General features: G+C 38.1%; 1 protein-coding gene across 4 annotated transcripts; it reads right to left on the reverse strand.

The window, feature by feature from the left end:
• Positions 1–4,211: 4,211 nt before the first annotated feature.
• Positions 4,212–53,213, reverse strand: TAB3 (TGF-beta activated kinase 1 (MAP3K7) binding protein 3). Of its 4 annotated transcripts, none has more exons than XM_082076245.1 (8): positions 52,837–53,211; positions 24,762–24,950; positions 20,152–21,286; positions 19,834–19,911; positions 16,064–16,224; positions 13,596–13,689; positions 11,793–11,876; positions 4,212–8,787 (listed from the first exon to the last, which is right to left on the reverse strand). In XM_082076245.1, exons 2-8 carry the CDS (start codon positions 24,861–24,863, stop codon positions 8,639–8,641), a joined length of 1,803 nt encoding a protein of 600 aa, XP_081932371.1. In that variant the 5' UTR covers positions 24,864–24,950; positions 52,837–53,211; the 3' UTR covers positions 4,212–8,638. The 4 variants fall into 4 exon arrangements, 3 of the variants coding, with proteins under 3 accessions (XP_081932371.1, XP_081932370.1, XP_081932369.1); XM_082076244.1 differs by having other exon boundaries at positions 19,834–20,007; XR_014186683.1 differs by adding an exon at positions 9,744–9,843 and having other exon boundaries at positions 8,713–8,787; positions 19,834–21,286; positions 52,837–53,213.
• Between the last annotated feature and the right edge of the window lie 18,876 nt (positions 53,214–72,089).

The following is a 72,089-nucleotide window of genomic DNA, read 5'->3' on the forward strand; positions in this document are numbered from 1 at the left end:
GGTGTCACGGCCCCAAGCCTGACAGTGTTCAAGAAGAGACTGGACAGTGCCCTCAGACACATGGTGTGAACTGTGGGGTTGTCCTGTGCAGGGACAGGAGTTGGACTCAATGATCCTTGTGGGTCCCTTCCAACTCAGGACATTCTATGATTCTGTGACTGCAGGGAGTCTCAGCATTGCTGTGGATCCAGGTGGATCAGAAAGACAAGGAGAAGGAAAAATGGCTATTGCTTCTCAGTTCTAGACATCAAGAACACATAGCTGGGGTTTGAAATACATTCTCATCAGAATAGAATTCCTACTAAGCATTTATTAGAAAAAAATAGAAACTGTAAAGAGTCAGAAATGGTAGGGGTTTGCACCTCAGTCCCACTGGAGGGGGTGGGAAATACGCAAATGTAGGGATTAACTAGCAACCTAGGAAACAGCCAGTCAAAAAAGCACATTGATACACCTAACCCATTCTCTGCTTGTCTAAAAGATTAAACTGGGAGAGGGGAATCATTTCAAGTTCTACATCAACAGTGGCTCTTGCAGTGGGAGACAAGTTGCATCAGCCTCTATTCCAAATGGAGTATTGTCTCAAAATAACATTTCAGTAATGAAGATTATTTTTTCATAACAGATCCTGCAAGCACACAGCTGTTCAACACTCACAGAGTTGTCTTTAAAAGTTCACAGTTGATCCATTTGGATTTTCTGACTTCTAAAGAGTCTGCTTCTTTACAGAAGCATTGCTGGAGAGAAGGCAATGCTCACAAGGTGACCATTTGCATGAAGAACTGTTACAGACTGGAAAGTTAGTAATTTGGAAAAATGTTGCTATCCATCCATAACTTCAGTCAAGGAACCAATAAATATTTGGGGAACTGCCTTGGCCAAAGCAGGATGTATTTCACCTTGACTAGAACTGGAAGGCAATGAACTGGGAAAACATGCTAGAACATTTAAAGGGCATACGGTGTCATATTCAGTCAGTTTAATACTGCTATTGAAAAAAAGAAGGATCTTCTTGTCACTCTTTACAAATATGACTGACGGCTTTCTGCTTCAACACTGTAATATACGGACTACTAGATATGAATGTTTTACATGCCAATCACTTAGCTTTTTATTTAATCAATTGTGTGATCAGCAAAGCCAACATACATATTAAAAAATAAACTTATTTCAAATATTTCACTGCAGTTGTACAAAATGAGGTATGCAAATTCTGTCTGGCAGTTGCTGTTTTATTGGAGATAACGATTCTTACTAGCAGCATTGCCATGAGTTTCTTAAAAGGGCGACAGGATCAAGTCAGCCAGTCTGCTTCTCCAACAGTTTCATTCAAAAGTAATAGTAAAGCCTGAAGTAAGTTTCAAAATGACATGTATTTTTCAAGATTTGCTTTATAGGTTTATAAAGTATTTATGTAGTTCTTTGTGATACAACAGTGACCTGAAGTTATCAGAATTGTGAACAAGAATGTGAAAGCACACAAAGCTTGTTGCATTTTCAGTTTGCAAAGATAATAATAAGCTACAGATTCATAGTCATATACATCAGTCAAAAACAAAAAAAAAAAAAAAGAGAGAAAATAACTTCTGTTTGGCTTACAACTGGTCGTTTGAGATAAATGTAGGAAAAGAAAGTTACAAACAGTTACTTGGAAGAGCAACCAAGACAATCCATCAGGCCTCTGTATCTGTGGTGATGAAAGATGACCAAGGCTTTTCACCACTGCAGCTGTGCATCATGAAGCAAAACATATACAGAAATCTAACCAGGGAAAAGGATTCCCAAATCATCATAGACAGAAGCCATTTTCTGCAGAGTTTTTTCAGACCCTGCTTACTCTAAACCCACATATCTGTAAGGAAAGCGTATCTGATTTATCATCCCCATCACTGGGGGATGGGTCACAGGGGTCTAACACAGGGATCTGGACCCCAGGCAGAGTCACACCAGGCACTGTCTAGAGCTTGAGGTACTCACAAAGACACCCATTTACATTGCCAAAAGCAACTTCAGCTTTGCCAAGTCATTAGAATTAATTGAATAGGCTCAAAATTATTAATAGAGAAGAAAAAAATCAGGTGAAATATAATTCCCAAGGCTGGCAGTTTGCAAGGCTGCTTCAGGATACCTGAGAACAAATCAGCAGAGCCATTGAGAGCTTGCGGTGAATGTTCATCACGCTGTAACTTAGTGTTTGATTCAGGGCAGGGAAGCCCCAGCTTCAGCTAACCAGAACTCGTAACTACCAGGTAGCTCCTGAACAACCTCCTCTGCAAAGGTGGGGAACCTTTGGTCCTGTGTGGGGTTTTTTTGGTTTTGTTTGTTTTTCCTAAAGGCCAATGATCTTTCCTCCTGTGGGAAATCTACACTTCAGCTGACTAAACTGCAGGCAGGCCTTGTGAAGTGACAGTCAGAACCTTTTAGTCAAAAATCAAATAGCACCTGTGTTGCATGTTTTTCATTCAGAGGCTTTTTGGGTTTGTTTCTAAAGCAGAAACAGAACTGTTATTACTCCTTGTTTTAAGCAAACCCAGCAAGAAAGCCTTTGTAACTTCAACACAATCACTATGGTTTTGGAATAAAGGAAAATTAATGCGTCAAAATCTTCAAAATCAACAAATACATGCAAGGTCTTAAGTCTTGCCTAACTGGAAAGAAATCTGGACAGTGGAATTTTTATGAATTGGGGAGAGGGGAGGGCTCTTTTGTGTGTGTGTGTGTGTGTGTGTTTTGTTTTAGAAATACAACTTTCTAGAGACAATATTTTGTAAAATGAAGTCTCACTCCTGCAAGAGGCTTTTAAGGGTCTGGCCTGGTTTTGGTGTCAAACTAGAACATGTCACAATCACAGACCCTCTATCTTACAATTAATATGGCCTCTCCTCAACTTTATAAGACTCTACAAAAGGTCATGCAACCCATTTAATATATAGTGATAAATCCCGCTCTCAGGTGAAATCAGTTATCTAAATCACCTCCTTCCAAAAGGTGTATTTACAGTCAGAAAGGGTGCAATTACAGACTGCCCAGGACTTACCCAGCACTGTGGATCATCTTGACTGATGAGAAGCAGCAGCACTGAATTCCTGGAGTACTCACCAGATCACAAATCATCACTCTCAGTGCCACAGGTTTAAGAGATGGTGCAGTACTGTCAAAACCAAGCAATTCTTACAAATAAATAAATTAGTTCTATGCAATTATTTCAGGCAGGTCCTCCTTGTCATGACGTCAGGGAAACAACAACAGAATAGTGGCCACTGTCAGTTGTTATATCTACCGTCTTCTGACTTTTTGTCCTCCATTAGCACAAAATATTTTATCTGGACCTAAACTTTTAAAATTTTTTTATAAGCTAGCTTTTTAAAAAAATAGTTTCAATTGCAATGAATTCTAAAGTGAAAGAATCAAATGCTTGATTAAAATACAAACTTATCCTAAAAATTTTATAAATTCAATTTAGCAAAAGGAATGCAAAACTAAATTCTTACACGTTTGCTGATGAAAGTACAAAACCAAAGTGGCAGTAGGGTTTTTAGACCAGAATGTGTTTAATGACTGAAACTGTATGTGAACAAAATACAGCTGTAGCATAGCTGCAGAGCTTTCAAGTTTTAAGACTATGGTGAACTGTTACAATCAAGATAATTGAGAAGACATACTAATAAACAGAAATGGGCTGCATACCGATGCATGCATTTCAATTTCTCCACCCTCTCCCAGAAAGGTGCCTTTCTATAGAAGGTTGCAGCAGAAGGTGGACTTTTGTAATCCAGATAATTCCACAGCTACTGAGGGTAAACAGAAATGCCCGTAATCAAGACTACAAAACAAAAGGTGATCTTCTGCTGTAGCATGTAAAGCTACCCCTACTATAACAACGTTCCACTTTAAAGAGAAAAGCGATAAGCTCAACATCCAATGTCCTGCTTCTATACCAGAAACTGCACAGAATATCCACCACCTAAACAGGACTCCTGCTCATATAGGCCATCAGCATTCACAGGAATAGGGTTTGGACCCCAGTTTGATATTCAGCAAGTGCCTAATGAGAATCACATTGATCACCAAAAAGAGAACTCCAAAAGCCCTGGAACAAATCTGCCACAGCTATGAGTTCAAGCTGAAGACCAGAAACAATTGGACTATGAAAGCAAAAAAGCTGTATTTTAAGAATGTTTCCTACTACATACAAGAACAAATGCAGGATGTGATGTTTGCTTGGTTTTATTAATTTATTTTTGCAGGAATCTGCAACTCTGAGTATGCACTTTCTGGAGGTACCATGCATGCATAGCCTCTGAATGCTTTTATACAATTTCATCTCTTAGTAATAAGTTCATTCACAGCATACACAGATCTAGAATGTAGACACCATATATACAGGATTAAACAAGATCGTGTCTTCCTTTTTTAATGAAAAAATTTAACAGGGTTTCACACAGCAGGAAACACGGATTAGATACACTGGTGCCACCATAAATAAATAAGTTTCAAGAACACAGGTTTTTAAAATCGGTTTCAAAGGTACTGAAAATCCAGGATTATAATATTGCATTAACTCCATTGATTTCTGATTACTCAAAACCAAGAAAAATATTTGCATTAATATTTATGGACATAAACAGGAATGAAAGCCCCAAACTGAAGAAATCTGGCAAAATTCAGTAATGGCTAGTTTCATAAAATATTGACATTTTGAAACAAAACAAATGCAGCAGCACATAGAGACAGTACTAACTATGAGATGTGATATCTGCGCATGTCTTTTTTCTTTATGGGATTTAGAGTCACTGCAGTATAGGGCACAGAAATTCTGTGGTACCAAAGAAGCTGATAAATTGTTTATGTCCAACTGTCCACTTCTCGTCAGGATAGTAATTTTCACATTCTAGGGTATACCACTGAATTTTAAAACAAAAACTATCATCCTGATGACAAGCTTGTTTTAAACATATTTAATATTCTCACATTCCATTTTAAAACATTCGTCATTGTTTTTATTTTGTTTTGTCCCCATTTCAACTCAAGTATCTTTATTTCAGTTTCAAGGGGTTTTACAATCAATATTATATGTAAAAGTATTCAGAAATGGAAATGAGAGATGTATAACTGGGACAGATAAAATGACTGAAAGAAAAGTTTTTTTTAAAAAAATGTGATTTAGTAGCATACCACAATTGGAAAGTACTGAGACCAGCTCTTTTAAGAATTATTACACCTTTTCACCACACCTCCCATTTTTCAAGGGAAACACACACATACCACAGACACACAGATACACAGTTCAATCTGATCTAAGACTACATTTTACAAAGTACTTCCTTTTGCTTGACTTCCCACCCCTTTCCTCTTCACCCAAACAAGATTAGTAATTACATCAAATTAAAAGTAGATCCAAAGTTCAGGATTTCTTTTGGTTTGCTATGTTCTGAATCATTTTCCACAAGCCCCACTCTAAATAAACTTGTAAAGAACTACAGTAGTATTCTATAATTAAAGGGAATTCATCTTAATAGCACAGTAAATATAAAATAAGCTTTATAAAATTTCAGTGAACAGTGAAATCATTTTGAATATCTGAATGTTCAAGTCAGTTACAAACTCTATCACTCTAGTAGCGTGGCTGAGGGAAAGCTCAGTCATTAAGGAAAAAAAGAAAACACAGGTAGTGCATTAACTCAACACAATAGCATCAGCATCCCACCATTCACACACACACACACAAGTTTTATACAATACAGTGCATTTTGTATGCCAGCTGACATTAGGGTTTTATGTGCATTCAATAAATATTACATAGACCAATCTTTTTGGCATAATCTACAATTCAGTTGGGGTGTGAACAGCGTCACCTGCTTTCAGAAGGAAAAAGGATCTTCCAATATTCAAAACACAATTTACATTCTAATAAACTAGAAATATTCAAGCACCATGTAAAGTCTGTACTATTAATGTCTGAGTGTGGGCATTTACAAGTAAAAGAATAAAACAGAAGGGTGGTGTTTTTTTTGTACAAGCAACAAATGAGAGTAATTGAAAAACTGAAGTAAAATTATTGGTAAGAAAGTATATTCATTTGCAATTTAACAGCACTCATTCAGTCTTGCAAAAAGTATCTTGCTGTCACAGCAGCCTTCCTTCTCTCCCTCTAGTGAAGTTATGACAAAGATTAACAAGTCTCCATTTATGGTTATTACAGTTCAGGGAATTATCGGACTGCATGCATTTCCCCCCCTGCCGCCTCCTTTTCAAAAGTAGCATCTATTCTGTCTGAAAATGGCACAACTGTACTGATGCATGACACATCTACTCTCATTTGCTGTCATTTCAGTTGCTATCATTTTGTAATTCCAGCAAAAACAAATGCTTCTAGAACTTCAACAGAAGTATAAATGAACAGAAAATTGAAATAATACAAAGGCAAAGGCATCACAATAGAAAAGTCATGAAGTTACTGGCATTGTTTTGAGTAATTCATTATACAGCTGATAACAGCAGCAGTACTGCTTATCCTAGGTATAATGCTTCTGCTCATCTGTTTTCTAATTATCTGTTTTGTCAGACTGTCCACTTACATGAACAAAATTAGTATTTGCCTTCTAACTTCATTTGACAGCAATTTTTTTACCCCTTTTCACATGTGACGAGCTCCCCACATGGGAAGGGAAGGGAAACTAGCTCTCTCTGATGCCTTTGACTTTGTTTTACTCATCAGTGATGCACACTGATTGCTGGAGATATCTTAGCTTATTTAAAATTACACCGAAGATTTAATTAGTGCAAGAACATATTGAAAAATGCCAGATAAAATATTGGTTCCTCATCTAAGATCACAGTTTGGTTTTTACTGTTATCTTTATAAACTGGTGGGAGAGAAGACACTAGATTGAGCAATGCAGTGAATTTTCCTTCACCCACCCCTTACAAACGCTGCTTGATTTTAAATAAGGATTCAGACACATGATTGTTCTACCACAGCCTAACATGTTATCACACATCAAGTGAATTGTGGTAATTGACCATATGGATGTGGCTGCCATCAGCTAAGAACAATTTAAAATGAAGTAGTTTAAATCTCTTCTGGTAAGGTTTAGCCAGCACATTTTGCCTCACAGTTGCAAAGTCAAATACCACAACTCAGCTGACGTGCTTGGTTGTGTCTTTGAATCTTGACAAAGTTAAACCATAAAAACTCAAATGCACTGTACCAGCCTCTGACCAGTACACAAGAACATCCTACTCAGTCACACAGTCGTGTAACATAATCATTCAGCCGCCCGAACCCAAGTTTGATTTCACAAGTATTGAGTGCTTTATTACAGCAACCTGAACTATTCAAATGAATTGAACATCACCTTTATAGTACTGTATATCATACGCATAAAAGTACCAGTATGATTTTCAGTTGCAAGTCTTTTGTTCTTCAACCCACAGCAAGTATTTCCTGACCAAAATAAAAAGAATGCAGTGTGTAATTTTTCAGGATCTGGCATCTATTTTATACAGGCTGGTTTATTAACAATGTGCAAATAAACCTTTACTGAAGAGCTAACTGATTAATTAGTTTTCAGCTAACTTTGAACTGGGGCACAAAGTACCTTCTGTGCTGTAAACATTGTGAATTCTTCACAAATGGAATCTGAAAAAGCCTCAGGAACTGGGTACAAATTCTTCTCACACACAGCCATGGCTAAGCTCAAGTCTTCCTAACTGAATTTGGAGTAGGCTGTTTGGCATATGTCACTGTGCTGCTGCAGAGCACAGGCTCCAAAGATTGTTGTATATAAAAGCATACTTTTAGCTTTGAAACACGACAGCCTAATGAAAGCATGCAGCAGTATTTTCATCCATAATACGGTAGAATTCATTCTTAGTTTGTTACCAGTGTTGACACAGCCAGGTGAGCACTGTACAAGCAAAAGGGATTGTAAAAAATCACCTCTGATTAAACTCTCCATGACACTCATACGGTATCTCATTTAGTCACCTTAGGTTACTATTTCAAACAGCAATTTTTTGTAGACATAAGTTACCCTGAAGAAAAGCAGCAATTACAAATACCCTTCTCCTTGTTTTTATACATTACAAAATTTATCGTTGCGTTTACCTGTCTTCTTTTTCAGTAGTTTACAATCTAGAAGCACAGGGAGCCTTTGTTTTCCAGCTAGCTGTGGCCAGGTTAAGTCAGTTCTGGCTCTTCAGTTTTTCTGGTTAAGTGTAACATTTCACACCATTACTGAGAGTCCTATAATTTTTTTTCCAAAAAAAACCCAAAACAAAACAGTATATTTTTTTTAGAGCCACTAAGCAGTAGCTAGAACCACAGGACTGAACACCAGTAGTTATTTGCTTTCCTGTATACATTCTTCCCAAAATGAATCCTTTTGCATTTTCAGGTTTCATTTTCTGCTTTGCTCACTGCAATGGGATAAGAAAGATTTTCACCCTTAACTTCTTTATTTTTACTGTAGCGCAAGCAGAAACATCTTAACACATTACTCCCACCCCTTGCAAGATGAAGATTGTTGACTGGCAAAGGCCAGGTGGATGGACTGAAAGGTTCCCCATGTTTCCTTCTCCTACAGCTGTCAGCTTGAGAGCCTGTTTTCAACCCAATGCAGCCCCTTCTTGATCTTCAGGTGTAGCGTGGCATTTCACATTGCTCACAGCGATTTAGTGCTGGGTGATTTAGAAAGGTACAACTATCACAATTCCATGGAGCCCCTTCAAAATCTTCATCTCTTGGCTGAGTCCGTGAAGTCTGTTTGGAGGTGTTTTGATGCTCTAAAAAAGCCAAAGGAAAACATTTTTTCTTATTTCAGAAGAGACAGATGATAGGCAAGATCACACTACTGATTTGTCACCTCATTAAACATTCTATCTTAAAATTAATGTGGAAACCTTTCCACTTAGGTAACGCTAAAGGTCTTTTGCTAAAGCACCTCTAGTCCAGTTTGTGAAATCTGAACATTTAAAGTATTTCACTTCTGTAAAGAGTCACTTAACCACAAGAAGTGCAGTCACCACTGTTAGGTCACTGACACTGTTGAAGGTTTAATAGCTTAAAACATACTGAGAAGTTTGTTACTGGCACTGCAACACTTTCTTGTTAAGAAACTACTTCATAGGTTTACATACAGCAGTCTATTACCAAATTCTAAATTCCAGTAATCCTATTTTACCTGAAGTGAAAGACTACTTCTAACTTAGTTCCTTCAAACACTCTGACACACAATGTATTTTCTGCATCTTTTACTAGCATTTATCCAGGCTGAAGAAAATACAATCTAAAAATTCTTCTTCCTCATGGCTTTGCAGCAGGGATGTCTGTATGTGAATCAGCACTTACATCTATTTTCATTCATAAAATCACTATGTATGCAAATCATACTTTAGGTATAAACCCATGGAAAGACTCGGTTTTCCAATATCTCCTTCCATTACTTCAAGACCTCCGGTTATCTACTAAAAGTGACAAATACTTCTACGATATGGAGTTTACAAAATGTTAATATTCAAAACATCATTGGCACACATATCTAGAAGGTAAGGTTAAGACACCCATCTGCTAAACCAACATCTGTAGAACAGCTTAATTAAAATAGAACTTATGCTGTAAAAAAATGACTGCAATTTGTAATTCAAAGTGCACACACTGCTATCATCTGCTAAGAAATCAAGCAGATGGTTGATGACAAAGTTAGTACAAACAGTATTAAGGTTTGTCTTCAGAGACATACATAAAGAAAATAAAAGCAACCTCCTTCCTTTGATGTAAACTCTTTCCAGTCCAGAAGCTGTGTAGTCACATTAACAGTGCTTGGCTGCAACGAATTCCTCCTAAGGAAGCAAGTAGCGTGGGTACTAGACAGCATTCATGTCTACTAGCCAGACAGTAGCACAGAGCAGACCCTTGTCTGAGCCTACCCGCCTGTCTGCCCCACGCCTTCAACAGCTGAATATAAAGGAAAGGGAATTTTTGAAGAAAAAAAAAATGTGGATGATTCCATGTTAGAAGCAAAACTCAAGAGTACAGTACATCAGCCCTAAAACTGATCTCTAAGAAGTGCACAGACAAAACCGGGAAGCTAGTTATAAAAGTCATACAAAGCCTTACACAGCACTCTTTCTCCAATTGCCAAATAAAATAAATTATTTCATGCAAGTTTTGAGTATTACATTGCTTTGAAATAATAAATCAGATAGGCTAGTGTAATTAAGAGGATCTCTTCAAGCATCGCAAATAGCAGTGACTTAAATCAACCATATGACCACTGCAATTTAATGTGAATCCAAGTAACTACCTTCATGACTCTGCTCACCTGCTGCTCCCGTCTTTCCTGGACACTACCACCTATGCAGTGGACAGAGCCCAGTACTGTTGGGTTTTTTTTTTTAACCACCATCAGTAGTTCTGGGTCTTCTCTTTCTTTTAAATTCTCACATATGAAGCATTTTGCTGCACTGAAGGGTAAAATACTCGCTTCGAAAGAGGGGAAAAAATTTCCTTGTATGAATTCAACTGCAAAAACCTTTGTGAAGCGCTTATCAGCAGCCAGAACTTATTTACAAAATTTGGCTTTTCAAGTAGACTATATGATTACTAATTCAGAAGACTGACTTCTTTTCTGCTAACAACTTCAGTACATGCTAGTTACAAGCAAGAGGAGACACAATATTATAATCTTATCACACATAACATTTTCAGAGAAAAGACCATTGTTCTCTCTATATTAGAGCAGAAGATCCCAGACTGGTTATTTCAGCAGAAAGATACAACATGTTTAAAAACTTCCACTAACATTTGGAACCATTCTTTTAAAAGATTTCAAGAAGTAAAAAAAAAACAAACAAAACAAAAAAACCCCACAGAAAAACAGGTTCAAAAATACCTGAGACAAAAGGTAGGAATCTGTGCCAAAATCCCCACTAAACCTAGTGGAGTTCAGAGAGCCATGGAGCTATGCGGCCACTAGGTGTCTGCTTAGGGTGAGCTGAGTCACTCTGGGGCGCATTGACCAAATCTCCACTGGAGAAAAAGTGAGACCAAATACGTATCTCCTGTGCTTACATAAAACTTAAGTACTCTCAGCTGGATATGAATCCTAGATACTACACCATTAACACAAGAAAATTCTAGAACTCAGTAATGAACTTGTACAAATGGGACACTGGTATCTCTTTTGACAAATGTGAGGAAATGTGTTCTGTCTTGGTCCTTAAAATGTTTGAAGCTCTTGCTGTGCTAAAACTTGAGGGCTACTGTGAAATTCATACTCTGCACAAAAACTAGGTCAAGGGTAACCGGTCAAATTAAAATATAATTAAAAATATAAATGAAAAATTTAAAAAGCTGCTATGACCAATTAAACTTGCACAAAAGATCTCAACTAAACTATAAAATCCTAACAACATGTATTAGACAACAGCTAAACAAACCTGACATAGAGCTTTTAACCTAGAAGTATTTTAAAAAACATAATTAGGAAGCTGAAATTAATACTTAAAAGTTTGTCTACTTTCAACTGTTTTTCTAATAGTGAATAACAGTATTTACAGACGACATATTAACAGAACATTCATTTGCAACAAACTGCCCAAGGAAAACAAGTTGTAGCAAGGATTACTGCACTTAAATAGAAATGTTCTGGTTTGGTTTATATATAGAGAAAAGTTATAATAATTAGAATTGCTTCTTGTCATCATAGGGTACTTTTTAAAAAATGAAAAAAAATGCAGAAGCTTTCTTAATGCAGATGAGGTAACTTGATGCTTGTTTGTTGACGTACCTTTTTTATATGGCTTTGGTGGCACAACAGGACCAGGCTCTATGTTATCATAGAAGTTACATGTGGCTTTCGGATCAAAGTTTCCTGTCAGGAAAGTAAGAAAGTGTAACTCTCAAGTTATTCACACGCCTATGCCAGTGATACAGAACATCTAGAAAAGGAGCGTCAGACTCATTTTCACCAGGGTCCACATCAGCCTCATGGTTGCCTTCAATGGGCTGAATGTAATTTTAAGACTGTGTCAATGTAGAAGTAGTTATATTTATACAGTCCTAAAATTACATTCGGCCCTCTGAAGGCAACTGTGAGGCTGACGTGGACCCCCAGTGAAAATGAGTTTGATCTAGAGCATTCAGATTTTATCCATCGTTTTATTATGACATTATATATTAGCTTTTTGCCACATATTTTCAGTTTTGTGTTGATTTTAATAATTTTTATAGGCTAACCCCATACAGAAGAATCAACTCCAGCTCAATGTTCTGTCTTGCTTTATAAATATTCTGTAGCACACAGTCTTGGTAAAAAAGGAGGACTATGCATATTCTAATCTATTTGTAGTAATATTTATGTCAAGTTTCTATTGCAGAGAGAAGACTTTTAAAGACCTAAGTAGAGTCCTGTTTGCCAGCTTCTTGGTTGCAAACTGTAGTTGTGTTTTGAATTACATAGTCAGACCCTTTGTCATGAAAAAGTTAAAAATTTAAGTAAAGAACTTTCACTAAGGAGTATTTTTTTTTTTAATTTGCTCTTAACAAAGTAACTTTTAAGTCATCACCTTCTTGGTAATGTAATATAACTTGTCCAACAGAAATATTACCAAGTCAAGTTTGTCAGGTAGCAACTGAAAGAGACACCTTTTTGAGGTAAGTTGATACTGATATTTAACTTTAAAGAGTCCAAGTATCCACATTTCAGCACATAATATATTAGAATCATAGAACCATTTAGGTTGGAAAAGACCCCCAAGATCATCGAGTCCAACCATTAACCTAAGTCTGCCAAGTGCACCACTAAACCATGTCCCTAAGAACCTCATCTACGCATCTTTTAAATACCTCCAGGGATGGTGACTCCATCACTTCCCTGGGCAGCCTGTTCCAATGCCTGACAACCATTTCTGAGAAGAATTTTTTTCCTAATATCCAATCTAAATCTCCCCTGGCGCAACTTGAGGCCATTTCCTCTTGTCCTGTCACTTACTACTTGGGAGAAGAGACCAACACCCTCCATGCTACAACCTCCTTTCAAGTAATTGTAGACAGCCACAAGGTCTCCCCTCAGCCTCCTTTTCTCCAGCTAAACAGCCCCAGTTCCCTCATCTGCTCCTCATCAGACTTATGCTCCAGACCCTTCAGAGCTCTGCTGCACTTCTCTGAACTCTCTCAAGCACCTCAATGTCTTTCCTGTAGTGAGGGGCCGAAAATTGAACACAGGATTTGAGGTGCAGCCCCACCAGAGCTGAGTATGTGAGAAAATAACCTCTTTGGTCCTGCTGGCCACACTATTTCTGATACAAGCCAGGATGCTGCTGGCCTTCTTGGCCACTTGGCACCAACACCACCAGGTCCTTTTTCACCAGGCAGCTTTCCAGCCACTCTTCCCCCAGCCTGCAGCACTGCCTGGGATTGTTGTGACCCAAGTGCAGGACCTGGCACTTGGCCTTGTTGAACCTCATACGACTGGCCTCAGCCCAATGATCCAACCAGTCCAGGTCCCTCTGTAAGGCCTTCCTACCCTCAAGTAGATCAACACGCTCACTCATATCTATATCTTGTTTTTAAAAAAATATCAGTTCCGTACCCCTAGATTGAAGGAGATCAACTTCTTTCAGCGTACAGTCAACATTTATCTGGAGCTGTCTGTTGAGGCTTCTCAATCTGGTCATTTCCTCAGGCTAGAAAGAGAAAAAGCAAAATAGTAGGTGGGGGAAAATCAGCATGTTATCTGACACAGAAATCACATTGCTATATCTTCGTTAATAGAGAAAGAATAGCCAGGATTCCACTGTCTGTCCTGTTCCTCCTGCCCAATTTATTCCCTCAAAATACATTATTCTATTGGCATTTGAAGAGGAAATGAAACCAAACTAAAAAAAAAAATGAACAAGCTACTTTAATATTAAAGTGCATTTAGTAAGAAAACAGATGAGCTCAAGTTTATAAAACCATACACCTTAAAAAATTCTGTATAAATTGGTGACTTGCTACATGAGTTCACATAGAGATGATCAGGAAAAAGAATATGAGCTGCACTCACATTAATTATTACTTTATTATAACCGAATAAGGTCAGAAGTTTATTTATTTGCATCACCCCAAGGAGCTCCAACATGCCAAAAATTCCAGTCCAGTATATTTAAATTGTTTGATGCTGCAAGGCAGTAATTATTCTTAACAGAATAATCAGTTAAGTCCATATACTTGGATATCATTAAGAAACCCTACATTACTGGAAAACAAAATGTTCTTAATGCTAGCAGCAGCAATTATTAACACATATGCAGGAATAACTATCTTACCCTAGGACACATTCCAGCAGCACAGACAGAGTCACAAAATCACAGAATGTTTGAGGTTGGAAGGGACCTCTGGAGGTCATCTGGTCCAACCTCTCTGCCCAGATGGCAAACAGCTTTTGAACATCTCCAAAGATGAACACTCCACAACCTCCCTGGGCAATCCATGCCAGTGCTCAGTCACCTTCATAGTAGAAAAGTGTTTCCTGATGTTCAGATGGACCCTCCCGTGTTTCAGTTTGTGACCATCACCTCTGGTCCTATCACTGGGCACCACTGAAGAGAGCCTGGCTCTGTCCTCTTTGCACCCTCCCTTCAGGTATTTATATACATTGATAAGATCCCCTCGAACCTTCTCTTCTTCAGGCTGAACAGTCCCAGCTGTCTCAGCCTCTCCTCACAGGAGAGATACTTAATCATCAAGTGATGGTGACCAGCCTGTAGCTCCCTGGATCCTCCTTCTTGAAGACAGGAGTGACATTTGCTCTTCTCTAGGTCTTTGGGCACTTCTTCTAAACACCATAATCAAAGATTATCTATAAGGACAGATGACTTGCGGAGACATCTACCAGCTCCCTCAGCACTCATGGGTGCATCCCATCTAGGACCACGAACTCATGTATGTCCACTCTGCTTAAGAATTCCCTGACCTGATCCTCTCCACCAAGGGTATACCTTCCTTGCTCCAGACTTTTCCCAGTGTCTCTGGGACTCAGGATTCATGAAGATCTGTAAAGACTGAGGCAAAGACAACATTCAGTTTCTTAGCCTTTTCCATGTCCTATGTAACCAGGTTCCCTGTCACATTGAGCAAGGGGCCCACATTTTCGCTTAGCCTTCGTTTTGTCATCTATGCACTAATAGAAGCCCTTCTTTTTGTCTTTGACATGCCATGCCAGATTTAACTCCACCTGGGCTTTGGCTTTCCTAACCTCATCCTTGCACACTCAGGCAGTGTCTCTGTATTCCTTCCCAGGAACATAGCTGCCAAATGCTGCCCTCAGACAGGTGAGACATACAGCAGCCATACCAGCTAAGCAGCTAACAGCCCCTGCTATGCCTTCCAGCCTACATCTGTATGCATTTTTTATGTCAACACAGTAAGTCTGAACTGATTTGGCTAACAACCACACAATGTGGAAGTTATTTTTCAGTCAGACGAATTCCCTTATCAGAGCCATGCAGATGTTTGGGTGCGAGTCACTTGCAGCTGGAAGTCGCACAGATAGGAAGAATAAACAGGGAAAAGAAGAGAGAGAAGTGCCAACTAGTTGGGACAATATCACCACTGAAAAGTTACTTGGCACATTCTGTACATACCAAATAGGAAATAGATTGTCAATGAGATGCAACTACTCAAGCAAAAATGTACCATAATATAAAAAAAAAACCTTTAAAAAAATGTGAAACCTTGCTGCAGGATCACCAAGCTGTATACAGCTTGGGCTCTTTACACAGACTTGGACATACACTTTTATAGGTTATTAGGAAAGATCTATTTAGTTCTGTGGTCCATAAAACCACATGTATACAAGTTTCAGAAATTCTGTTATAAAGACTAAGAAAGCTGGATACATACCTATTTCTTAAATAATAAGAACTGGTTTACAACAAACCAAAAACTTATAAAAAAATCATCTCCAAAGACTGAAGATTTTATACTTCAAAATATTTTTTTTGCATAACACTTCAGTTCACAAAAACATAAAAAATAAATTTGTATCTTGAGCTAAAATACTAACAAATTGCTTACTGTTGGAATTGCAGTTGTACAGCTAACTCTTCGAAGCCGCCTCTGCATTAGATCATGCTCCATACCATTGACTTCAGCTTTCAGGCGTTCGAGCTCTTCTTTCTCAAGCTTCAGTTCCTTTGCTAATCTCTCCATCCTTGCTCGCTGATGTAACAGCAAGGCTAATGTTTTACATGGAAGAAATAGTTACTAACACACAAAAACCTGGAAAACCGAATTCTTAACTTATGTTTAAGGTTCATGAGTGACCTTTCTGGAAAAAAAAAAAGTGATCATAAACATGCAGCCAAATATCAGTGTGAAGATGCTCTCATGCCAAATGAACTATAATTTAGAACAAAGTTCTTCCAGAATAAAAACACATTTTAGACAGTAATTTGAAGTTGATATTACCATTTTGGCCAAAGCTTCTTTTTTTGCATTTGGTCTTTCTCGTCTCAAAAATACAAAGGCACCTGTACAAGGAGACAGCTTCTCAGGATGAAACAGCAACCTAGTTACATTAATACTGTACTGACAAAAAAAATAAATACCAGAGGTAAGATCAGAAGGTAACATACGGATCTTATCTGCTGCTCAATAGCAGCTGATACACTAGCCTTGAGACATTAGCCAAATGTCAGTCCTGAACTGTTTTTTTTCACTGCTTTTATAGATTACACTATTAAAACTTTACGAAGTCTTAGCTCTTCAGAAAGTACTGTAATTCTCAATAATATAAATTCCCCAGGCAAAAAACTATAGAAGACAAAACTATAGAACTTCAATAAAACAGACTACAGAATCCAGAAAATAAAAAGCAGGGGCAGCTTAGGTGCTTCAGAATCTTTAATTCTACAATAGAACTGATTTGCTGTCCTCTCACCTCTCTCTGCTGTTAAACATTCTCTCATATTTTTGTCATGGCACTGAAATTTATGACTCTCAGTCACAAGGTGGTGTTAGGCTCCCAGAGCAGCAAAGAAAGCATTTTGACTAGCTACAAAATAATATTCAGTTTCTGTAGGAAGTGTGTTTCTGATGCAAAAACAGTCAAGTTAATTAGTTTAATGCTTAGCACTTTCTGATCTGGTTGTTTTTACCCAATTAAAGTCTACTAGGACAGAGAAAAATAAGAGAAATTTGCTGTGGGTATTCAGATGAGCACACTGCTCGTATAATGATGTTTCAGCAAACTGTTCAAATGTATGAAGGTGCTGTAGAACATGCAAAATGCTATTTCATAGAAGGCACCAACTAGCACCTGGCCTTTTATTCACCCCTATCCAACACAGGCAGAGAAAAAACACGTATGTCAAGAATATTTGCAAGCTAGGAAAAAATAAAAAATTAAAAAAATTAAAAAAAAAAAAAGATACAGCTTACTGGGAGGCCACAAATAAAACCAAGTCAGAAGCATAAAAATGACAATGTTTTTTTATCAGATGTCAGTATTCTGTGCAAAAATGTAGCATGATACTTTGGATTTTGTTTGGGTCCACCAATCCACAGCCAAAGAATAAACACTGAAAGTCTTATCCAAGAATAGCATCAGATGTTTTTATAATAATACAATCACAGAATGCTTTGGGTTGGAAAGGACCTTAAAGACCATCTAGTTCCAAACCCCCTGCCATGGGCAGCGACACCTTCCACTAGACGAGTTTGCTCAAAGCCCCATCCAACCTAATCTTGAACACTTCCAGGGATGAGGCACCCACAGCTTCTCTGGGCAGCCTGTGCCAGTGCCTCACCACCCTTCACAGTAAATAATTTCTTCCTTATATCTAAACTAATTCTATCCTCTTTCAGTTCAAAGCCATTACCCCTTGTCCTGTCTCTATATGCCCTTGTGAAAAAACTCTCCAGCTTTCTTGAGGGACCCCTTCAGGTACTGGAAGGCTGCTATGAGGTCTCCCCAGAGCCTTCTGTTCTCCAGACTGAACAACCTCAATTCTCTCAGCCTGTCTTCACAAGGGAGGTGCTCCAGTGCTCTGATTGTCTTTGTGGCCTACTCTGGATTTGCTTCGACAGGTCCATTTCCTTTTTATGTTAAGGGCCTCAGAGCTGAACACACCTGAATACAGTTACCAGTAGTACTGAACAAAACGGTTCTCTTCTTTTTGAAGTAGCGGAAGTCATCCAAGTAGAGTTTAAGAGATCACAAAATTAAAACAAAACAGTACAGATACCAGGCTGTATGATTTTCCACTATGACTATCAAATCTTGTCTTTATGTGACTCCTCCAACTTAACACCTGATATGACTACATTACATAGCTTTGCATTATACTCTAGTACAACTCATCAAAAATGACTCGCACTACAAAGAAACAGTGGAAATATAGACACCAGAATGGACTTTTCATAATGCTTTTCACAATGGTTCATATTCAAAGAAAATTAAATAAACTTGTTCCCTCTATTACGCTGTTAAATATACTCTTCTTTAGGACTCCTTTGTGGTAGTAAATCATATAACATTTATCCTTCTACGATTTATTTCAGTGTGGCAATACCAGAGGCTATCATAAAGTCACAGCTGTGACAGATATTGCCACAAAAGCAGATGCCCCATAAAGCATACACTAACTAGTTTTATTGGTTTTGTTTTCCAAATACACAAATCTAGTCAAAGATACAAAGGCAAAATCAGATTTTACATTTCAGAATATGTTTTTCTGTTTTGTGAAGCTACTTAAATTTTTCTCACATAACTGACAATCTCTAATGAAGCTGTAATAGGAACACTACCAAACAAAGCATATGGCCTAGGAGCTACAGACCTACTATTGTTCGTTCTCTCTAAATAACATTTCTAATGGGGTTTATCACATACAGAACAGCGCTTTGCTTGTGAGTTAGAAGAGCTCAAAAGGTACAAAGTGAAATAAGACATCAAGAACTACAACACAGCATTATAACCATTATTTCAGCGCTCTACAGTGAAAGGAAGGCTAGGAGTAATGGAGGAATATTCTCTTTTCAAAACACAAATGCAGAAAGAAGGCACACTTTAAAAATAATTGCTGCTGATTATCTTTCTGTCATTATGCCAAATGACTGGTCTGAATGCTTGCAGATTGATTCATTTGCTCAACTTTAAAAATATAAATATAAATATAAATATAAATATAAATATAAATATAAATATAAATATAAATATAAATCAGGTTACTCCAAGAAAAGCAGTTTTCAGCTAAAGGTGAGATTTCACCTTTTTTTTTAAAAAACTAAATTACTTAATTCTTCGGTTAGACTAACCTTTCAAAACAAAAAATATCATTTGCATTGACATGTGAAGTAATTTTGGCTGCAATCCCACCTCTCTCTGATTTCACTTAATATTCTTCAATCTAAAACAAATAAATCGGATTCAAATTCCCTGCAGAAGTTAGTGCTTCAGGTTTTATAAAGTACCCAAGTACAGAACAAACACAAAAAATAATAAAATCCACATGTAAATTTATGACACAGTTCTTTAATGCAGAACTTACAAACCAGACACACAGTATATGAATAAACCACTTACTCTCATTAGCTCCAGTGTTTTCTATTAAGAAATTCCCCTAATATCAAAAGCATAGCAACTTTAAGAAATCTCAGAAATTCTTTATGTATTAAGACTGAAATACAGCATTTTTTTTTTAGATCATAACAAACTCTATGATTAGATGATTTTTGGTGCAATTTCTATTCTTCTCTGTACAGTTCAAAACCTCTCAGTTAAGTAGCAAAACCAAGCCGAAAAACATTTCGCAATAATAAAATTTGCAGGGTGAAACATTTACCTTGAGTGTAAGCATAGTCATCTGATCCAGAACTAGAACTTCTCTGATACTTATGGCTTCCTTTTTCTCCTCCAGATCCTGGGATTACAGAAATAGGCTGAATAGGTTCTGGTGCTGCAGAACGCTCTTCTTGGTCCACTAAATTTAAAAGATTCTCAGTCGGCGCTCGACCTACTGTGATTTTAAAAATGGTTGGGTTTGGTTGAGATACCATTACCCTAGGAGACTGTGTTGGCGCACCTGTAGGTCCAGTTGGTTGAGTGTAGGTAATATATACTGGATTAACACTAAACGGAGGTTTGGGTTGACCCGACATACCTCTTGATGGAGAGCTTGAAGGAGGAGTAGTGGCTGCATACAGCTGGTGCTGGTTTCGTTGAGATGGTTGATTACTTATTGGTGAAGGACTTCTGTTCATTGCAGTCCCAGGTCTTTGTGGTGGCTCAACTGTAATTTCTATTTTATTCATGGAACCTTTGGATAAACTAGGTCCAGCATAAGGAGGAAGATACGATACAGAGTGACCACCTTGTTTTTGAAAAGTCTGGGATGCTTGTTGATATGGATGGGGTGGGACAGTTGAAGGACTAGGAGGCATGAAAACATGTGAACTCTGATGACCCAGCTGAGGAGACTGAACTTGATGTTGAGGAGAGCCAAAGGGAGAGGGACACTGGGATGCCGGTGGTGATCGAAAAGCTGACTGAGGGATCTGTGGTTGTTTAGGAGAATACTGAGAAGGTTGGTAGTTCTGTTGATGGGGATAAACAGGTAGAGGACGGGGAGTATAATGTGGAACCGGGCCCTGTGGCGATGAATGCCACTGTGTATTCTGAGGAGTCTGTCGTCCTGAAGAACTTTGAGATGTTTGTCTTATATAAATAGAGCCAGGAGTCCCATAAAGATTGCTTGGAATCTGTGGAAGAATTTGTAGAGCTCTGGGTACACTCTGTCCAGAGGGGAGGTTTTGTGATACTGTAACAGTAATGGGATTTGTACTGTACCGAGGTATGTGCATATACGTAGGAGGAGGGCCTTGCATAGCAGACGTGTTCATTCCTGGTTGTATGGAAGATGGCTGTGGAGGTGGCTGTGGAGGAGGAGTAGCTGCATTTCTGTTCTGGTCATTCATGAAAAATGGATTGTAACTAGGAGAAGCTGCCACAACAGCAGGAGCCGAATGTGGTTCTTGAACTAAGCATATCAGCTGTTTACCTGCTGTGCGTTGTGGATCAATATGTCCATCACTTGAACTATGTACCAGTGTACGACCACCATTAAGTTGAGCTCCATCCCCTGCATGATAGCTGGTATGAGGATGAATACCCAGATTAATGTGCAAAAGGCTATTTCTATTCATTCTGGTGTCATCAGGGCTATGGTACTCCATGTATAAGTATTTGTTGCTCTCCTGTGCAAGGGCTCGACAACAGGCATCTAGGTTGTTGTTGTTCTAGAAGTAAGAATGAACACCTGTTATTGTCAAATAGCAAAAGAAAAAGCCACTGCTCAGCATTCAATAAGCACTCAACTGAAGCTGTAATCAAGCCTAGCTTGAACGCAACAGGGGATAATATTTCATAGACACGAATTTTGAAATAAAGGTAATACCTACTAAGTTATATTATACAAGTAGTACATAGCTCCCATTGCATCCTACAAAATGCTACGGTAACACTAGCTACAATATGGCATATTAAAAATTCACATCCAGTTTTGGGGAAAGCAATGGTTAGAACTCTTGGCATCTTCTGTAAGGAACAGGTATGTACAATTAACTAATTCTAATAACAATACAAATCAAATTAAACTAGATTCAAGTTGCAAGCTCTGGAAAGTCAAAACAAAAATGCAGATGACATTTTAATTTTTAACTGAGTATTAACTGTTTTCACCTTTATTTTACTGTTTACTTGAGTATTTCTCTTTATCTGAAAGTTTAAACACCCAACATTTAAAGTGGCATCTCTTGGTAAACAGAATTTAGTGCCTTAAAAATGAAGTCAGAATAAATATTGCTTGAAAAAGTACTGCTAGTACCATAAAGTACCTTATAGTTCTGACATAATTTCAACTGCCTGTAAGAATTTCAGGTTCAAAGCTAAGAAGAGGTTTATTCATATGTGTCCTTGTTTTGGCTGGGATAGAGTGAATTTTCTTCCCAGTAGCTGGTATAGTGCCATGTTTTGGATTTAGTATGAGAATAATGTTGATAACAGTGATGTTTTAGTTGTCGCCAAGCGGTCAAGGACTTTTCAGCTTCTTATACTGGCCAGCCAATGAGAGGGCAGGGAGTGCACAAAAGGTTGGGAGGAGACACAGCTAGGACAGCTGACCTTAAATTGGCCAAAAGGATATTTAATATCATAGGACGTCATGCTCAATACATAAAGCTGGAGGAAGAAGGAAGGGGGGAATATTCTGAGTTACGGAGTTTGTCTTCCCGAGTCACAGTCAGGCATGATGGAGCCTGGCTTTCCTGGAGATGGCTGAACACTTGCCTACCGATGGGAAGCAGTAAATGTATCTCTTGTTTGGCTTTGCTTTTGTGTGTGGCTTTTGCTTTACTTATCTCAACCCCTGAGTTTTCTCATTCTGCTGATTCTCTCCCCATCCCACCAGGGAGAGTGAGTGGCTGTGTGAGACTTACGTGCCAGCTGGGGTTAAGCCATGACAATTATCAGTGAGGAAATCAAATAACCTCTGTAAATGTTTGATTTGTTCTGTGGTGCCAGCAGCTGAAACTATACAGGCAATAAATTATGAATCCCATCAGAAGTGTAACGGGGAACTCTCCTTTCTTACCCTCTCCACTCATTTTACCTTAATCTAGTCTTGTTAAAAGTAAGACACAAATGACAGATTTTCCTAAAGAGTAAAGTCACTAGAAAGCATTCCAGATTGTGGATTTATTTTTTCTACTCACCAGTTTCTCATACAACAGCCTGTACCAGTGGTGGTTCAGTTTTAAATTTAAACAGTAGTTAGGGAAAAATTCACTTTAAGTTCAACTACATCTGGCCCTCAGCACCCTAACTTTGTCCCATGTGATCCAAGACTGATACCTGTCGTGATATACAGCAACTCCCACCAGAAGAAGTGTGTACATATTTATCTATACATACACACATACACTTCTGTGTTCCTTAGTATGCTAAAATTACCATTCTAAAGATACATTAATAATGGTTTCACTTCTATTTTAAATATTATCACTATATAGAATTTGTGTACATATTAATATTCATGTGGCCTTGCAATACAATATTTAACAACCTATCCATTGGTTGAAAAGTCACCATTACGTTTCTTTTCTAAATGACTGATGCCTAGTCAGTCTTAATACTAAATTGAAGATGACTTTCCCAAAATTTCATATGATTTCACTGTCAGATGAACATACATGTTCAGCACCTTCTCAAATGAAGACTTAGCACTGAACATAACAGAAAAGTCCAGCATTTAATTACATATAGCTCTCATTCTATGGATGCTTCCCCCTGACTACTTCCCCTTCACGTCAAGCTCCCCTTCCAGACCCCTGTGGTCAATGGGAATATCCAGATGTATCACAGAAAAATTTAAAACCAGAACACAGGGGAACCAGACCTTGTATTAATAACCAGCACCACAGTGCCAGGACAGCAGTCTCAAAACAAGTTAACTGCTACCATCAGCCACTTGCCATCTAAACAGGACTTCATATAGAGAATCCTCAGCTTCCTTAGGTAACTTCATCAGGGTGGAAAGAACATAGACAGGCCAGGCCCTGATCTGAGCTTCTCATGGTACGGAATATATTTACCATTTCAAAGGACACTCATTTTTTGATAAGTCCAAAATTCACAGTTTTAAATCTAGAGCATGTATTGCAAAAGGTTAATGGAAACCAGGTCATGTATCTTAAAACAAATACAGAGTGGGTTAGGAAACAAATTCTGCACTTAAAAAAAAATGACAGACATTTGCAATGTAATGTTAACTAGCTACCCAGAACACCATATTATAGATATTGAACACCATATGTTTCTGCAGCATTAGAAGTCCTTTAATTTTATCAGTCGAAAGATGTTTATGACTTCAACAGAGTTCATCAAAAGGATCACGTACTTAGCAGTACAGAAGAGATGACTAGAGTAAGTAAAGCTTTACATTGCACGGCTTCCCCCGCTCTACATTTGTCTGCAAGCAATTTGTATTTGTTTGGTTTAGAAAAAACACAATGCAAAAATTACAGCTGCAGTTATAAGTATACCTACTCTACTGCCAGGGAGAAGTAAGATGCAAACACTGCTGCATTACTTTCATATACAGCAGTTTATCACATTAGGTTCCACCTTAGCCACAGCCACACAAGGCCAAAACAGATCTTACATGTTTCTATTCCACTCCTGAATCTTGCCATCAACAGAAGGTATTCCCAGACAACCACAACTTTGAAAAATGAAACACGACTTTGAAAAAAGAACAGCCACCTGACTTGGAAACAGAGAAGCAAAATGAAACCTTTGGACAGTGATGGCATTTTTTTTTTTTTTTTTAACCTTTAGATTCCTAGCTAACGCTTGTTCCTTAGGTTGGAAGAATAAGTCACTGTTCGCTAAAATCTCCTCCAATAAATGTATGTTATTTATGTAGCCATTATCAGTAATCATACCATTAGCCACTTTCATTGTTCCCTGTACGCATACAGTCACAGGTTGCACAGACAAGGAAGAATAGTTAGTGGAAACACACCCATAAACATAGCTGAAGAATAATAAAGCCTTTGCACATAAAAGACAGGACAAAAATGTAAGTAGTAGAGTCTTCCACCCTTTCAAAATAAAACATGAAGAATTAAAACCTATGCTCCATGTATACTACTAAAAAGAATTTTCATACTACAAAAATAAAATACATAGACTTTTAGAAACTCTTCACCGTACCTGAAGCATGCACTGAGATACCACCCCTTCAGGTATCTCAGGGAAACGTTGTCGGAGATCATGGAGTACCTGCACGTCGAGTTGTTGACTGCCCTGCGCCATGCCAGATTGATGATGTTCCAGATTACCAAAAAATGGAAGTCAACAGGCCTTCCAATGATTATGGTCTTCTGAGGCTTCTGGCATTTTCTGTAAAAAAAGAAAACACAATCAATTATCTTTTAAGCCATGACAGCTTTTCCTTCTTCCTCAGCTGCATGTGTAGAAGAATTGCTATATTACATTTTTAGATCTAGATATCAAGAGAGACAATGGCTTAAACACAAGAATTAGAATTATCATGTCTCAAATTCTAATATTAAAACATTAACGTATCACAGGTATGTATGTCTACATGACATTTTGCTAGTTCAGACCACATACGTGTAACCTGCATAAAAATGAACTGTTATGTATTTACTCCCAGTGAAATTCTGAAGAATTTGTAGAAAAGTCTGAAGTTATCACAAAGCATTCGTGTCTTTGTTATTTACAACATTCTAGAAATAACAGGCTGGAAAACTAAGTAATACAAATACCCAAAAATACTCCTCTAATAAAAGGGCTTCAACTCTTTCCTCTTTACATCACTACAAATCCAAGAAGTTGGAAGCCATTTTTGTGAAATGCAACAAGAGTTAAACAGAATTTAAATAGTCCTTTTTAGGATTACGATAAGCATCTATTTAAGAATTTTGAAAAGCACCTATTATATTAATAATAACATGATTACTGACTAAAAACCCACTTTCTATTTCAGGATTTCTGTATTCAGCAAAGATTCTACCTGAACTTCAGTACCCAAGAACTACTAGGAGGCAAATACAGTCTGAGTCAACAAATGCTTTTCTCACTTGTGGTTCATGATCGCAGCAGTAATCAAAAGGTAGCTGAAGTCTAAGTAAAGATTCACAATGACTTTGCATGAAGATGGTATCCGACATAGCCCCTGTAACACATCTGTTATTGCTAAGCTTTGAAAGCCTTTCCAACATTACTACTCAGTTGACTTCCTAACAGCAGAGAATGTAGTGATGTGTTAAAAAACAGAAAGGAAAGTCAGATACCAGCAGAGCTGGTGTTCAAGTAACGTGCTAGCTACTCAAAACCCCAAGTTAATATCATGCTTATCTCAAGCTCAGTGCAATTGTGGGTGGCACATAGTATAGCTATTCCAGTCAGCTTTTCACTTGTTAGCTCAACTTCTAATAGCAGTCTAAAGCAGTATAATAGATTAACACAAATATATGTATGCCTTTATGCACAAATAAATTCCAACAGTTTGTTTTTTTCACCTCTTTCTAAATAGTACTTCCTTTCTCCGAAAAGGGACGAAACAACAACCACTACCACCACGAAAAGTCCACTCCACTATCTGGCTACCTTGTATTAATGTGTGGACAGCTCTTAACTGACATCAGCATTCATTAAGTAAGTAACACATATGCTTCCCAGAAGGGTTGCTCTCTGTCATATCTGATATACTCTAGTATCCAGTGCTACATCTGTCACATCATACTCTCTCTCAATACAAATGAGTCAAGTTTAAAGAACAGTGAGATATGTGAATTATCCTGTTGTGATTTAAGAAATACAATAAACTTACATCACAATCACAATGCAGATCTGTCCACTGCACCAATGCTGCAGACCCCTTTTATTTTAAAAGGAAATGAGTTACTACTGACTGCAAGAGCAAGCTGAAACTCTGCACTCTACACTCACAGTAGGGGAGGGATCTTTAATAAAACTTATTTTCTGTAAATGACAAGCAAATACCATACTCTGGAAGACAGACTACCACAAGTATTCTCGAAGAAAACCTGACAGCAATCAAGCATGTGTTTCCAGAGAACTCTCCTTTGCCCAAGAGACGGGATGAAGTGCAGTAATGGAAGAGTACCCTACCAGAATAAATTGCAGTTAAAACACCTGTGGAATAACAATGACAGCACCTGAAGTAGAAGATAATTTTAAGAATTTTATTTGCATGAGCAAGAGCCTTTGCATCACTTCTCTCTTCAAACAAAAATGCAATTTTAACATCGGTGAGCAGACTGGGGATTCATCATCAACACATGTTTTTCTACAACACTTTCAAAATAATACAAACTAATAATTTCTTTGGTGTTTTTTTATCACTTCCTGAATATGTCTGGTGAGTAGAGGTGTAACACTCGAAGTAATTGGCAGTTAAGGGCCACCTATAATTTTATCACAGAATTTTCTTCTAAACACAAATAATGGATAACAAATTTCCATTCTTGTTTTGAGGAGCTGAAGCCTCTGTCCTTTACAGTTACACAGATAGCCTTGAAAATTCTACAGAAAACCCCAAATAATTGTCTTGAGAAGCATGGACACACACTCATTCAGAATCCCTTGGATTCCATGGCTACACTACTGTAGAAATTTTTCAGCCAATACCTCAAAATTCACTGCCGCCACATCTAGGAGCCCATCATTTTGTCCTGTTTCTTCTGCTTGACTTGCCTACAACTGACTGCACATTTTCCACTCTAAGCAGGCACAAACTGTCTGGAATACAATACTTGCTTCCCATGTTGCTCCACAGCACCAGGCAGGTGGAGAAGCAAGCTGTTGAGAGAGACAAGAGTTTACTTCACAGTGCAGACTACATAGCCACTTCGACAACAAGATGTCCTGCTGAGCCATAAGAGACTAGTAACACAATCCCTCAAAGCTGCTTTCTTTCGCAGCATGCGCAGGCTAAGAGACATGCAGAAGTGCACTACACTACCAGCCTTACAATTACTGAAAGTTCCCAGAGCAGAACACAGCAAAATCCAACCCAAAGTCACAGTGAAAGCAAGCCACTTCATCTGCAACTTTAAAAAATGCATTGATACCCAAACTTTAGTTGAAAAGTATTTCATGAGGCTGGAATAAATTAACATGGCTACATACACAGCCGTTCTAACAGCGAAACCAAAGGATATTGTTGTAGAATTGGTCCCACTGTATTAACACACAAGAGAAGACCTCAAGAGCCACTAGTGAATCTTGGGGATTATGCAAAGCATGACTCAAGTTCTAAATAAGTACACTAATCAGTTTTTCATACCTTTCACATGTCCAAAGTATATGTCCAGGGAAACAGTATCTTAAATTTAATCTTCTTTCCTTAATCCATTTGTGTACTTTGCAAGTTTAAAAAATAGCCAACAGTTTCACCAATCAACTGATGTCTCTTTTCCGAAAAAATGAATTAAAAACACTACTCTCCACAGATGTGTTCAGATAGATGAAGAAGGAAATCCATTTTATTACTGTTATTTTTGAAGCACTAACTCACCTAAAATGAAAATACATGCATCATCAGTAATGAGATGCAATTGAAAAATAAGTTAGGTCAATACATACTGCCTGGAAGTTTATAAATTACATACTGGTGTGCACTAATGCAATTACAATATATGCAGCAACTAAAATAATTCCTGAGTGAATTTCCAGAAAACAGGTTACCTGTAAGACAGTTTCTCAGGTCTCACCAATTTAAAGTTCATTAAGAGCTTTATAATAACAGTTTGGCCTTGAAGGATAAGAGGGAAAAAAAAAAAAACCACAAGAAAAACCACAATTTATAAACAGATCTGTTTATAAAAGCAACACCTCAAAGACATCCTGCTTCCCTATGTTTTACAGAAATTCTTTCATATTAAAAGATTATTTAAATCTTTAGATTACAAGGATGATAAAACACAGATGGATTTAAGTACAGCCAGGTAAAGAACCTCAGTCTTTCCTCTGAATACTACACAAATATAATTCTTAAATTTCATCATCCTGACTTTTAATTAAATGCATGCTGACACCTACAGATAAAAAGTGGATTTATTGAATGGAATTCACATGAACTCAACCCAATATGTGTAAATTAATCTATTTTTTTCCTCCTTGTTCACCTCTGTTTGATCAAAGTGTTGAAGATAAAATTTGGCCTTCAGATTCTCAAATGCAGTAGAAATTTTTTTTTACTTAAGCACTCATAAGGCAATTCCTTCTAATGCTTACACTTGACTGACAGGCTTTTAGCCAAGAGGTACAAAAGGATTTAGGGAAAACTAGCAAAGCTGGATGCTCTATTCTATCTAAACATTGCAGGAACTGGAGTAGGAAGATACCATGAAAGTTAGGAGGAAAAAGCAGTAAAACAATATCAGCTTCTTAATGTGGAATTTTCAGAACAGGAAAAAAAAATTAATATTAACACAAATCAGTAAACTAAAAGAAAAATGAACATATATAATATCTTCACCAAGCAAGAATGACTTTGACTTTAGAGACATTTAAACTCATTTGCAGTAAATATAAAGTAGCAAATCCAATAAACAGTTACACAATCCAATCTCATTTCAGTAATTCCTAATTATTATATGTTTAATTATCATTTACCAAAACCAACAACTCATTCTTGTTTATATTTGTCACCAGCATTTAGGCATAAATCTTCTGAGTAACACTGATAGCAATGCTACTCAGAACTTTATTCCTGTTATGAGCCAAACAAAATAGCAATAACAGTCTGAATAACCCAACTAAACAGAAACTTTCCTTATTTCTCTGGTAGTGAACAGACGGAGAACTGCGAAGAGTGAGGACATGAACCGAGGCAACAGAAATAGCTTAAAAAGATCTGAAATTTAGTTTCATTGATTTAGAACAGTAAAAAAGAATTACTTTCACCAAAAATGGCAGGGTAAATAAAAATGAGATCATGTACGAAAGAAAAATATGATTGTCCTGGTTTTGTTAAAAACAAGACCAGGTCTCTTTTAGCAATTTTTCCTTTCAGTTAAGTTCTTCTAGGTGTCTGTACTTTTCTGAGTTTTTGCCTGCATATTTTTCCTTGGATGCTGTATTTGGTGCTGAAGAAGCTCGTGTTTAGATTTATTACTGTGGTAGCCAAGAAAGACTGATAAGTTTTCCCACGTTCCGTCGTGAGAGGGGTGTGTTTGAGGAGGGGTGGACAGAACAGGTGACTAAAACTGACCAACGGAGTATTCCACCCCATAATCATCATACCCCCTATAAAAGAGCGTGATCACCAGGGTCAAGTTCTCTTTGACCATGGCTGGCATCTAGAGAGGACCTTGTCTGTCTGCCTGAGATCTGGAAGGCCTCAGGCCCTGCATCCCTGAAATCCAGTTTCTGGTTTGCTGTGAAGCCCCGCCTGTGACTAATGGATACCAGCCTTACAGCTGCTGGAGCCACGTCAGCTCCCAGCTCTGCCACCGCTGGAGTGTCGCCAACTCCATATCGGGCATTCAAGATTGGTTTGTATATATTCCCTATTTATCAGTAGCATTAGTAAAACCCTTTAAACCCTTCCAACTTGAAGTCCAAGTCTCCCTTCTTCCTTAGCTTCCTGTCATCTTTCCAATCTAAAGGAAGGGGTGGCGGGAGGTAAGGGGGTAACAGAGAGCATCTGCTACAGTTTATTGTCACCTTGCTTTAAACCTTGACAATGATGTTCTTTAAATGAAGAACAATAATTAAAGCTTAACACTCATTTGTATCACTGTACTAAAACATGTCATTTTGTTTTTAAAGCCACGCTAGACTAATGGGCTGTACAACCTAAGTTCTGAATCTGAGTGACATTTTAAATCTTTTGTTCTAAATTTTTTCATTAAATGGAAAGAAGCTGTGAGCGCATATTATGAATCTATACTCCTTCTTGAGGTAATTTCAATCCATAAGACATTCCTCTCAGTTTGGTCATGTTGCCAGTTTTGTCATTGCATATTTCCCACTTATTTTGCTGAAGTTGGTCTCAAGAATAAGTTATTCCATCTTTTTGAAATAAATAAATAAATAGATATTCTGTTCTAGTCTGAAAAGCTTTTTAGAAGAACACAGACCATTCATGCTCAAAGCACAAGAAAACCAGCATTACTAGACTTGCTCTACAAAGTACTAAAACGTACAGCAAACTTCAAGAACACAGAGTGCTTAGGAAATAGAAGTTTTATATCTATCACAACTTTTTAATACAGCATTGAAAAAATTAGTTGCTTATTAATAGCATATATTAGGACATGTATTTTTCATGGCTACTTATTTCCAGATTCCTAAATTCGATATGTCTTATAGTATGGAAAGAATCCTACCAAAAAGTCATGCCAGTACTGAACTACAGTGTTGTCCTTTACCAGGCACAGTGTATAACAGATTCTCCAAATAATCTATTATTTTCCCAACTGTGAAAATTATTTCATTGTACTAATGTAACACAAATATTTAAGCTGCATTTAAATGATAGTGTATTTACTAGAAGTATCTTTATTAAATCCTACGGCTCAAGAAAGACTGTGAAAACATTCCACCTCTCAAAAAAGTAAAATATCACCTGCTTCAGCCTCAGCACTCAAATTCAGCAACCAGTCCAAAACATTATTTAGGAACGAACAAACAAAAGAACAACAAACTTGAGCAAGTTAAGTCCCTAAAAACTGTCTTACTGGTAAAGGATTTCAAAGTTTTTATTTACATATACACACATACATAAAGAGAAAACTGTTCAGTGAATTACACATTTGTTACAGTTTCTTGAATGAAGTTACCCTATAAAAAAGGACTGCTTTGAGAGCAGATGCCAATTCAGCTTCAAGAATAGATGTGGGCAAACTTCCACCGCCTCTAGAGTCATCTAGAGACTTGGCTACAGTCCTCCAAGGATGCCAAGGTTTACTGCATATAAGGCAGAATGAAAAAAGCAGTGAGATCAGTCATAGTGAGTTACAACTCAAACACAACTGAACAGCTTTCTCCACCTTTCTTCCCACTCCAGTAAACTCAGCTGAACTCAATCTGCTAAACCAATTTAAAAAACAAAACAAACAAAAAACACACAAACAAAAACCCCCTCAAGCAAGCAAACAAACAACAAAACCACCAAACACTTTTTGCTAGTTTAATAAGCTTCCTCTGCAAAATGCATGGCCCACTGAGTATCATATCACTGTGGAAAGGAAGAAGAAATGTAAAAAGGGAAAAGGGATACAGGACCAGAAATAACACCTCCCCCTTTTCAACACAGATAAGCCAACTGATCAGGTAAAACTGTAACAAAAATGCACCTTCATCTGAAGCAGACTTAAAACAATAGAACCGAAGCTGTTCTTGTGTGAACAGCACTAAATCAGGACTGAGATTTTGCCAAGTGCTGTCAGTTCTGGAGTTAGAGAACATGATTGAGGCACTGTAAAGAAGCTAATTGTTAGCTGAGCTCAGGAGGTACACCACCAGCAAGAGATCTGAACTGAAACTTCAAACTCCACGTCACTTCCCCACAGTCCTTGCAACACACTTCTCTACAAAAATTCTTTCTGATAGCTATGACGGATCAACTGATTATAGGCAGCCAGCTCTTTATCACTGATATGATTATACCTTCTACATCTCCGTTGACGCATTGATTACATGCTTCCAAAGGTTAGAATACCCTCCATACGCTGCATGTCAATAGTAAAACATGAGAAGACAAGAAGGGAATTAGCTCAGGCGACAGATTTAGAAAGCACTTTATTAGGCAAGGTATCCTTTGTTTTTTTACCTAACGCCGGGGTTTTAAAAAATAAACATGATTTTGGCCAAAGTCTACATCACTACCTGATCACATTGCAATTCCACTTCAGGATTTCAATACTCAGGCAGAAGTTAAGGTGCGTAATTACTGTGATGCTTCCTACGATGACTGCAAACATACAGCAGAAAAGCTGTTAAACAGCAACACTTTCGTAAATAAGCTTGTATAAAACTACGAAATGTGAAGATGATTCAAACTGAGTTGCTTCATACAAAGACTTAGCTAAGCAAAACCATTGGTTTTAACATCCCATCTCATACATACCTACTATTTAATAGGCATCTGCACCCAATTATACCCTTGTAAACATGCCTGGCATGTGACCTGGCTGCAGCTGCAATCACGTAATCTCACCTCGAATACCTGAGCAGCCTCTGGAACCACTGTTGGCTTAAATTCAAAGATGCTTGCAGTAGAATATTAAACTGACTGCAAATGGTTTAAAGTCATCATGCTATACCGATACTGGGAATAATAGAGAACAATTTTGTACACTAAGTTTCCATTTATTTAACCATTCAAACAAAAATTAACCACCCCATCACACAAGTGTCAGAACACTCACATCAATCCAGCTAAGACTTTTGGCTCTTGCAGCAAAGGCAGGCAAATACTTTCATGGTAATGTGACACCTTGAAAAAGATTTGCTAGATGGAGGATCTTAAAAATCTCAGAATTACAAGAAACTAAACTGTTATAACAGCACCAAGATAGCAGTTTTTCCTCACAATCATGTTCATATAGCTACGAACAACTCTCCCACCTTACAAATCACCATAAGCATTTGTTACAGAAGCTTTTTTATTTACAGGTTGGTACACCCCACAGTTTTGGGACTATATTGTTTCACAGAGTAGGACAGACACATACAATACAATTTAAATATATTTTGTCAGTTCATACAGACATATAAAGTTCAATTAGAAAAAGAAAAGCAGTCACAGAATCACAGAATGTTAGGGGTTGGAAGGGATCTCGAAAGATCATCTAGTCCAATGCCCCTGCCAAAGCAGAAACACCTAGGTGAGGTTACACAGGAAGGTGTCCAGGCGGGTTTTGAATGTCTCCAGAGAAGGAGATAAAGTTGAGCAGTCAATAAAGTTGAGCTCAGCATGCTTCCATGACTGTTTTGAATGACTGTCTAACTCATTAAAAACACAACTGCATGCTTTGGCAAGCAGTCTTATAAGGAACATTCATTCCCTTGCATAAAAGAAGGTCAACAGATTCATAGAGCTCCTGGATGGTAGCAAGGCAAATGAAGCACAATAAGGAAGTATACAGCAAAATAAAACTAAAAATAAAACTGACAAGCTATCACTGCTGACCAATTGGTCTCTTATTTTATGCTAAAGATATACAAACTCAGATGACAATTCTTGGTTTGATACCTCTGTCAATTTAGCCATAAAATAGCTACACAAATGTGTCATCTGACAGCCTAGAAAAGCTTGGAGTATTGAAAGGGAATACACTTCATTAAAGCCAGCATGATAAGAATACTATTATCTCATATTGATGAAATGGGAGTATAAAGAAATGAAGACATTCCTCCTTTTTTCGGATTCTATAAGTGAGTGATATTGTGATACAATGTGGTGTGTCTTCATCACACAAAAGCAATATGCAATTCTGAGCTAAGAGAAACCTGGATGGAGTATATCCATTCTCAGCACAACAGTAGCTCTGCCTAGAAATAGGACTCAAGCATAATAGGGTTTCGTCTGTGGTCTGTGGGCAAGCATGTTAATGATACAGGCTGCTACTGAGAATGAAAAATCATAATCAATCACTGTTCCCTCTTAGGCATGTATTTTGTATTTCCTTGTGTGCTTTGGCATTTGCTTTGATTTTTCTCCCTTTCATTACAATCTGCCATCCTTGTGAGCCATCCATATCTAAATGGACGAGTGTTAACTATTCAGTGTTCTTCTTCTTCTATGATAGAAGACATTTTAAAAAAAAAAAAAAAAAAAAAAAAAAAAGGTCAGGGGAACAATATAAACACCTTAGTGTTTACATGGATTTAACCAAAACATCAGGTACTGAGACACCAAGTGCAAAAGTAATCAAAAGTATTGCTCTACAGTGAACTAACATTTTTCAAAGCAAGTTGCACATTATTCTATGGCCTTGGTCATGATTAAATTTCTATCCTTTAAGGTAGGACTAGTATCTGACCATAAGAGACCTTATTTATTCTGTTTCGATAGAAGCAAAAGTAGTGAAAATAATCTCTACCCTATACACCGGTAAAATCTCCATGAAACAATTTACTTTCAATAGCTACATGGTACAGGAGATATTAAAAATTGAATGATAAAGAGAAGACAACTTAACTGGAACAATGATACTCATTTTAGCAAGTAGGTCAGAGGTTCTTGGCCAGTAATGTCTCTATCAAGTAGATCACAGAATGGTTTGGGTTGGAAGCGCCCTTTAAAGATCATCTAGTTCCAGCGCCCCTGCCATGGGTAGGTACACCTTCCACTAGACCAGGTTGCTCAAAGCCCCATCCAGCCTGATCCTCGAATGATGGGGCATTCACTTCTCTGAGTTGCCTGTTCCAGTGTCTCACCACCTCTACCATAAGAAATTTCTTCGTTTTGCCCAGTCTAAACCTACTCCTTTCAGTTTAAAACCATTGCCTCTTGTCCTGCCACTACAGGCCTCGGTAAAAAGTCTCCCTCTGTCTTACAAGCCCTTTTTGTATATTGAAAGGCTGCATCAGATACTAGTGAATCTTTCATTAGGAATTTATAATTCTCTCACTCCAAGACAGAACTAGAAGCAGCTCTTGCTACATAACAAAGTTAGAAGAGAAGTAAGTTTTCAAGGCAGTGAGATAGTTCAGGAATCATGCTTACTATGCAACAAGTACTAATTTCTGGAAGAGTTCTTAAGAATACTAAGTGAAAGCAAAAATTGTAAGCACAAGTGAGTTTGTATGCCTGACAGATAACCTTGAGCACGACATTACTATCGAAAGCTACGTGGTGATGAACTAGCTTTCTTACCAGGACATATGATCTACAATTACTGACTGAATGTTTGTGAAATACCGGCTGCGGCTGGAAAAAACGTGCAGTGAACCAGCACACGATCAGATTTCCTAATTCATAAATTCTAACTGTTGGCCCTGCTACAGGCAGTTTGATAATGATACAAAATTTTTTGGCTGTTACAGCCTACTTTGGGAATCAAAATGACCCAGAAAGGAAACAAGAAAACATGAAATTGAGTATATACTATAAAGCATGGGAGAAAATCTACTGCAAATCCATGGATCATAAAGTCCAGCATTTTTTTTTAAAGTACAGTACCTGGAGGTCACCAATTCAAATCTCAACCAGCTCAACAGGAACTTAACGCTGTTCCAGACTAAGAGATGTTTGATAGCTCCTACACGAGGTGATTCTCAGCATTAGTTCCTGCTCCTACATCACAAATTCATTGCTATGCTTTGAACTTGCTTGCAAGACATTCGGAACAGGCTTTGTTCCAAGATATATTTATTTACACTGGTCAAAAAACAATGAGTCCTTCCACAAGAGCCTTCCACAAAATGAAACACTGTACGTAATTTTGCAGGAGTGCACAGCAATAACTATTCACTAAAGCCAGAAGTTTCAAAAAGTCTGAAAACAACAGTCGTGATTAAAAAAAAAAAAAAACATGAATCAAATTGTCCTTGGGCTTACCACACAGAACTTGTAAAATTTCAGAGTTAACTACACTCACAAATCATCTGTTATACATTCAAATGGCTATTCACATAATTAGCATAAACACCCCCCTCACTTTTTTTCAACTTCTCACTTTGATTTGGGCTTCTCCCCCTTAAAAAGATTTCCTCTAAATAAACTAGTTGCTATCAATAAATCTGAAAGACACTATTGTCCATTTGCAGAGTAAAAACAACATAATTACATTAGTTGTCTGAGCCTGCTGGTACTTCCATAAAAGGCACGCTGCTGCACTAGGGGCATTCAGGATTACAGCATTTGAATTTTTAACCAGTTATTTGATTTACTTGGGTGGCTCAGCAAACAATTTCACAGTGAAGTAAAAGTTTGGCCATCCCCTCAGAGTCAGCTGAATCTGTGCAAAACTACAGAATTTAAATTCACTCCTTTTAGTCAGTCATGCCATGAATTAGCAATAGAATGAGTGATTTAACAAAAACTTTGAAAAATAAGATTTAATTGCTTATGCTACCGAAGAAAACTTGAACTATTTGAATTAAGCCATTCTTAAGGCAGAAGGAGGACAAAAAAGTTCTAAATCAAGTGTATAAACATCAGGTTTCCTGCTTCTGAAATATCGCTGACAGACTTCTGTGATGGCTAACAGTAATAGTATTGTAAACAACAGTTAAAAATAACCAGAGTAGTACAATTTCTCTGTTAAGTCTCTCAGGAGCATATATCTGACAAACCTTGAAAATACTCTGTATTGAGTACACTGACTGAATCAAAGATTTCTGTTTTGTTGCTAATCACATATATGGATGAGCATTACAGGGCAGGACACTGATAATTTCTGTAACACACTCTGTCTTAAAACTTCCACATTTTTCTGCATCAGTAAGAAAATGACTGCAAAGCATATTTATACCTGTGAAGTATTCATTCTCCTGTAGACACAAAAGGAGATACTAACTAGCATTAGTTTCAGTTTAAATGATCTGTGTAAGTTTACCTAGCAGCCCATAAAACTGACAATAGTACAAAAAGCAATATCTATTGCAATGACTGCCTGCACACTATATTCACTACAACACTTGTACTCAGGATGATCAGTTGAAAAAGAAAAAGGTAGTGGGAAGTGCGAGCACTTACGCAACAGTGTTTCTGGCCTGGCTACTACTAGCCTCTCATCACTTTGGCCACCTTAAAGAAAAACTCTAAATTAGAAAGAAGTGGAGTTGAATGAGAGGATGAGAAAACCTCATGTCAGGACCCCCAGCAAACATATACTAATGGAGGATACGACTCTACAGAAAGGAAATAGAGGAGGGAAGTAGACAGGCACACATAAACAGGAACAAAAAATAAGACAGAAATAAGAAGAGGGTAGACAGAAAAAACAAGGGACAGGAGTCAAGACTGAGCAATGCAAAAGATTATCAACAGTAGAGAAAAACACAAACCACATACTCCCTACACACCTGAAAACATCAACTTCTTCTTCTGAAGTTCCAAATTAAGCTTCGGTGGCCTGACTGTGTCAATTTCTTCATCATGACTAACTGCTATAAAATACGGTGGACAAGTTATGCAGCATGCTTGTCTTTTCTATCATTCCAGGAGAATTTGTTAAGATAAGGAACTGTGACATGAACCTTGGCTATTTTGTGATATCTTCTGACAAGTCTTTGCATGAATACCCATAAGGGTGTCACAAAAAGAGGTCATATTGAGAGGTTACACATAAATATAATTAATAAAATGTTACCTGTACATGCTTATTCCAATATAACATATTGATACATTGAGGTTATCTATAATCATACATGTGTATCTAAAGATGCCTGAGTGTCTGCCATAGTTCAGGAACTGCTAGACCCAATTTCCTAGCAAAACAGAAGAGATATCTTAAAATAAGGTCTACCAACAACATATTTATACACAAATGTATGTAGAGTTATATATGTACATATACAGATGCCATATAAACCCTAGATTGTGCTTTTTTCTCTCACTTTTCCCTTTTTGTCTTTTCTTTTCTTTTGCTTTTGGGGGCAGGAAGAGTGCCTTAAAATTAGATTTTTGTTTCTGTAACTTGTTTTAAGACCACATTCATCTTCTATTAGCATTATTTTAAGACGAAAAATTTTATCTCACCTTAGCTCCAGACTGACTTTCTGGGGTGATGAGCCTTAGATACTATACCAATGCAGACATTTTAAAATGTTTTCATTCTGCAGTCGCTTTAGCCTTCTCCATAAAGAATACTAATAGGATACCAAAAAAAAAAGTCTGGTTGGAAGGAAAGCTCTGAGCTTCTTTTTTTCTATAAACAAGGTCTATGTTGTAAGTGTTGCAGAGAGAAACCTTGGAAGTATGAGGTAATGTTTAAACAACCAACACTCATATAAAGCTGTAGCTGCCCTGTCTGTGCAATTGCTTCAATGGCAAATCTCCATGAGGAAGTCTACATATTTCAGACCCACTTGTTCCATAATCTTAGGCCAGAAATCAGACAAGCCAAAACAGATAATGGAAAGGCCAGAATACAAATACAATTGTTCATCCTAAAATGCACTGATGCATTCTTGCCAAAGTTCTTATACAGCTTCAAAGGACTTGAACAGTATCCAGTATCCAAAGCTTGATAAAGCTTTGGAGTGTCCTCTTCCTTACAGAGAGCCTGGCAACAAATCAGGTGTTTCTCAGAGCAGGCTGAGAAACCAGAGATAGCAGTAGTAAAAGGGTAGCCACCAACACTGAACTTTTCCACAAACAATACTCATTTCCGCTTCACATTGCCAAATAACTTTTGTGCTTGTGGGCAGAGGACAGGATTAAAACCTGACTATTCTAACAGTTTAACATTAGATTAGAAGCTTTATGAATTAGAGTCAATCATAGCTATGTAACAGCACAAACTGATTCTAAAGAGCATGCTTTACCTTTCCCTCAGAGGCTTTCAGTCATGACTTTAGTCTGTTAAAGAAAATTGTGTTTGCAGTCCTGACACCTTGGCTACTCGCTGACACTGTCTGCAAAGGCAGGTTGTCCATATTCAGGTCACCAGTTGTAACATTTATTTTTCTCGGTCTGTTGCCAGGCCAGAAAATTGCAGATCCAAGTAATGAAACTCATGCAATTTCTAGATGGAGCATGCATGACTTTTTACATACAACTGAGTATAAAAAGACCAATTTTGTGATGATGGAGCTACAGTCCTCTTTCACAGAGCCTGTGACCACAAGCTATAGCAGGAACATGTTAAACAACTCTGTGGCTTTATAAGATCAGGATTACAGTATAAAAATTAAAGGGAAAGAGGTCCTTTAGTACTAGCCAGTCTTACTGCAGTTGACAATGCATGGCTGTCTGATGGTGAAGTTACGAGCAATTTTCACTTTCATCAGGTACAGCTACGTTTAAAAAAAAAAAAAAAAGCACAAATCTGAATATAAGACAAAATGGATGAAGCACACTTTATGAAACTTTCAGGAATAAGTAGTATTTGTCTTTTCAAAGTCTGTATTCACAATTTAAGATTTTACAATACCTTGTTTTTATTCTGTATGACAGATACTCTTCCAAATGTAAGTTAAACACTTAAAGCAATCAGCATCTCCCTAAAGCCAGATCATTTCCACACTGATCTGCCCTACTGTACTCCATCAAGACTGGTAGGATAAACAGCTCTGATTTCATTTCCCTTTTAGGAAGCTACCCTCATAATCCTGCTTTAGAAGAATTAAAAAAAAAAAAAGGGGGGGGGGAGGCTCAAAGACAGCTTCATCTTAAAATAGTTACTAACTCATTCTACTCCTATAGAGGTTTGAATTATTCCACTTCTCTAAAACAAGATGAACAAGATGCTGTCCAACAGCTCAGGGTAGATACAGCCTCCAAAAGCACTGTCCTGTTTTAACAGATCTCTTCATTCTCATGGGATATACAGGGTCTTGTGGATAACTTGGTAAAGCAGCAGCAAAAGAAGTGCTTGAAACATTCTTTACACTAGATTAAAATTGCCCTGGTATTTGTGCTGTGCTTGCTGCTACTCAACTTCACAAGAATGGAAGAGTGCAATAGAGATCTATCAAAAAGTTTGAGTGGTTATAGATGCAAGATATAAGAACTTGAAAATCTTCTTTCACTTGATATGGTACAGTGGTTTATTTCCGTAGGTGTTGCAGCAAAGGAGTAGATGTGGCGTTCATTCTTTAAACAATCTCCCAGTTTCTTTACTGTTAAGAAGAGGCAGTGTCTATACATTGTGTAGAGATTAACAAGGCAGAGCATGCCCAGCTCTTCATTTAGACACTAAAAATTTCAGTCTGAAACACAGGTCTTTCGGTTTAACTCCCTGGAGTATTAGAAAAGCATAATTTGCCAAGAATATAGAGGAAAAAATGTCAAGGTCATGTATCTTCCTGCAAACCGAATACCATCTTGTATAAAATAGGAGGTTAGACAGCAGAAAAATCTGAAGTTTAAAATAATTTGTAGTCATCCTCCCCACCAGCCAAACACACTGCCACCAGAATATTCCCCTGAGGCCAGTAACTGACAGATAGTGTCTGCCCTAGACAAAAGCAGCACAAAGTGACAGATTTGTACATTTCAGAACCAAAAAAGCAGTTGAAAGCAAAAAGAGGTTAAAATAAGATCGTAATCTGATGCCTTGATTCTGAAATCATAGCAGATTAGTCACACCCTCAGCTTAACCAAACAGCCTGGTGACTTCTTTAGAATTCTCACAAGCATTAAACACAAACAAATCACAGCTCTGAGCATTTGTATGACCTGGACTCAAATGCATACTTTGGGTTTTCTCTGCTTTTAGAAGAGAGGGAAGGAGCTGAAAATTTTTGACATTTACACTGCTGCTTAAACACAAGCCTTATTCAGAAGGGTATCTATTTTGTTCTCTGCATTACTTTTGCCCTACAGGATAGGAAAGCAATGCTACATTTCTGGACAATTAAATGCTATTACTTCATTTTGAAACAGAATTCAGACCTATCTGAAAACTAGATCAAACATCCTTTTAAAATCCTATGAACAGGTTGATTTTAAGCATAATTTTGCTAAATAGGCCTGTGAATTTAAAACTTGAGTTTCAATACCTGAATGGCCAGATAAACTGAGCAACACTGTAACAGACCTGTTAATTTAGACTACGGATCATATGCAGATTCTCTTGTACCTTCCAATTGCTGGAGAAATATGCAAATTAAGTATTTAGATACCTCTGTAAGATGTCTGTTCCTTTGATTGAGCATCAGATTTAAAAAACAAACAATTTATTTTTTTAAAAAAACTTTATAATACAGAACTCATTGATTCTTACCTCACCAACTATTTCACATTATTATAGTAAACCAAATTCAGTACTGCTTAAAGTTTGGGTTTTTTCTTGGCTAAAAGAAGTGTGGAATCTTTTTTCAAACAATATTTACCTGAGAACTACAGTCAAAAGATTCCCCAGTTACCAGATTTACATGGAAGTATAATATTTTGGCAAACTTTTCTGCCAAGGATTACTCTGCTCCGTTCACGGTATACACAAGACCTTTGATAGGCAAGGACCACTCTGTTATTTCATAAACAGTTTAACCTATGGAGTTACTCTTAATTCAACTATCTTATTACATGTTTTGTCTAATTTTCAAGTTACTAAAAATAAATTTCTCACAAATTTGAACACTTGTAAAATAAAATGTATGTTTAACTCTCTGTACATACTTGCCCAAATACAGGATCCCTATTACTTTGATAATTTGTCAGGTTTCCACACCCAACCACTCGCTTTGATCAGAAGAGCAACTTTGTACATATTTGAAAAGTAAATTAACTGGACACAGACAAAATACTCTTCTAACAAAACACTGCCTTTATAATAAACAAATTTCCAAGTAGCTGTAAGAGTGAAGACATTATTTATGTAGTTATACACACTCAATTCAACTGATTCCAGAAAGAACAGAAACTGTACATGAAGAGGCATACATTTAAGCTACAAGTTCAAAGACCGTACTGTTGACTATTTACATATTTATGTCAAAGTATTTAGTATGTACACCAAACTTGTCAATAATTGAACACCACCATGAAAGAATCATAACAAGCATGCTTAAATTGTATGCAGGGTAAGAATTTTTAATAATTTATTACAAGAAGCAACTTATAAAATTCAAATGATTACTTTCAAATAAAAACCAGAAGATTAAAGGAAATCTCATTATTAGAATTCAAAATTACATGTTCTCAATGTACAGAATTGTTCATACAACTGCTTTTACCTAAACAAAATTGAACTTTCAAATGTATTTTACATTTTAAGTCAGTTTTAAAATTACTAGTGTTAACAAATATGTCTCTTTAGAGAAGAATAAAGAAATTCTTAAACACCAGAAATGCAAAATCATTAACAGAAGGCGAAAAACAAAACCCAACAAACAAAAAACCCACATAAAAAATTACAAATATAAGTACACTCAAATTTCAAGCTTCTTACAAACTATTTTATCAGGGAGCATAGGGCTTCTATGCAGAGAGACAGAAATATGCAGTTATAAGGAAAAAGAAATATTGAACATCCAAGTCTATAATTTTTTTCTCCAGCATATGGTGTCACAATTGATAACAACAAACAAACACAAGCAATCCCAGAAAGACCGGGGGTTTGGCTATTGTTCTTGAACTCTGAAAGACATTAAAAATTGAAACAAGTGAACATTAGGCACAAAACCCCTTTAACTACAGGAAATAAGTTTTGAAGGAAAAAAAATCTCTTTGTTCAGGGAAGTATTTATCAGCATAAAATGCTTAGCTAAAGCATAAACTCTGGGTGTTTCCACAAGAGCAAACTGTCACATAGGAAGTCTGGTCTGACTGTTTCAGAATCATTTTAAACCAGCAAAAATACAGTAATTCTGAAAAAATGATTTATTCTCCTTTACTTTGAATGCTTGTTCCTCCCAATGCACTAATGCAATTGTGTAGGGACCAAACGGTGAACAAAACATTATTAAAGCTGAACTTCCATTTTAAAAACCTAAATACTAGTTCAGTCTGAATCGGCTCCCTGATTCACCTCAAAACCCCATGAAACCTTGTGCCATAATCTGATATACAAAATACTGAGATGGAAGCAGGCAGCCAGGGGTGAGAGAAATGTTAGACCAAAACCGTCATGATGAGATCTCACCAGGAAGATCTCAAAAGCAGACTGTCCCCTTAGGTAAGACAGAAAAGACTATTAGAAATTAGACTATCCCATTATGAATGCAGTCCAAGTAATAAATCTATGATTCCATTTAGCAGATTTCCTTCTGGGACACACAGGCACCTCATAGTTCCATCCAGCCCTGCAACCAATACTTCCAGTTGCAACCAATGTATCTGGTTAGTCATATTTAGCTTTTCAGACACTGAAGAGTAACAGACAACATTTCCAGAAGTCTTACTTTCAAGGTTAAATGATAGAACAATCAGTACCGTTTTGAAATCCAAATGATCTATATTCAAGCAAGCCAGGAACCTAAACCTTGGAAAGGGGTTGATTGTTCCCAACCCGCCTTTCTGAGTCTTTATTTTCTTTTTTATTTGGAAGAATCAGGAAGAGTTCCTAGCCTTGGCCACAGAAAAAAACAATCCTAGCAGTCCAAATTAGTTGTGAATTAATTTCAGGAATTAGCAAGTAAGAAGAATCACAGAACATAGGAAATAACCCAAACAGCAGGACAAACTATGCAAAATACCTATATTGTGCTTGAAAAATGTTAGTATTTTCATATGAGATGCACAGAAGCAATGAGTTTAATTTAGTGCCATGAAAGAATTAAATCAAACACCTAAAAAACAGTTTGCAACCCTGACAGATGCCTCCTGAAAAGTTATTCAGCAAAAAGTTTTACAATTACATTAATATATTCAGAAGTTACTCATCTTTGACTATCTGTAACGCATTTCATTAAACTAAGGCAAATTAAATGTACTCAAATATATGTATAATAACCTATTATAAATCAATCCTGAGATTTACACCTTAGTAAACTAATTTAATGTTTAAGTATTTTTTTTTCATAACTAGAAATGCAATTAACTGGTAAAGGAACCCTAGTTAAATACTGTTTAATACAATTGCAATACATCTATTTTACTGCTTTTTAAGAGTTCATTCCTGAAATAACCACCACAATATTTCTTGAATAGTGTAAAAAAGTCCAGAATTTTTTTGGTAGAATACTTGTCTAGTGGATAGTCTTCCAGTAGCATCCCATCATGCTGTACAAACTATCAGGTAAACAAGCAACTAAGATGCTTGTACCACATAGCACGGGATCACCACTACTCATGAACAAATAATCCAACCCATCAAGTTTTTCTCATTGCTTGACCTTTCTTATAGTTTACATGTTTACATAATTCAGGAATTCTACTACAACCAGAAATAACTTGTCCTATAAGTTTAAGTATACCATACACTTGCTGGGAAAGTAAAAACAAAACAACAACAACAAAAACAACCACAGGAAAAAAAAAAAAAATACTTGGTGAAAGCTGACAGAAGAAATGTCTAAGCAAGTTTAAATTCATTGCCCCTAAGCATGTCGAGTTTTCATTTTCTGAAAAGACTAAATAGCCTGTACTATAAATGGTTTCCTTTAAAAATGAGTGCAGCTTATGTAAGCATGTAGCAGTCATCATAACCATTTTTACTGATGGCAAAACAACCAACAGTGGCAAAAAAAAAAAAGTATATATAAACACACTAAGTTCAAAAAGTAACATTTAGAAGCTAACTCAAAATATCAGTAGCCTTTACTATAAACTACTACTGACAAAGCTTAGCTTCAAGTATTCCGTGAATTGACGAGTGGACACAGTAGACCAACAATTATGTTCAGGCAAATTTATTCTGAGTAGCCCCACAGGAAAAACTTGTCACTGCCTTATGAGCACTACTTTTAATGTAAGACACATCTGTACTCTCTAGAATCTGTGTTCTATCACATAATAAAAACATAAGAACAAGAGATACTAAAATGTTAATATCATAACTACTTTTTTTTTCCCCTCCTGAATCAAAGCCTATAAATCAAAGAAAAATACTTAAAACTTTTTTATTTTTTTTTCTTTTCTTCTAGCGCTCCAAGTACTTATCAAACCCTCAACTTTCAGGGCTTTCAACAAACAAGAGACATTAAGAGAATTATTGAATTCTTCTTTACAGAAAGTAGGACTAAATAATTATCTATGATGTAGATTTTAACAGGAATTGGCAGGAGAAGTAGAAAAAAAAAAAGAAAAAACAGAACAAGCAAAACAGAAAAGGACTGTTTTTTTGTTGTTTGGGTTTGTGGGGTTTTTTAAACTGAATTCACAAAATAATAGAGTCAAACTTTGTCTGATCTTTTCCTGCTATAATAGTTCCTTAACACCACTTCCCCTTCATGCAGTTCTTAACGATAACAAGTCTGTGAACAGCAATCTCCACAGGGAATGTTTTAGCAAGTCCAAGACTGACAATAAGTTTTCTCCACCTCCCTCAACCACCAGAAGGGTGAGTAAAATTTCCTCTTGGAGAAGATATGGATTCCTTAAAAGGTGAGAGAAGTAGAAGGTCTTTCTTCCTCTTTTCTGCAGTTTCTAAGAAAGGAATCCTCCATCAGACACTAATGCTGTGTTTTGACCACTCAAAAGCCCAGAACTGAACTGTACAGATAAGAAACCCAAAAACACAAGCTGCTGCTTTCGTGCCCTGATCACATATGGATAACATATGCTTTTAGGAGACTTGTCATGCATTTTTGTTACAACTTTTACAGAAGGTGGTCTCAGTTAGGGAAAAGCAGCTTTCAAGTGACAGGGTGTTCCTCCAGAAATAGAACTACTGTTTGTTACAGTACCAGCAATGTCTGTGTTGTTGGTACTATTGCCTTGCTGAATAACCGGAAAGATCAGCAAAGATCCCTCAATGTCTGCATTACTACAGGAAGATGTCATCCAGTTAACGGTACTAAAACCAACAAGACTTGCTGTACGAAGTCACTGAGAGCAAGGTTCTTTCTTGTCTTTGGAAAACTTCAGAAAGTTTTCCTTTACAGAAGCCACTAATTCATCTCTCACAGACCCCTTCTTTTCAGATGAAGGAACTTTATTTCAACACTTTGTTGACTTTCTGACCTTTTTTTTTTTTTCCCCCTTTAATACAGTAGGAGACCATTTCTAAAGACAGATCAAAAAATATGATCTCACTTTGGTCTCTCTTAGGCCTAAGGCTACCTTCAGCCTCATTTACCTCAACTCCCAAATCTGGAAAAGGATTGGCAGGTAGAACATTTACTTGACTTGGAACTTTCTTTAAAGCAAAAAAAGCATTTACTGTATCTAGAGAAAAGGCCTCAAAAGCAGAGAGGCAGATTTCATTTAAGAGTGTCTACATTCTGCCATTTATAAACTTAATTCCACAGCAACAGATGTGGTAGAAACTGCTTTTGCCTTCTGTCCCCTTTTCCTTTAAACTGGATATTTCAAGCAAAGAAAAATGAAAAAATATGTTTGTTGCAAAAAGATGCTAATAAGCTCAAACCAACACAGAAGGAAGCTGGATGTGAACACAGACTTACCTACCTACTACTGAAACTCGTACACATCAAAGGCTGTTGTCTTCAGTATAGAAGCAAGAGAAAGTACAAAACTGCATACATCATCCTGAACAGCTATTCAAAAAGCTCATAAGCTCAAAACACATGAAGCACTTGCAGACCAAGAGTGAGATCTATTTTGAAATACCTGCATAAAACTGCTACTCATAAAGAAGGAACAGCAAGCAAACTTCTACAACCACATTTTCACAATGCTATCCTAACAGCAGGAAACAAAGCAGAGACCCAAACTAAAGTAACTGTTAACCCCATGCTGTCCATTTGAAACTTACTGATGAGTTGCAAAACCCACGCTAATCTGCAAAAGCACTGACAAAAATATCTCTTTTTAAACACAATTTCATATAAGTGTTCTGAGTTCAGTTGCACCACTTACTCATCAGTTCCAAGATTACTGAAGTCAGATCTGTACACTACCAGATGACCTAGCAGCAAAAAATTGATTTGTACCAGGAAAGGACATATAGTGGCATTTCAGTAGAATTACACAGAAAATAATAAACAGTTTTTAACACCTTCAAGTCAGCAGTGGGAAGAAATATGATATTTGATGTAAAAATGCTTGCTAGTAGAAATTTATCCTATGAATAATTTTGGAGCAAATAAGAAGCAACAGAGTAAAACTGTACCAAATGAACACTTTGCCTTATCTGGACATGTCATTTTTGATCTGACATTAGCAGCATCACAGTGAGAATTATTATTCCATCAAGATAATTTTAAGAATTTCACCAAAGAAAGGTAGATACATTTCAACAGCAATGCTCCATAAAAGACCTAGTGCCTGGCTTACTACTTCTGCAAGTTGATCTTCAAGCACATCAACATGAAAGCCAAATTTTACCTTCCTTTCAGAACTTGCACAACACTCAGGTGGAAAAAAAAAAAAAAAACACAAACAACACACCAAACAACAAAACACACAGCACACACAAAACACAAACAAAAAACAACTCCCCTCTACTTGCTCTGAATTGATCTTATGCCCAACGCCAAAAAAACAAAGAAGGAAAGAAATCCATAACTCTTCCAAGTGCTAGGAATAAATGACCACAGCTTGAGTTAAGCAAAGCCAAAGTACACAAACTCCCCATGGAATAAAAAGAATTATACTTGAGGATTTATACCAATGTGACAAGTGCTATAACATACATAGAACAAAATAAGCCTTTCACCAGCTATTTTCAGTGAGTTGTGACATTGTAAACCAGTACGAATTGTACAAACAGATGAGACTTCAGGACAAATTACCTTTGAACATAACCAAGGAAGGGAAAAATTAAAGCTTAAAACGACAAGAAGAATAAAATACTAGCACTGCCGTGGATCTTGTTACCAAACCTGATAACAAGAAACAGTCAATGCCCAATCCATTTCAGAAAAGTATCCAGATTTCTTCTGCCACAACATCCAAGACAAATACTGATAGTATTAGAATTTTTTTCTAAAAGTATCCCTAGATCAATCATGATTTCACAGAAATTGATTCACTTTTCAAATTAATATACACTTCAGTGGATACACAATTTCATTTGAAAGCAAGTATTTCATTAAAGCATATTAAGTGTGGAACATGATTGGTTGAACATAGTCTGCTGAAAGGTATTTTTAAGAAAACATTCTTACTTATCCACCAGCAAGCCCACAGGCAGGTAGAAAAACATGTATACTTAAGCTGTAACAGTAAGGTTACTGAACATTACTATAGCAGAACGACCTTTTTCTCTATTCTGTAGCTTTACTGTTTGCCTATGAAGCCATCCTGCTTTATACAACCTTCTGAAAAGAGCAAAAGGAAAAGTAATTTTCCTTACAATACCACTATGTTAGGACAAAATCTGATAATACATTGAAGATGTTTTTAAAGTACCACTACTTTAAATTCAGGCCCTGAGTAAAATAAAGCCCACTTGGAAGTCAAGAACCAATGCTTCTTAAGAACACAAAGCTGTATAAAACCTTAACAGAGATGACATTTTTCACTTTTATGCTACAATGTTATGCTGGCTATTACGAATCATTACTTGAAGGCGAAACATTCAACACAGTAATTAATGTAAGAATACTGAATCAGTGTAAGAATACTGAAATGTTAGTTCCATTCTGACATTAAACTGAGACACACACAGAGTGTGATCTATCTAGTATAATTAATCTTCAAAAAGAGAAGAACAAGAAAAAACCCAGACACTAAGAATTCACTGTCCATCTTGATCTGTATGGTTTATTACCAACATCGTAACTTTGTCTTGTCTTCTTATTACGTACTGAATTTTGCCAGACATATTTCCACTTCCCATGTCAATAAAAAGGCTTCAGTGATGTATTTTCTGGTTGTTGTGCACATGAGCCTACTGGATACTAATACCACAGTGCCACCTTTTAAGCACTGGCTGATACAGCACAGAAGTCGCTGACCAACTACCTACCTCATAAATAATAAGAGATACTCAGAATGAATACAAAGTACCACAGAACCATCTACACTATCAGGTCAGACTTACATGTTTGTCTGAAGCTGGAGATACAAATTTCCACGGGTATTACTAGCATATTCACAATTTGAAAGCCTTTCAAAGGACAACTTCAACTGACACTTTAAGTTCTGGCAGAATACAAGAAGCTACTCTAGAAACATTTTCAATCAACACCTTCAACATTTGCATATATGAGTCTAAACAAGTATTTCAAAAATCTCATCTTTCCATTTAGAAAGAATGCTTCACATATGTGAACTGGCACCATGACATCACCACACAGTCAATCTCAACAAAATGATTCTTGGTCTTTCACCAGATAGTTAATTTTGCCCTTCAGACAGTATTTTAGTCTGCCATGTTCATACAGAAATAACAGTCTACCGAAAATTTACATTATATAGGTAGCTCCAACTTGCAAAAATAATAAAAAAAAAAAGACAACACCAGAAAAGTTTGGTGGCGATTTGAAAGCAATACCCTAATATCAGCTTACTGCACTAGGCAATACCACCAATTTCCAGTTGAGCTTTGTTTTTCTGTTTGAGTAAAGACAGTAACAGGGACAGGAAAAAATGTTGCAAAACCACAAGTCACAGATATTTCTACCTCCTAACTTGAAACACTTGTAGTCAAAAGCAGTCCAAAAGATGCTTATGAAAAAGTTGGAGGTTTTGTATAAATTATGTCTTAATTTCACTCTCCATTTGTCACCTGCCTTTTAAATGTACCATGTAACGAAATTAACTCTTTCACTGCAAACACCTTTACTTACATTTATGTGTGCACGCATAGATACATACACACCAGGCACTGCACAGCTCACAGCAGTGGAAAGAAGATCATAATACAGACACCCCCAGAACAAAAGGTATCATACCATACTAAGCATAAGTGATAGACTTAACATGATCCAAAATTTACTAGACTTGATCATTTACTCAATGTTTGGATCATCAGTAAAATATATTTGCTGTCAAAGACGTAAATAAAAGGATTTTGCTTGTATTGTTAGTTATGTTGCTAAAACATTGCAGTTGTAGAAGCTCCACTTGAAGACAGTTCTTAGAAAAATAACTCAAGAAAACTTATTAAGTTTCATATTTATTACGTACTGCAGTACAAAAAGAACCATATAACTCTAATCCTAACCAAGAATACTCATGCAGGTCATACTTTGAGGCTATTCATACTGTTTAAAAATACATACAAAATTAATCATCACAGGTTTAAAGGCAAGAGGAAGAATCTAAAGACCAGTGCAACCAAAACCTGAACTTCATTTAATCACAATTTTTGAGAGGAGACAGAAAGAGAAAAGCTATTACCAGAAAACCTTTAGAAACACACTAATGTATTCTCTTGGACAACTTCAAAGGAATCCTGTCTACCATTACTCCTCTGCAACTCAGTGGACGGATGTCAGCACAGACATATCATCAAATTTGGGTGGAAAAGACATGTTTTCACAACACCTATTCAAGTTATCTTGTCTTCCTCAACATGACAACTAATGGAAGGAAAAAGGACCCTCGATGAGATCTGGGAAACAATAAGAAAGAATGGATACAGATCTCACAATACCCTCTTTACTATTATCTGCAATCACTTATAGTAAAGGTTATGAACCAAGCCAGATAAAAATACATCATAAAAGTATAGTTTCACAAGAAGCATCCAACCCAACCAAAAGATTTAAGATTAAAGGCAGATTTAAATGCTGATTTTATTGTCCTTTACTAATATGTGTAAAAATTGATATGTTAGTAATTTTATGGATTAACTGAGACAGTCTATATATACATCCATACAGGCTGTTATGGCATTCTTCAGATTGCTGCTATCAACTGACACTATTCACAAGACAGGACAAAGGGCAGGCCTTAACAAATGTTGTGAAATACTTTATTTTTAAGAATCCTGTTCCTCTCTCACTAGTAAGAGGAAATGAATTTAACATTTCTTCTTTTTACATGAAATATGTTAACTGAAAATATACTTGAAAAGGGGCAAAATAAAAGTATTGCTCTTCTCGCACATCTGGAAAACAAAATTAAAGCTATCAGGAAACACACTGACCTCTGACAATGCAGACTTTAACTGTACGTTTTAAAGAGTTTTTTAATACTAATTTCTCTGAAAAAAAGAACCGGTCAAGTGGACCTGTTACAGGACATAAGCCTATAAACAATTAGTACTCAATTTTGTAACAGTGAACACCCGCACTAAAAATAACAGACACTTATCAATACATCAGCAGGAGGGGTCGGCCTATCCACCCTCAGTATTTATTTAGAACAGAAGAAGAGGGGAAAACGAAAGCTACTGTAAAACATCAAGCTGAAAAATCTTGAAATGTAGTTATTATAACAGCAATTATAAAAGCATAACAAATAGCTGTCTTTTTAGCCAATTTCTTTAGTTAATTTTTACTGTATTCATCAGTTATAAAAGATATTAACAGACTACTAATATCATCTTCAAATTAGTTTCCACCAAAACCTTCAAAGACAGTTTTATAGTGTCTTGCTTTAAGTTTTTCCATTACTTCCCAGTGTGGAATACCTGGGCCATTCCATTTTTTTGGTGACAGGGATTCTCTGCCAAACTCCAAGGTATAGTTACTCTCAAGCAATCTAAGCAACTGCCTTTCCTCTCCTTGTTTTCTCCTTGTTAAAGCAAGGGAAAGAATAGCCAATATTACAAGTCATGTCTGAATGAGAGGAAAACAAACAACTGCATAGTCAAATGCTAACACTGAAATAGTATCAAACCATACATAAGAGCAGCAACCTTCCACCAAACCCACCTATATTAAAAAACAAATCAAAAGAAAACCAAATCTATTCTTCCCAACAGCCAATATAAATAACTGATAATATGTCAAACCTGACCTGAAGACAAGACTCTGGAATGAGCATAACTGAGGCCTTGCTACCTTTGGGGGCCTTCTATATCCAGAGCCAAACCACAACAGCAGCATCATCATACTGCAGTCAACATTTCAAAGAGGCAGTGGCAGCTCTTTTACCTGTGATTTTTTTTTTTTTTAATTAATTAACACAGCTAGAACAGCATCTGTGGCCCAGCAAACACCACAGCCCCTGCTAAGTGGACACCCGCACAGGATCCCTGGGCCAGTCAACCAGCCACCCTCTCCAAAGGGCTCCAAAAACAAAGACCAAAGTTTTCTCTGCTCAGTGCGTGGGAGTGCGGCAGCAAAACAAGAGCCAGGATCAACACGAGCACCCTCCCATCACCACACCCCTGCCCCCGCACACCCCGCGGATCCCCCGACCCCGCTGAGGTCCTCTCCCCCGGGGCAGTCTGCTCCCCCCACCCCGAACCCACAACGGGGAACCGCCAACTCCTGCCCGCTCCCCCCATGCGGGGGGGCAGGGGTCAGCCCACCGCCCGGCGGAACCGAGGGGGACCACGGGGGAGGCGGGGAACGACCGGGGTGTCACCCCCCACTCCGTCCCGAGCCTCCCTCCATGACGGGGCGCCCCCATCTGCGGGCAGCCCAAAATTCAGCCCCCACGTATCTCCCTCTGCCCGCCCCCCGCCCCGGGGCCTGCTCCCCTCACCGTGCTGCGCTGAGGGCTCGGCTCCGGCGGCGGCTGCATGCCCGCCCGCCCGTCCGGCCAGCCCCTCGGCTCTGCCCGGGGCCTCCGGGACGGCGACCGTTGGAGGGGGGCAGCACGCGAGTAGCCCCGCGCGGGCTCCCCCCCCGCTCCTCCTGGGCGCGAGCCGGCGGGGGGAGAGGTGCGTGCCCCCCCCCGGTGAGTGCGCGCGGAGCGGGGTACGGGGGGGGGGGCTGGGGCCTCTCCGGGCGGCACCGGGGTCTCCGCGACTAGGGGGGAGGGGGGGAGAGGGGGAGGGGGAGCCCCGGAGCGCGGCGCGGGGCCGGGAAGCGCTTCCGGGATAGGCGGGCTAGCGCCGCACGCTCAGTGAGGAGCGCTGAGGCCGCCGGGCGCGCGGCGAGGGGCGGGGCCCGGCCTGCGCCGACCAGGCTTCGACATGGCGCGGCCCGCGCGCGCCGGCTGCCCCCCCCACCCTCGCGAGACTTGGCGTGCGCGGGGCGGGGGTTTGAACGCGCGCGGTAACTAACGGCAGCGGGGGGAGGTGATGCCGGTGGTTCGGGCCGGTTGGTGTCGAGGGGGTGCTTGGCCGTGAGAACCCCTTGTATTCCCAACCCTCCGTCTTCATAATGCGAGTTTTTCCTCAGCTCGTTTAAAGGCTTCCCGGAGCCGGTTTCGACTCGCGGGAGGCCGCCGGCCCTGGGCGCCGGGGTTGGTAAGGGGGCGGGCAGCCGGGTGTTGCGCACGAACAGCGGAGGGGAGGGGAGGAGGAGTGTGGGCAGCAGCCGCCCCCGCAGCAGTGACCGCGGCTGGGCTGCAGCGCTGGCCTGACTGCGGGAGGGAGGGCGTGGAAGTACCGGGCGGGCACCCGAGGTCTGAGAGACAGAGACAGCGGGTGGGAGGCAGGGTGCTTGTGTAAGGGCTTCCCCTGTGACAGAAACCTCTTTCTGAGCGCGGTTGCGCGGTTATCGAAAATACTGACGGCAAGAACGAGGTGTGTGGACACAGTCTACAGCACAGTTATTAACTCGTGTAGCATGCATAGGTTAATAGCTAGGCATAAAAATGCCTTTGCGCTCTGCTCTTGCCCTAAGCTCTCATCGTCCTGTGCCATTCCCAGTATTGTTTTTGTGTCCCTCTGCTGGCACTTCGGGCAGTGGTGATGACAGAGATTGATCCAACTTGGACTTTTCAATGGCATCAACCGAGGCTGAAATCTTCCTGTTGAGGCAGAGCCTTGTAGGTGGTTTAGTGGGCGTACATTGGTTTTTCATCCACAGACTGAGCCTTAGTTTGAGATTACATTCTTCTGTTTGCCAGTGTAAGCTGGTCTAAAGCATCTCCTCCCAAATAATACAAGACCATGATTTGTGTTTCTTGGGGGGTTTTTTTGTGTGTTCAAGTATTTTTGTTTAGCTAGCATCGGTCTTTTGTAGATCTTTTATCTTCTTATCAGTGCCCAGCAGAGCTAGAGAAACACTATTGTACTGAAATTAATAAGAGCAGATGCAGAGTTGCTGTAATCACCTTCTGTCTCTCTCTGCTAGAGACCTGGGAAGTGCAGGATGAAGGGTGGGGACATATGTATCTTGTATTGTCATTACTGACTCTCCACGTCATTTTCCGTACGTGAAGGCCTTGGCTCCTGTATCAGAGGTTGCATGAAGTTAATGAAGGAATTCCTGTATTCTAATCCCTACATCGAAAACAAGCCCAGCCTGACTAGCATTTCTGGAGAGGCAAGATGCAAAACCAGAAGTAAACAGGATCTTGGTGCAACAATACTGTTGTCTAACAGAGACTGATTCTTATCCTATGATTGGAATTTATATCATGATGCTGAAGCGCACATTCCTCAGCAAAAATCCATAACTGCCAAATATAAAGGTGTGCTTTTGGACCCAAGGAGTAGTTCTAGTATCTCTGTGTAGTCTCTCACTTTCTGAATATTTAAGAAATAGCCCTTTGTTATAGCTGTTGATCCTTATACACATAAGAGTCTCTGTGCCCTGGATTACACTTACTGGCCTTGGCTTGTCCAGTATTTTTTGCATTGTCCAGCTACTCTCTTAATTCATCCTGTCATTTGTTGCTTCCTGATCTTTCAAGTCAGCATCCGATTCAAACCATTGCTCCACTGTTTCTCAATGTCTCTCTGTAAACTCCCCATACTACGGCTCCCTCGTGACTTGGCTAACCAATGCAGCATCATATAAGTGAGCTCCATGGCTCCATTTCAGTTCAGCAGAAACCAATCCTTTATTTTTGTTTTGAAATGATGCTTTTCCTCTGCAATCCTCTCCAGTGGACTGTAATAGAAGACTATCATCTAGCAATTGCTTGATTTATCTGCACTCATCCCACTTTCAAAGCAGGAGTGTTCCAATGGTATTTTTCATCTACCCTTAGCTAGTCATAGATTAGAGAGCAGGGTTGTGCTACCGGCAAATTAATCAGTCTTGAAACTTCACAATTAATCATAGCAAAGCCAGTGCTCTGCTCAAGAATTTAGGAAAAAAAAATCCTTATGGGTATTAGGTGCCTCATTACCACAGAAATCAAAGATTATATATGTTTTAACTTTGCTGAACACATCTCTGAAAGGAGTTCATTTTAATGCTGATCCAGTTGTTCTGTCTTGTCCATATGGCAACTACAACAATTGATTATATGGAAAAGTAATATTAGGAAAGTATTTAATGTATTTTTAGCTGCTTGTAATGGGATTTAGCCGCTGGAAACAAGGAGAGCTGGCACTGAGTAATCAGGGCAGTTCTTAGACAGCTGTGTGAGAACCAGTGTATCAGACAGGGCTCTGACATACTCCACCATTTTTTTCTGTATTTTAAAAAATGCTATATATGCAATGAAAAATTTGAAGACTAGACCTCAATACTTACAGCTCAGACAGTAACTCAATGTAGAATGGAATTCATTGTTAAATCCAGTTCTGTAATATCTTCTAGATGAAAATACCCCTGGGTTTTATGCAATTTTTAAAAAATCTAATGCTTATGGCAGTTATTACTATGCATCTTTGAAAGGCCTCATGTTGGAATTTGAATTCCATGCTACATTCATTTTTAAGCAGAACAAAAAAAAAAGCAGTTACTTATGCTCCTTTTTTCTCTATATGAAGTCTAAGAGACCCATTTTCCTATTTTGGAAGAAAGCAATTTTCTGCATGTTTGTGCCTAAGAATTTCAGCCAGAAAAGATAAAATGACTCTCTAGCATTCCCTGTGTTTTCTGTCTCAATAGTTCCTGTACTGAGTTAGTTCCATTTACAAATCAAAAGTGTAATCTTTCAATGTAAGCACTGTAAACCAAGTCTTGAATCTAAAAAGTCAAACTGAGTTCTTTCTCCCAGTTACACAGTGGTCAGTAATGTGTGTTTTGTCACTGAAATATGCCTAATGGTTTTGTTTGATGCTGTGTAATGCAGAATACAGTATTAATCCATTTGTCATAGCTTAGTTACAAAAAGAAATAACCTTTTTTGGTCTTCGTGTACTTGAAGTAATTAATGTCATTACAAAAAAAACTGGGAAGTGTGTGCCTAGAGTAAGGAGATACCATTTATTCATATCATTTTCCATATGAAAGGAAATTATCTTGGGATGAAGTCTAAGCAGAGTAATCTGTAGGCCTGTGGTAATACCTTGTGTTAGAGTCAGATCCTGCTGACCCCTCTGCTAGTTTACTTGTGTTCAAGAAATTTCAGAGTTTAAGGTCAAAGCAGAGTTAATTAGGTGGAAGCCTATAGAACCAGCACTCACAGTGAAGGATATCCTTTCTATAACAATTTTTATTCTTCCTACAGAATTGAATAGAAAATTTTAGTCCTGATTTGTCAGTTTAAACTTTCCCAACTGTCTAGTTGTTCTTTAATAAATCCCATGTCATTTGTTTATAAGACCATCTCACTTCTCTGTCCTTCATTACATTTCAAGGAATGCATCCTTGGCTTTCTTTCAGCTTGAAGGTGAATTTTATGCCCTAAAAAGAATTTTGTCTACTAGATTCCAAATTTAGTCAAAACTTTTTTGGACCTATACATCGCCCTGGTTATTTTTCTGTTTCAAATTGGTGTCAGCCATGTGACCCTGAGAGAACAGTATAAAATGTTTGTTGTTTTAGCAGGGATCATGGATCAAGAACTTGAATTCAAAGTGAAGATATCTTGGACCTTAGGAGTAAACACAGTAAACTAAAGCTGAGAAGTCAAAACAAACCTCTGAGAAAATGAAAAAGATTCCTAAGAGCACTCAAGAATATTACTATCTTAAGGTGGAATCTTTTCCACCTTATGAAGTGCAGATCTAAGCAACTGTCACTTTATACCTTCTAAAGGGCCACCTAAGACAGTTTGGGATACCTCTTGGGGTATGTATAATGTGCCTACTTGTCCACTAATTGAGAAGGCATTATACCTCACTATATTCTGTGTCTGGTGTTCTCCACTTCAAACATACAACACTACAGTCACATCACACCAGGAAGTTTTCAAGGTGTGCCTTTGTGTTCTCAAGTTCTGTGAGTGAGTCTAGCAAGAGGGTATGTAGCTCTGCTGCTTTGGGGGGAATGGTCTTTTGACACAGAGTACAACTCAGACACTGGTAAGATTAGTAGAGCTAGTGCCAGCATGCACCTTTAAGTTGGCTTTCACTCTCCTCGAACAAAAGCTACAGAGCAGTCCCCATTTTTTCTCTGGAATTTCCATAATTAATTTGCTGCTTTACAGATTTCTAGCCTGTGACTTGGAAGAATTATTAACAGATTCCACAGAAATACAGGTTCTCCATAAGCACACTTAAAACTTAGGAAAATGTCAAGTGTTCCTTTGCAGAGTCTTCTTATCTGCTGCAGTCCTGGCATAGTCATTGGTCACTAGAGCTACTTGGTGCTGAAAGATGGATGAATCAAATCAGTAATTACATACAAAGTAAGTGTCATGGCAAAAGTGTTTCCTGAGTGTTTGACTGGGATATGTAGTGTGAGGGAAGTGAAAAAACATGGTTGCATGCATGCTATTATGAACATGCATTTTTGTTGTTAGGGTTCAAAGGCTTTAGTAAGACAGTTCAAAGATGATTTGAGATTTTTTTTTTTCCGAGGTGACACTAAGACTGTATTTATCTTTTGAATGAGATATATAATTGATTCCTTTGGGGGTATTTTTCATTACAACTAACTATGCTGCTCTGGTCAATTCCAGTTTCTAAATACCTAGAGTTTTCCTGAGGTAGCAGGAATTCAAATAAATCATGTTATTTGCTCCTTCTGTGCCAGGGCTATTGTATGGAACTACTGTGTTCTGTAAAATTAGCTGTACTTCTTTATCTTGGGTGTGGCTGTACTTCCGCAGTGGATACAATGACTGTGGTCTGTTTTACCATTAATGACCTACACATGTTATGTAGATATACCTAGATTGGTGAGTATGTGATTTGTAAAATTTTTGGTAAAGGGTTTTGAAATTCTTAGGGATAAAACACATACATTTGTAAACTTTCATTATAGAAGATAACATGTGCTTTTCTTAGGATGATTTGATGGTTTGCGGTCAATTCGAGATAACGGTAAAGTTTTTGCCACAATTCCTGTAATCAGATCTAACATAACCAAGGTGGTTATTTCCATTTCTCAGATTTTTTGCCAAGGTGTGACATTTGAAAGGGAGATAGTACTTTTGAATTATACTGACTGCTTGTCTGAAGTCATCATCACATACTGTCAGTGGCCTAGTCATTGCTCAGTGCAAGCTTATCCTGTGAACAGGAATATGAGCAGATAGCAGATTGCTCTATCACATCAGATATGGTTGCTAGTAACAGCAGTCAGAATGATTGAGTCAGAAAAACCAATATGTATAAATGAAATACACATCCTTATGGGATGTGTGCAACATACAAAAAGCATACTGCCTGAGGATCAAATGTTTCTTGCATTCTTCCTTGCTTTCCTACTTGTATCTATTGGTCAACAGAGACACAAAGGGTGTTAGAGCTGTGTGTTTTCTTCCAGAGAGGAGGAGCAGTGTGTTTTGACTGTGATGCAAATACTTCTTTTTGATATCTCTTATTGTATTGCTGGTACAATAAACAAGTATAATAAAAAATTATTTTCAAATGAACCTGTGTAATACTACAGAAAGTTGCAGCTGTGCTGCAGGATATGAAATAAAACCAAATACTTACATGAGGTTTAGGTGGTTTCCTACTCATTAACTAAAATAGAACATATCTCATTCTGTGATTGTTTTGATTGTATTTTACAGCCTGATATGGGATGTTTAGTTTCAGCCCTACTGAAATATTTTGGGACAGCAGTAGGACTGCTTTAGTAAAGCTTAAGGTGTGCAGAAAACACTGTTAGCATTCAGTGCCTTGAGGTAGCACTTTCAATATCTTAACATAGTAAATGATGGGGCATAACCAAACCAAGTGTCATCTATCCAGCATGCAGTTTAACAGTCACAAAAACATAGCATTATAGGTTTTAGTGAGAGCTCACAACTTCAAATATATATCTATATGCAGGATTTTCTGCAGGTTTGTACAGTCAGTGATGGAGTGTATGCTGCTGAGTCTCTATTGCTTCTGTTGCTGGTTGTAGCTAACAAAAGTTAATGTGAGTAACGCCTGCATGTATTGCTAGGTAATATCAGAGGATTTTGTCTCAAGTCACTGGGCAAAGCATGTTACTTCTTAGACCCTGAAAAGGAAACTTTAAGGTAGACTCCCATAATTAAATATTTTAGAAGGTCTTGATCATTGATTTTTCCAGTTTATATCTTGCTAGTACTGCGTAACACCTTACAGCCAGAGTAGAATGATAGAATCATAGAATAGTTTGAATTGGAAGGGACCCTCAAGGATCATCTAGTCCAACCCCCTGCAATGAGCAGGGACATCTTCAACTAGATCAGGTTGCTCAGAGCCCCGTCCAGCCTGGCCTGGAATGTCTCCAGGCACTTCTCTGGGCAACCTGTTCCAGTGTTTCACCACCCTTATTGTAAAATTTTCTTCCTCATGTCTAGCATGCACCTCCCCTCCTTTAGTTTAAAACTATTACCCCTTGTCCTCTTGTAACAGGCACTGCTAAAATGTCTGTCCCCATCTTTCTTATGGGCCGTTTTTAAGCACTGAAAGGCCACAATAAGGTCTTCCTGGAGCCTTCTCCAGGCTGAACAACCCCAGCTCTCGCAGTCTGTCCTCATAGCAGAGGTGTTCCAGCCCTCTGAACATTTTGTGGCCTCCTCTGGCCCCTCTCCAACAGGTCAATGTGTTTCCTGTGCTGAGGGCTCCAGAGCTGGAGGCAGGACTCCAGGTGGGGACTCACCAGAGCAGAGTAGAGGGGCAGAATCACCTCCCTCAACCTGCTGGCCACGCTGCTTTTGATGCAGCCCAGGATACAATTGGCCTGGGCTGCAAGTGCACATTGCCGGCTCATGTCCAGTCATTCATCCACCAGTACCCTCAAGTCCTTCTCAGCAGGGCTGCTCTCAATCCCTTCATCCCTCAGCCTGTATTGATACCGAGAAAGTAGTTCTGTAAGTCAGCAGCACTATGTGTAGGCAAAGGGTAGAGTTCATAAAAAACACTGGTAGTTCACGGCAAGTTGAGGCTAAGATGTTTTTTAAATCCCAGCTTGTGCTGCAAACTTGAACTCTGCAGACATCTATGACTCTGTTCTCTACTCCAATCTCTCATGTCAGGACAATAATTAGTAAAGTACTGAACTTCCAGCACCCTGTGACATCTGTGAATATTGTAAGGTCTAATGATGATCTAAGGTCAGAGCACAGGACAGTGTTGGTGGTTCTTGAGGACTCTGCACAATATGACCTCTGTGTCTGTAATTCTCTGTCCTCTGCAGCCTTCTATTTGTGAAAGTCTTGCTGGGCCATACATAGTGTTTGAATTATAAGTAAGTTTGCTTGCTGAGTTGCACTGATTTACAAATGGGACTTCTTTCATCTCCAGCTAGCTGAAATGCATTTTCCCTTCTCTCTGCCTGGTGCTGTGGTCAATAATATCAGGTGCTTCCAACACTTCCAATGTAGTTTACCCCAACTGAAGTGAAATACCATGACAGCAGATGGAAAAAGTGATCTTCACTTCTTACATCTGTCTCTCTGCTGAGGTCCTTCTGCTAGCTGCTATATATTCCTCAGTAATAACTTCAAAGCAATTAATGAATTAAGCCACACAGCAACAACTATCTATGATTCTTTTTTGATCCACTGGTTGGTTGGGAAAAGCTAGTTACAGGACCTAATATAAACCATACGAAAACTAGAAACAAGCACTGCTGTCACCAAGTGGAATTAGATTAACATTGAATAAGACCATTTTTAGGAAATTCCAAATTGTCTATGGAAAAGTCTTTTCACTGAGGCACTCATAATAAAGATTCAACTCCTTCCTCTCCCTTTAAAACTAAAAACTGGTCAATGTGGTGCACCATTTTTCTCCTTAAAGAAATAGATTATCTGAAGACAAGGAAGAACTTATTACTACTGGTTTTGTATGGAAGGCTTAAATTTTATAGAATTGGGCAACTATTCTAAAATGAATAGCTTACATACGTTTGTTCTGTACTAGTCAAGCCTGTCACAGTCCAGCCTTCTATATTTGTCTCTACACCAGTTAGGAGAGCATGGAAACAAATTCTGATTAACCTCTCGGGTACTGCAGGAGTAAGGGCAAGCAAAAGAAAGGAAAGAGAAATGTAGCAATTTCCTTCAGGATAGTAGTTTGAAAGCTGAGCAAATATCACACAGGGGATGGAAAAAAAAAAAGCATGAAACAGCGATGAATGCTGAGTGTTAGACGTAACTCAGGGAACTAGTACCTTTTAAATAACCCTTTAATCTGACATGCAGTTTGACACTGGAAAAATGGAATGTCCTTTCCAAGCAATGTATTTTCCTTTGTGTCAAAGTCTGTGCTAACACAATAGTAAACACAGTGAGTGCAATTTCAAAAGAACGAAAATGTTCATTGTTACATTGAAATTAATCAAGAAGAGAAAGCGAATACTCTGTATTTCAGAGAAATTATATCAGGGAACTAGGTGAAGCAGTAAACAAATTAGAGTACATATTTCACTTTTCATTAATTACACTGTCACTAAAAATAATGGTATTTTCAACCTCTTCCTGGAATTGTTTTCTTAACACACACTTTGTATGTAAAATGAGGTAGCTACTCATTTCCAAACACAGACATCTGTGTATTTTTAACTTACATTGCCACAAGGGAGCCACATGATCCTTTCTTGCAATAAAACACAAAAACATGTTATTGACATCAGTTACATTTTTCACGTTATACTGTGGCTGATGGCACTACTATTGAAGACTGTACTTTAAATGATCTGCAGGTAGGGAAAGTTACTTTTTTTGTCTACCTTGTCCCCAAGAAAACATTTTGTTTCAGAGTCCACATATACCTTTGAAAATGTAACTTAGCACTACAATAGCTGGAATTATGTCATTCATCCTTGGAAAGAGGGACCGCACTCCAAAACTGTCACCCAGAGTTATCAGGCTGTATTGCATCTGTTTTCACTTGAAAGCCATTCAGTTTTACAGTAATTAGAAAGTACAGTGAAGTTTAAAGAAATAGCTGCTTTTTAAAATTACCTTTCAAACCTCACTCACAGAGGGTCTGCTACTTGTTAACATTCAAGTCAAGGAGAAATTATTTGTGCTTATTTTGGCACAGAAGCTAATCCTATGGGATAGTTTGCATGAGAAGGCAGCCAGATTCAAAGCATAGACAAAACTCCACTGGTGTCCCCAGAATGGAAGGTTTTCAGGATTCATGGTCCCACGCTTTCCTTAGCAATGCCATAAATCTTTTGGGACCCGTCAGCGTAGGGGAGACTGACTTTTACCTCTTCTGTTTTCGATCTCATTTCAGTCTTTCAGCCAGAAGGTGGGTCTGCCAAAGTGTCCATAGAAAGAGATGCTATAGTTCCACGAGTGAGTGTGCGCTATTGAATTCTGTCAGACCTGCAGCTTCACTCAGACAAAAATGTTACTGAAGTCAATAAGCTTACAAGGACTTGTAAAAGCTGTGAGATTTGTTGTTTTGTTTAAGGATGAGGCAGATTTTATGGCAATAATTAAATGGGACGAGCATTGATTTTTTTTTATTTTTTCGAGTAACTAGAGGAAAAAATACACAGTGTAGAGAATATAACTCTTAAACCTATCACTGCTGGTTTTATTTTTAGAATTTTAAGGAGTACGCTTAAAAAACCTAACATAGGTGGAAGTTTTCCTGCTGAGTTGGTGTACATAGGCTCAGACCCTTAACATCTGAGAAGGGAATCAAGAGAAAGAGGTACTTAGTAGAAAGATAATTAATTAAGCAGGCATGTCTTTCTTCCTATATTTTTTTTAATCTAGTCTTTCTCTTCTGTGAGTTATGACAATGTGCAAATTTTAATTTCTGTGTGGTTCTTAGTTGTTAGTGACAGGATCCCAGACTTCTGAAAAACCCGTACTGTCAATTTATATTTCCATCTCGGTCCTCTCAATTGTGAGTGTAAGCTGAGAATATTATCTAGATTTTACTACAGCAGGCTAATACCTCTGAAACCAAGTGACCACTCAGAATCTCTTACAAAAGCAATACACTCATTAAAGATTGTAAATAGACCCAAACAGGACTTGCTTTCCAAGTCAAGGTTACTAGAGGCCAAGTTGTTTGAAGTTTGATTCCGTGTAGCCTAAGAACAGGAAAAGTCTATAATTAGGTCTGTTTACATCACTGTCCTTCTGTCATCATGCATGAGGTATGATGGCTTGGACTCCTAAATGAAATGAATTCTTTGTCAACTCAATTTAGGTGTTTAGAAGATGAGCTTTGTAATTAAAATTGAAATGATAGTTCCAGTCTAATATCTTATATATATATATATAAAAAAAACTTTCTCCAAACTCTTGGTTTTTGCCTGAATTATGTCTTTCTCTGTCTCATCTTTGGTCATTTATGTTTTCTATGTCACACTACTGCCACGGTTTGGAAATCCCCACTCCTGTGCAAACTGTCATTCCTGCACAGTTCTTTCTGCTATCTTTGAGGTCTTAATGTCTTGTTTTGTTAGATCCCAACTTGTGTTTGTTCTGCAACTATTTCTAAGTTAAATATAATGGCTTATTAACATTGATGTCTACGAACTGTGGAAGTGTCCCTACACTGACATGTAAGCACTTGTTACCTTGTACTACATCTCATAATTTGTAGCGGTGAAGAGCAGGGTCAAAGTGTGTGTAGGGGACACTCTGGGCTGGAATAGTAGGATTTCATAGCCATTTAACACTAGCAAAAACAACTACACAGGGTGTTTTTTATTTTAACATCATGAAACCTGCTTTGGTTATGTCTTTGCATCTTCAGGGACACCAGAGTATTCTTAATACATGTCACCAAGTCCTGAATTTGGCCTAGAAATTGTGAGGCAAATTAATTTTCTTCTTACATGCAATTTTACCAGTACAGTTAAAAAGTAGCTATGTTGAGACATTTGCTCTCCAAGAGACAGAACACCTTTGTTTTGCTCTCCAAGTGTTGATATGAACACGCAATTTAGCTCAAATACTGCGATTGCCCCCTGAAAAATAAACAGCAGAAACGTAGTTCCTAACAGATCTCCTGTTCGTTCATCCTTCCCAAAGTATTTTAAGTAGATAATCAACACTGGGTAATTAGAAGCATCTTTAGCCTCTGTAATTGTACAGCCTATAATTTTTCATAGTAATGTGATTCATTTTGTCTAAAGTTGTTCAATACATATCTTTGTAACAATTTAATTTGCATGCCTGGTTGCTACCGCCTTCGCTCAGTTGCTTTCATTTTGTGAGATGCTCAATTAGTCACAAGGCTAAACAGACAAATTCAGGCAGATTCACAGCTTTACTTGAGTACCCTTTGCTCACTTAAATCCTTTATACGACTTAGAAAACACACTATCCTTAGGGCTAAACCTCCAGTGTAGCAACACAACCCTCAATTTATAGATAGCACAGCAAAGGGGAGCAATTCCATGGTCATTACTTCCTAGTGAAAGGAAGCAAGCATCCATGAAGGTGGAGGGATCTGTTAGCTGCTTGTGTCCTTTTCCACGACTTTACAAAAAGCACAGAATATTGACACTTCTGTTATCCCCATCATGAGCATCTGTACATTCTCTGAAAAAAACCTGCCTCTCACTACCCATTGTAAGCCGTGGTAGTTTATTGCCAGGGTGCTGCATGAATCTAAAAGAGAGTGCAGGTTTGGCTCAGCAGAATTGACTTCTAAGTAATAAACAGCCATTGTATTCTAATGTGTTACACAAATAAAAATGCAATTTGATAATTTTCATTGAAAAAAAAAGTTTTATAAGTAGGCCATTTAGAGATTAACACACTTTTTTTCTGATAAAATTGTAAGGTGAACACAGACAAAAAATAGTTCATATGTTAACATACTTATATTGTTGCCATGTTTGTGTTTTAACAGAAATATTCTTAGTAAGAACATCTTTCCTAAGTGAACATCAGCTTAGTTAACAATTCTAATTCAAATCATGTAGAAAGATGGACCATATTCTGTATTTAGCCTTGAATGAGGCTCTGGCAGAGAATAAGGTGGGCAAAAGTAATTTTGTGCTGTGTCTGTGCTGTCTGAATTCTGGGCTTGATTAGGTCTGCTTGCTCCAGGCCACAAAGCTCCAGGGTTTAAAGTCACAACTGTATCAAATCCAGGGTCTATGTAAGAAAAAATAAAATTCAGCAGAGCTTGGCACTAATGTAAAACACTTTTGTGATGGGGTCAAAAATCACTTTTGGTTTTATTTTTGATAACTCATTGGGGTGAAATGTGTTGCCCAGAGGAGGAGAAAATGCTGTTCATGCATGGGAAAACAAAATTGTTTCATCCATGACTCTCCAAAAATGTCTTCTACACTGTGCCAGTTTCTGGCATGAGAGATGATTCCCCATGTCTTTGATACTCACAAATAATTTCAGTAAACCTCCTTATTCTTCCTGGCTTTACTCATTTTTTTTTGTCTCTGGATAGATCACAGCAGATAAATTTTGTGCCATTTCTTTGTCCAGTGGCCATTTTCTCTCTGCTTTAGGAAATCTGGAAATTGGGTTTTCTCTTCCATTAGGTTGTGAAGTGAAGCAACTGAATCCTTAAGTATCATAATTATATATTTTCTAAGTTTCCCTGTCACATTAGTTCCTACACGTTTCTTTCCTTGTTTTTTCTAGTCCACCATATCTGACTGACCAAAACCTAGAAGTATCAGTCAAGAAGCTGTTGAGGAGGATTGAGTCTGCCAAGAAACTAGGCAGACTTCCAGTGAAAAGGAAGAGGCTGAAATAGCAGCCTCTAATATATTGTGAGAGAGAGATCACTCTCTCGGAGATTTTAAATGGTTTTTTGTTTGTCATCTCCAAGAGTCTCTTGGCAACCAGATTCCCTTGTTTTAATTTCTAACAGGTTATGACTACGCTGACAAAGATAAAGACTGGAGACATAATTAAAATGAAAATATAATGTTCTTTTATAGTGTGTTTCATCCACAAGAAAGGGGTCATGGACTGTAAGGCCTAAGGCTGCCTATGATGAGCTTTACAAGAAATTTGTGGCATGGACAAGAAGCAGGATGATTAGCAAAAAAGATACCTTTAAATAACTGAAAAGTGCATTTTCCCAACCCAAGTTTTATGGGTTTGCTAAATCAGAGGGCTGGGTTTGTATGAGGTCTGTGATGTAGGGAGAATTTAATGGAACTTTTTTACTGTCAAGTGCTGATAATACCTCTGATAGAGTCCCAAACCAAATTCAGAACATGTTTTGGTGCAGCAATCACCCCCACCAAAATAAACCAGACTCCCAACACAACACATCTGAACGGCATTGTGACTTGCAAATGCATGGCTGTCAGCAGATTTGAGTCAGATTTCCTTCTCAGTTACCCAGCTGAACCTAAGAGATTCATTGGCACTCTGGTATACAGGTGTCTGGACCTTTTTCTGCCAGCAGCCTCTCCTCATACCAGACGTATGGTTGCCTCTTGCTGTAGGGAGACTTTAGGTCGTGGCTGTGTGGTGTTTGTTGGTGGCTGAATCTGCAGTGACCAGCTGACTCCAATTCTTTCGTTGATATCCTGGTCCACTGAGCGTGGCATCACATGCTTATGACAGATCTGGAACAGAGCTGGCTTCCCTGCTGTCATTAGCTTTGGTTCATCACGATGCTTCAGCAAACTGCCAAGCTCTCCAGTAGTAATGAGATAAATATAACCAACTGAAGTAACAACAGGGGTGTAAGCAGCAACTTTATCTTGCCATTTCAACTTTGCACTTGGGAAAAGGAATGACTATTCTGAACAACTATCACAGCAGTTGCTGATATTAGCCTGAGCTTGTTGTTGTTGTCAATGTTTCCAAAGGAGATTTAAAATGTCCCAGTGGATTCACATTTTATATATGTTGGCTTGGAAATGGTTGGAACTTCCTTTTGGCATTACAAGGGATCAGCAGTAAAGAAGCCACATAAGCGAAATTCTCTCTTGTAATTGATGTAATTGATGTTTCAGACAGCCTGGGCCAAAGTATGCTTTAAGTCCTTTCAGCACTAGGGGTTTTTTATTTCAGTGGAACAGCTTTCTCTTGTTTGTACTGGATTTATATTGATATAAATATACAAAGATACAGAATAAGGCTCCTGAAAGTGACCATCCAAGTACTTAGTGCTGCACTGTTATAAATTCAAAGTAATACCTACAAATCAAAATAATTTATTTTGACAGGAAAATGCAATACCTAATAAGGAATGTATGTAGCCTTCAGCACCCACTGTGGTAACTGTCTGCTAGCAAACAGTTCACCTGTATGGATGAGACACTAAAGTAAAAAATTGCTGCAGTATACTGGGGACAGAGGTGCGGACCAACCAAAAAAATCTAGTTCTAACAAAACAATATGGGAAACAGGCGAGTGATGTAGGGTAGATTCCAGTCTATCCTGCCATGGTACACCTGAAGCAACTCTACTGACTTCATTAGTGTAACTGAGAGTGGAGTATCTCCACTATGTCTTTTAGAGGCTGGCAGCCTTAGGACAGCAAATTAGCCTTACTATGTGTTAGTAATACATCTGCAGCTTATATGTCAAATGAATCTGACTTTTTAACATACCTTAATGTACTCTGAAAGTGCAGTTGCAGATAATATCAGCGTATCAGTGTTTCTTGTTATTCATCCAAGGATGACACCTTCTATGTTATGCTTGCTACCGTTGTGCATTAATCTACTTTGCAGTTTTATGTCAGATACCTTTCTGAAATCCAAGTAGATTATGTCCTTTAATCACTTTGCCCAGTCTGTGTTCCTTGTGATCTCATCTCTTATTAATATCTTTAGGATCTTGCCTACCACCAAGGTCAAACTGATCTACAATTTCCTAGCTCCACCCTGGGCCTTTTTAAAGACGGTTATGTTTGTGTAACTGTGATCCTTCAGTAGCTCCCTCCTTTTCAGAGGCTATGAAGAATATTTCACCTGGTGTGTATGCTTTTGAATTCTAAAGTTTTCTAGAAATCCTGAAAATGCTGAATGCTCTCTTGTTTCAGTTGCTTTAGTTTGCCCCAGGGCATTAAAGTGTATGTCTGGACTCCTCACTGCTAGAATTGTTCCATGTCTGGTGTAATCTCATCGTCTTCTTACACAGAAAGTAGCTCACTTCATGTTTCATTTATCTCCTTGATAGCATAAATTTTCTAATCTTAAATCAAAAAGCCTTTTTTTTTTTTTTTCACTTTTGTGAATCTAGTGAATTTTTTGCCATTGAAGTGTGGGAAGCATACAGTGTTGCTCAGATTTTGCTTTCACATGTGGAAATCCAAAATAATTCCTAGGAAAGCAGTAAAAACTTCTAGTAATCCTCTGAGATCAGAATCTTACCTATGTCTCGTTCTCATTGTATCCTGTCTTCTCTGTATACACCCATCAGGTTAGAAAGAAGTTCCTTAGTGGCAGGACCATTTTATTTTGTAACCTGTACACCTCCAAGCACAAGCAAAATTAAAGAGAAGTGACAGCACAGAAAAGCACAACATACAGATTACAGGCTAAAGTTGGTCATGATGAAGAAAAGTCATCAGACAAATAATGTTTTAGTACATTCTCTAGGTATATACTTAATCCAGATCGACGTAATTAGATTTCCATGCATGAAAATTAACAGTAGGAAGTTAATTAAATATATAGCATCCCCACAAGTAGCTTGAACAGAAATGCAAATAGGCAAAAAGATGTATCAACAGCAAAGACCATACCTGTCAAAATTAGAACTGATGCTTTTGATTAGGCTTGACTACAATAATGAATCACAGAAAGAAATTTTGACCTTGTATTGTCAAGTGTGACGTGAGAGTAAACAGGAGATTTCATTGGAAACTCTAATTAGGATTCTTTCTGGAGAACTTAAAATACATTAAAAATAAAGCATGAAAATTTACTTCAGTGGTTTGACTAGCTGTATCTTTACTTGTTTTTGGTCTGGATTCTCTGAGAGACATTGCCGGTTCGTTTTGTATACAAAGCAGTGCAGATAAGGGCATAGAACATGCCAGTTACATGGTGTCAGCATTCTCAGCATGTAGCATAGCTTCAAAAGCATGTCACAAATTAAGATCATGTTTAATGTACTGTTGTCTTTGCTGATGCTTCTGAAATTTGCCACTAGTGTTACAGCTTTTTGTTTGTTTGTTTGTTGTTAGAGCCCAGGCTCTTTGTGAGGGAGTACACATACATGACTTGTTCAAGGGTACAACATAATGGGCTTTGGAAAAAATCTGGATTTTTACCAGCATTAATTAGCAGTATGGCATGTGATGGGTTACGAATGGTGTTCTCATTCCTTCCAGCGAGAGGGAAAAATTTGGGCAGGAATGGGTACCTTCAGTGGATCAACACTTGGGGCATGTCTGGTGTGACACCAGACAGGAGTTTGGCTTCTGCATATGTGCGATTGTTTTGAAAGAGCGAAGACTTCAAAGGAGGAGCAAGATCCGTCTGATGAAGTGTGGCAAGAGTATCTTCAGCAGGCTTCAAACCTAGGGAGGACAACCTGAAACTGGGTAAGCTGGGGCAAGTCTGTCGTAACCTGAAGAGGGATAAAGGCAGAGGGAGCAGTGGGGAAGTGACAGCACGATGGGGAGGGTCTTGTGCTTCTCGGTGAAGCAGCGTCCACTGTAAGTGCCTGTACACAAACACATGCTGCAGGGGAAATGAGGAATTAGCAGTCTGTGCACTGTTGCAGAGCTGTGCCTTCATTGGATTGGATGTGATGAGATCGCTTATGTGACTGTAGTGCTGCATCGGTGGGTAGAGGCTCTTCAGGAAAGACAAGCCAGGTAGGCAGTGAGGGAGGTTTATGCACTGTGCAAAGGGGTGGCTGGAAAATGAACCTGTTGAGAGCTTGTGGATAATGATCAGAGGATGTTTTCACTGTGAGAGTGGCCAAACACTGGCACAGGGAACCAGAAGGGTGGTGGGATCTCCATCAAATCAGTACTCAAGACTCTACTGGACAGAACAACATTTTTGGACCTGCTTCCGGCCAGGGCTTGGACCAGGATAACCTCCAGAGAGCCAGTCCAGTATTCTATGATTACATGGAGAGCAAGCATGTTTGACCTCATGGTACCTTTATGTTTAAATTTATTTCAGAGGTATCATGCACTTACTTAAGCTAAAGTATGAACAAGAAGTGTGCCAAAGCTGAAACCTAAAACCCCTTATCTCTTTTCTTTTTCCTGTTAAATAAAATATTAGCTATAATATTTTGTCTTTACTTTGCACAGTTACAAATGATCACCTGAGAGAGACAGCATAAATAGTTGCATTTGCTTGGGAAGCAGAAAGAGGGGGGTAAATTCTTAATCTTGACCAAGCATAAAATGACAATAAAATCCTGGAGCTGTTCTGACATTGTATCCAGCAGAGGGCAGGAGAAACTGCAGAACAGGCTGCACACGCTGGTTTGTTATTTTTAATTTTATACTATGGAAAACCTGCAATAGCGAAGCATAAGGCTGGCTTTTACAAACACTTCTAGACAGAACAGGTAAAAGCCAGACTAATGCCTAATTTTAATAATAATGAAGTGGTCTGGTACAACCGTGAGCACAACAATTTTCAACAAAGCAGTGTAACACAGGTTACCTGTTGGTGAGGACAGCTATTCTGAATATGGTAGTCAGAGCATTAGCAGTGAGTATATGAGGCTATATTAATGTAGTACTAATTATGGGAAGAATATGAATATTCATTATAATGACTGAAAAAATATATTGTGGTCAGAAGAAAAACAGGCTGTTTAGGAAATTAATATTTGGGAGCATGGAATTTTGGATGAATGCTTTCAAATTATAAGGAGAAAAATACGTTGCAGTTTGCAACAGGGGTATAGAGGTTTCTAGTGATGTTTTATTAAAATAACACCTCATGGAAAATAAAAGTCTTATTCCCTAATTTACAGCAATATAGGGATTTCCATCACTAATGCACATTCAGAGATTGTATCCACAGTAGTAAGTGAATGGCATTCAGAAACAATAAAAAGCCAGAATTAACATCAGATACAGAGAAGATTGTCAGCATATTAATCTCTGTAAATGTCTACTGTGTCATATGGAAGGACTGAAATTAGTGGCAACAGTTTTTATCTGTAGATGACACCTTGAATTAAGTTGGGAGTAGCAAGTGAGTATAAATAAATGATAAATTTTTCTTGCTACTTATCAGAGTCATTAACAGTATTTTGAAGTGCCTGATATAATTGTCAGAATGTAAATAAATCCATTAAGGTTACTCTGAAATAAACACTATTTCTGTGAATAAAATGTTGTTACTGTGCCAAAGAAGGACCCTTTGCAGAGAGGGATTTTAAAGGGATGGAAGCAGGAACAGAGTCCTCCTGCTATGCCTCTGTGGACTTGCACAGTATTTTGGACAGCTAGTTTGTCCAGTTATAGGAAATTCACACAAATTCTCACCCAAATCTCACCTACTTTGCCATCTGAAGAATTTACAGTTTATCATACATGCAGACAAAATCGCGGTAGTGGCACAGAAGCCTGTTCAAGCAGCTCTTAAAGACATGGAAACAAGTCAGTTGAAATCATTCAAGCAGCCTACTCCACTTTTTCCCTGGAGCAAAACCACAAATCAGAGTTCAAG

Source organism: Streptopelia decaocto (genome assembly GCF_964273445.1).
Source record: "Streptopelia decaocto genome assembly, chromosome: 1".
NCBI lineage: Eukaryota > Metazoa > Chordata > Aves > Columbiformes > Columbidae > Streptopelia > Streptopelia decaocto.

Coding starts and splice junctions, on each gene's coding strand:
- TAB3 (XM_082076243.1), bottom strand. CDS start 24,863: ATGGCGCAGGGCAGTCAACAACTCGACGTGCAGGTACTCCATGATCTC. Junction 11,877..13,595: donor TGATCTCCTTCAATCTAGGG/GTACGGAACTGA, acceptor CTTTCCTGACAG/GAAACTTTGATCCGAAAGCC. Junction 8,788..11,792: donor ACCAAAGCCATATAAAAAAG/GTACGTCAACAA, acceptor TGGCTTTTTTAG/AGCATCAAAACACCTCCAAA.